The sequence below is a fragment of the Salvelinus namaycush genome, chromosome 3 (assembly GCF_016432855.1).
Source record: "Salvelinus namaycush isolate Seneca chromosome 3, SaNama_1.0, whole genome shotgun sequence".
In the NCBI taxonomy this organism is placed as follows: Eukaryota; Metazoa; Chordata; class Actinopteri; order Salmoniformes; family Salmonidae; genus Salvelinus; species Salvelinus namaycush.
Window position 1 is genome coordinate 20,409,338 of NC_052309.1, and position 64,906 is coordinate 20,474,243.

At 42.3% G+C, this 64,906-nt stretch overlaps 2 protein-coding genes across 4 annotated transcripts; both read right to left on the bottom strand.

The window, feature by feature from the left end:
• Window positions 1-34,509: 34,509 nt before the first annotated feature.
• LOC120045063 (amyloid-beta A4 precursor protein-binding family B member 1-like) lies at window positions 34,510-49,606 on the bottom strand. 3 transcript variants are annotated; one of them, XM_038989905.1, is made up of 14 exons: window positions 49,529-49,606; window positions 48,117-48,910; window positions 47,713-47,918; window positions 42,438-42,500; window positions 42,213-42,289; window positions 42,071-42,131; window positions 41,796-41,942; window positions 41,577-41,704; window positions 39,733-39,847; window positions 39,479-39,563; window positions 38,695-38,775; window positions 38,105-38,220; window positions 37,780-37,956; window positions 34,510-36,891 (listed from the first exon to the last, which is right to left on the bottom strand). In XM_038989905.1, the coding sequence occupies exons 2-14, from the start codon at window positions 48,889-48,891 to the stop codon at window positions 36,730-36,732; spliced, it is 2,193 nt and encodes a 730-aa protein (XP_038845833.1). In that variant the 5' UTR covers window positions 48,892-48,910; window positions 49,529-49,606; the 3' UTR covers window positions 34,510-36,729. The 3 variants fall into 3 exon arrangements, with proteins under 3 accessions (XP_038845833.1, XP_038845832.1, XP_038845834.1); XM_038989904.1 differs by having other exon boundaries at window positions 38,680-38,775; XM_038989906.1 differs by having other exon boundaries at window positions 38,680-38,775; window positions 48,117-48,805; window positions 49,529-49,603.
• Window positions 49,607-53,138: 3,532 nt separating this feature from the next.
• On the bottom strand, window positions 53,139-58,459 carry LOC120043572 (fibroblast growth factor receptor homolog 1-like). The gene is made up of 10 exons (XM_038988131.1): window positions 58,455-58,459; window positions 58,063-58,315; window positions 57,826-57,964; window positions 56,355-56,453; window positions 56,082-56,242; window positions 55,818-55,955; window positions 55,623-55,734; window positions 55,060-55,159; window positions 53,364-53,463; window positions 53,139-53,225 (listed from the first exon to the last, which is right to left on the bottom strand). Exons 1-10 carry the CDS (start codon window positions 58,457-58,459, stop codon window positions 53,139-53,141), a joined length of 1,194 nt encoding a protein of 397 aa, XP_038844059.1.
• Window positions 58,460-64,906: the final 6,447 nt, after the last annotated feature.

Here is a 64,906-nt window from a genome sequence, read left to right on the forward strand (position 1 = left end):
ACAGGATCTTTGGGTGTCTCATTTTTAACCCACAATACAGTTACACAATCAACAAGCAATAGAATAAACAGTTACTGATTCACACGTGAGAGCATACTGGGTAGAAACAACCTGTAACGGCTTTCCTCTTCCTCTTCATCCGAAGAGGAGGAGCATGGATTGAACCAAGACGCAGCGTTGTGATAAGACATGATATTTAATAAACAAAAACAGAAAACACGACGAACACTTGAATAATTACAAAACAATAAACGACGTAGACAGACCTGGACGACGAACTTACATGAAACACGAAGAACGCACGAACAGGAAAAATGACTACATAAAACGAACGAACAAACAAAACCGAAACAGTCCCGTGTGGCGTAACATACACAGACACTGACACAGGAGACAACCACCCACAACAATCAATGTGAAAACACCTACCTTAATATGGCTCTCAATCAGAGGAAATGAAAACCACCTGCCTCTAATTGAGAGCCATATCAGGTCACCCTTTAACCAACATAGAAACACATAACATAGACTACCCACCCAAACTCACGCCCTGACCGTCAAACACATACAAAATAACAGAAAACCGGTCAGGAACGTGACATAACCCCCCCCTCAAGGTGCGTACTCCGAACGCACCACCAAAAGTCTAGGGGAGGGTCTGGGTGGGCGTCTGACCACGGTGGTGGCTCAGGCTCTGGGCGAGGTCCCCACCCCACCATAGTCAATCCCAGCTTACGTCTCCCCCTTAGAATGACCACCCTCATCTTACACCCACTTAATTTAACTGGTAACTTTAAGATAAGAGGCAGCACCGGGACAAGGGGCAGCACCGGGATAAGGTAGCTCAGGACAGAGATATAGCTCAGGACAGAGAGGTAGGTCAGGATAGAGGGGCAACTCCGGACTGAAGGGCAGCTCCGGACAGAGAGACAGCTCTGGACTGAAGGGCAGTTCTGGATAAATGGCAGCTCTGGGCTGAGGGGCAGCTCATGACTGGCTGACGGCTCTGGACGCTCATGGCTAGCTGACGGCTCTGGACGCTCATGGCTAGCTGACGGCTCTGGACGCTCATGGCTGGCTGACGGCTCTGGACGCTCATGGCTGGCTGACGGCTCTGGACGCTCATGGCTCGCTGACGGCTCTGGACGCTCATGGCTCGCTGACGGCTCTGGACGCTCATGGCTCGCTGACGGCTCTGGACGCTCATGGCTCGCTGACGGCTCTGGACGCTCATGGCTGGCTGACGGCTCTGGACGCTCATGGCTGGCTGACGGCTCTGGACGCTCATGGCTCGCTGACGGCTCTGGACGCTCATGGCTAGCTGACGGCTCTGGACGCTCATGGCTAGCTGACGGCTCTGGACGCTCATGGCTCGCTGACGGCTCTGGCAGATCCTGTCTGGTTGGCGGCTCTGGCAGATCCTGTCTGGTTGGCGGCTCTGGCAGATCCTGTCTGGTTAGCGGCTCTGGTAGATCCTGTCTGGTTGGCGGCTCTGGCAGATCCTGTCTGGTTGGCGGCTCTGGCAGATCCTGTCTGGTTGGCGGCTCTGGCAGATCCTGACTGACGAATGGCTCTAGCGGCTCCTGACTGACTAACGGCTCGGGACAGACGGGCGGCTCTAATGGCTCGGGACAGACGGATGGCTCAGACGGCACTGGGCAGACGGATGGCTCAGATGGCGCTGGGGAGACGGATGGCTCAGATGGCGCTGGGGAGACGGATGGCTCAGATGGCGCTGGGGAGACGGATGGCTCAGATGGCGCTGGGGAGACGGATGGCTCAGATGGCACTGGGGAGACGGATGGCTCTGGCCGGATGAGGCGCACTGTAGGCCTGGTGCGTGGTGCCGGAACTGGAGGCACCGGGCTAAGGACACGCACCTCAGGGCGAGTGCGGGGAGAAGGAACAGTGCGTACAGGGCTCTGGAGACGCACAGGTGGCTTAGTGCGTGGTGCCGGAACTGGAGGCACTGGGCTGGAGACACGCACCATAGGGAGAGTGCGTGGAGGAGGAACAGGGCTCTGGAAACGCACTGGAAGCCTGGTGCGTGGTGTAGGCACTGGTGGTACTAGGCTGGGGCGGGAAGGTGGCGCCGGAAATACCGGACCGTGCAGGCGTACTGGCTCCCTTGAGCATTGAGCCTGCCCAACCTTACCTGGTTGAATACTCCCCGTCTCCCGACCAGTGCGGGGAGGTGGAATAACCCGCACCGGGCTATGTAGGCGAACCGGGGACACCATGCGTAAGGCTGGTGCCATGTAAGCCGGCCCGAGGAGACGCACTGGTGGCCAGATATGTAGAGCCGGCTTCATGGCACTTGGCTCAATGCTCAATCTAGCCCTACCAGTGCGGGGAGGTGGAATAACCCGCACCGGGCTATGCACACGTACAGGAGACACCGTGCGCTCTACTGCGTAACACGGTGTCTGCCCGTACTCCCGCTCTCCACGGTTAGCCTGAGAAGTGGGCGCAGGTCTCCTACCTGCCCTTGGCCCACTACCTCTTAGCCCCCCCCCCAAGAAATTTTTGGGGTTTCTTCACGGGCTTCCGTGCTAGCCGCGTACCTTCATAACTCCGGTCTTGAGCTTGATTCTCCGGCTTCCAGCCACGTCTCCTTGCTGCCTCCTCATATCGCCGCCTCTCTGCTTTCGCTGCCTCCAGCTCAGCTTTGGGACGGCGATATTCTCCCGGCTGTGCCCATGGACCTTTTCCGTCCAATATTTCCTCCCAACTCCAATAATCCTGTGTAGCAGGCCACTGCTCGAATTCACGCTGCTTGGTTCTGGTAAGGTGGGTGGTTCTGTAACGGTTTTCCTCTTCCTCTTCATCCGAAGAGGAGGAGTAGGGATTGAACCAAAATGCAGCTTCGTGATATGACATGATATTTATTTAAACAAGACAAAAAAAACGAACTACACTTGAATAATTAACAAAATAACAAAACGACGTAGACAGACCTGGACATGAGAACTTACATACAACGAAGAACGCACGAACAGGTACAGACTACAAAACGAACGAACGATACAGTCCCATGTGGTACCAACATACAAACACAGGAGACAACCACCCACCACAAACAATGTGAAACAACCTACCTTAATATGGCTCTCAATCAGAGGAAATGAAAACCACCTGCCTCTAATTGAGAGCCATATCAGGTCACCCTTTAACCAACATAGAAACACATAACATAGACTACCCACCCAATCTCACGCCCTGACCGTCAAACACATACAAAATAACAGAAAACCGGTCAGGAACGTGACACAACCGTTATATATGGCTGGATTAATGCAAAATATCACTCCATAAACTATTGAACGATAATGATATGCTATTGCTTGTTGATGGCATAAATGAATTGTGAGCAGGTCAAAATGAGACACCTAAATATCTCGTAATTCAATAGCTTATGCAGTAACTTTGTTTATGCGTCAATATAACTGTTGTTTCTACCTCTGCTGCCACCTTCCACATGTGAATCAGTAACTGTTGCTTGACATTAGTAGATGATCTCCAAAGACCACAACTCTTCTTATTTAATCGAATTTAGATTAATCAGATATACAGTAGTTCTGCATGGGAATGGCAATTAAAATAATTAATGGAATTCTTGACCTGTTGTCTTCTTTATCTTCTGTGAAGCAGATATTTTTGTACAGGTACATCACAATGGCTGAGTGATGGAAGGCTTGGGGAATAATGGAGCACCCTGTCTCTCTGCCTCCTAACGCCAGTCTCTATCTGCGCAGACACAGGCCTTTGAGCTACAGCCATTTCTATGGGAAGAATGGGGTGCTTCTGCAGTCTTTGAAGTCACTGGATGTTAGAAGCCCTAGCCACTCACAGAGACCTGTATGAGTGTGTGTGTTTGGACTGGATAATGACTTGTCGGGGAATATGAGAGAGAGACAGAGAGAGAGAGAGAGACAGAGACAGAGACAGAGACAGAGACAGAGAGAGAGAGAGAGAGAGAGAGAGAGAGAGAGAGAGAGAGAGAGAGAGAGAGAGAGAGAGAGAGAGAATGTCTGCTATGGTTGGCCAGTACAAAGGAGAAGGCATACACACAACCACACATAAATATACATACACTCACAACAAAGACAGGCGGCAGACATGCAGACACGCACGCACGCACACACACACACACACACCCCCACAATCCCCCATCACACACGCACACACAACCCGCCCTACACACACACAACCCACCCTTACACACAACCCCCCCTACACAGACTATTTCCTGACCACTTCTGTTATTATCTTTCTAATTCACTATGTAGAAATGAGGCATTCATTTTCAGCCTCATTGTGTCAATATTCAATATGCACTCTTTGTTCATATTGTTGTTTTGCTAAAGCGTTTCTTGTCTAGCCATTTATTTCCATCTGGATTGTGATTCTTTTCAAATTACTGTTGTTATATTTGTCCTTATATTGCTTCTGATGTGTTTTGTTCATTCAATAGTGTAAGTATGTATACAGCTTTTGCTGTCCAATAAAAAACATAGATTTTGACCAATGGGTAAAATAGTTATCCGTTCAAAAATTATTGGAATTTTTACCCTTGTAGGATGGCCAGAATTAGGATGATTTAATCAATGCAGCCCAGAGAAAAAAAGCGGTCGATAATCAGGAAAGTTGCATAACATCAACTAAACTGGATTCTGTGCAAGATTTACCGCTACTGGCTACCTGCCAGGCTCACTTTCCCGTTAATCTCGTCATCTTTCTTGTCAAATCCGCAGGACATAAAACAATATAAAGGTAAGATGGACAGTATTTTCATATTTTAGTATAAAATGTTCATAATAATTCAAAAGATTTCTCACAAAAACAAGCGTATCTCTGTGAAATGTCAACGTAGCACTGAGCCTTCTACATTAAAACTTTGGAAACAACTTTTGAAGACGACGACAACAAAATCTTCAAAAGGTGTTACCTACACAAGAAACAGAGTTCGGAGCGTATTATCGGATGTATTAGGTAATGAAATCCGACTTTTTGCATATACACTGGGTATATAAAACATAATCTTTCCATAACATAGACTGACCAGGTGAATCCAGGTGAAAGCTATGATCCCTTATTTATGTCACTTGTTAAATCCACTTCAATCAGTGTAGATGTAGGTGAGGAAACAGGTTAATAAAGAAGGATTTTTAAGCCTTGAGACAATTGAGACATGGATTTTGTATATGTACCATTCAGATAATGAACGGACAGGACAAAAGATGTACAGTAAGTGCCTTTAAACGGGGCCAGGGGCACCAGTTTGTGTCAAGAACCGCAACGCTGTTGGGTTTTTCACGCTCAACAGTTTCCCGTGTGTAACCCAACTCAATTCATCGGAATCCAAGATTGTAACGGTTTCTCTCCTCCTCTTCGTCTGAAGAGGAGGAGTAGGGATCAGACCAAAATGCAGCGGGTTGTGAAGACATAATGAATATTTATTAACAGAAACGACGAAACACGAAAACTCCTTAACAAACTACAAAACAAATAAACGACGTAGACTGACCTAAAACATGAGAACTTACAAATACACGAAGAACGCACGAACAGGTACAGACTACAAACCAACGCTACAGTCCCGTGTGGTACGAACACACATACAGACACGGAAGACAATCACCCACAAACAAACAGTGAGAACAGCCTACCTTAATATGGTTCTCAATCAGAGGAAACGTCAAACACCTGCCTCTAATTGAGAACCATATCAGGCAACACATTAAACCCAACATAGAAACACAACACATAGAATGCCCACCCAGCTCACGTCCTGACCAAAAAACAAAGGATTAACACAATAACTAGGGTCAGAACGTGACAAAGATGGCGTAGCAGTCAGACGTCTTTGTCTTTGTCTTGTCGTGTCCTGTGTATATATCTTTTTTTTCTTTGTATATTTTTTAAATATTTTTAACCTCAATTTCAACATACTCTCCTGCAACCCGCCTCACCCAATGTGGTATGGATCTGCTGTTTTCTATACTTTAGAACCGGAACCCCCAACAGAAGCTAGCCAGCTAACTAGCTACTAGCTAATAATCAGTTAGCCTCTGCTAGCGGTCATCAGCTAACCTCATCCTGGTCAACTCCTGCCAGTCTGCACAGCGCGATTCAACCCAGAGCATATCGGACTTCTTTTTCTCTACCACATCTCCACATCTCCGGATTCCTACCGCAAGCTCTGAACCTTTTCACCTGGATCATCGTAGCTAGCTAGCTACTATCCGAGTGGCTACTCCTGGCTAACGTCTCTGTCCCGAAGCAAGCATCAGTTAGCCTAGAGCTAGCCTCGTGCTAGGCCCATCTCCCGGCTAGCTGGAGAGGTTCATCAGCCACTTCTTGGGCTGCAATACCTATTATGCCAATTGGCCTGGACCCCTTTTACTGCTGACACGAAGCCCTGCCGATCCATCACGACTGGTCTACCGATGTAATCCACCCGAGGGGGTTTTAACAGGCTCCTCCGTCGCGACATCCCCTGAAGGCCCATCTGATAGCCTGCTAGCCGTGGCCCGCTAGCTGTCTGAATCGCTGTGTCTCCAGCTCGCCTAGCTACTCACTGGACCCAATGATCACTCCGCTATGCATGCCTCTCCCTAATGTCAATATGTCTTGTCATTGCTGTTTTGGTTAGTGATTATTGTCTTATTTCACTGTAGAACCTCCAGCCCTGCTAAATATGCCTTAGCTAGCCCTTTTGTTCCACCTCCCACACATGCGGTGACCTCACCTAGTTTAAATGGTGTTTCTAGAGACAAAACCTCTCTCATCGTCACTCAATGCCTAGGTTTACCTCCACTGTATTCACATCCTACCATACCCTTGTCTATACATTATGTCTTGAATCTATTCTTCTGTGCCTAGAAACCTGCTCCTTTAACTCTCTGTTCCAAACGCACTAGACGACCAGTTCTTATAGCCTTTAGCCATACCCTTATCCTACTCCTTCTCTGTTCCTCTGGTGATATAGAGGTTAATCCAGGCCCTGTAGCGCCTAGCTCCACTCCCATTGCCCAGGCGCTCTCATTTGTTGACTTCTGTAACCGTAAAAGCCTTGGTTTCATGCATGTTAACATTAGAAGCCTACTCCCTATGTTTGTTTTATTCACTGCTTTAGCACACTCTGCCAACCCAGATGTCCTAGCCATGTCTGAATCCTGGATTAGGAAGGCCACCAAAAATCCAGAAATTTCCATCCCTAACTAAAACATTTTCCGACAAGATAGAACTGCCAAAGAAGGCGGAGTTGCAATCTACTGCAGAGATAGCCTGCAGAGTTATGTCTTACTATCCAGGTCTATCCCCAAACAATTCAAGCTTCTACTTTTAAAAATCCACCTTTCCAGAAACAAGTCTCTCACCATTGTCGCTTGCTATAGAACACCATCAGCCCCCAGCTGTGCCCTGGACACCATATGTGAATTGATTGCCCCCTAACTATCTTCAGCGCTCATACTGTTAGGTGACCTAAACTGGGACATGCTTAACACCCCGGCCGTCCTACAATCTAAGCTAGATGCCCTCAATCTCACACAAATGATCAATGAACCTATCAGGTACAACCCCGAATCCGTAAACATGGGCACCCTCATAGATATCATCCTGACCAACCTGCCCTCCAAATATACCTCTGCTGTCTTCAACCAGGATCTCAGTGATCACTGCCTCATTGCCTGCGGTTGTATTGGGTCTGCGGTCAAACGACCACCCCTCACCACTGTCAAACGCTCAATAAAACATTTCAGCGAGCACGCCTTCCTAATCGACCTGGCCCGGGTATCCTGGAAGGATATTGACCTCATTCCGTCAGTAGAAGATGCCTGGTTATTCTTTAAAAGTGCTATCCTCACGATCTTAAATAAGCATGCCCCATTCAAAAATGTAGAACAAGGAACAGACATAGTCCTTGGTTCACTCCAGACCTGACTGCCCTTGACCAGCACAAAAACATACTGTGGCGTATTGCATTAGCATCGAATAGCCACCGCGATGTGCAACTTTTCAGGGAAGTTAGGAACCAATATACACAGGCAGTTAGGAAAGCAAAGGCTAGCTTTTTCAAACAGAAATTTGCATCCTGTAGTACAAGTCCATGGAGAATAAGAGCACCTCCTCCCAGCTGCCCACTGCACTGAGGCTAGGAAAAACTGTCACCACCAATAAATCCACGATAATTGAGAATTTCAATAAGCATTTTTCTACGGCTGGCCATGCTTTCCACCTGGCTACCCCTACCCCGGTCAACAGCTCTGCAACACCCACAGCAACTCGCCCAAGCCTCCCCATTTCTCCTTCACCCAAATCCAGATAGCTGATGTTCTGAAAGAGCTGCAAAATCTGGACCCCTACAATTCAGCTGGGCTAGACAATCTGGACCCTCTCTTTCTAAAATTATCTGCCACAATTGTTGCAACCCCTATTACTAGCCTGTTCAACCTCTCTTTCTTATCGTCTGAGATCCCCTAAAAGATTGGAAAGCTGCCATGGTCATCCCTCTCTTCAACCTATATCTATCCTACCCTGCCTTTCTAACATGTTCGAAAGCCAAGTTAACTAACAGTTGACCAACCATTTCGAATCCCACCATACCTTCTCCGCTATGCAATCTGGTTTCCGAGCTGGTCATGGTTGCACCTCAGCGACACTCAAGGTCCTAAACGATATCATAACCGCCATTGATAAAAGACAATACTGTGCAGCCGTACTCTTTGACCTGGCCAAGGCTTTCGACTCTGTCAATCACCACATTCTTATCGGCAGACTTAACAGCCTTGGTTTCTCAAATGACTGCCTCGCCTGGTTCACCAACTACTTCTCAGACAGAGTTCAGTGTGTCAAATCGGAGGGCCTGTTGTCCGGATCTCTGGCAGTCTCTATGGGGTGCCACAGGGTTCAATTCTCAGGCCGACTCTTTTCTCTGTATACATCAATGATGTCGCTCTTGCTGCTGGTGAGTCTCTGATCCAACTCTACGCAGACGACACCATTCTGTATACATCTGGCCCTTCTTTTGGACACTGTGTTAATTAACCTCCAGACAAGCTTCAATGCCATAAAACACTCCTTCCGTGGCCTCCAACTGCTCTTAAATGCAAGTAAAACTAAATGCATGCTCTTCAACCAATCGCTGCCCGCACCTGCCCGCCCATCAAGCATCACTACTCTGGACGGTTCTGACTTAGAATATGTGGACAACTACAAATACCTAGGTGTCTAGTTAGACTGTAAACTCTCCTTCCAGACTCACATTAAGCATCTCCAATCCAAAATTAAATCTAGAATCGGCTTCCTATTTTGCAACAAAGCATCCTTCACTCATGGTGCCGAAAATACCATCATAAAACTGACTATCCTACCGATCCTCGACTTTGGCGATGTCATTTACAAAAAAGCCTCCAACACTCTACTCAGCAAATTGGATGCAGTCTATCACAGTGCCATCCGTTTTGTCACCAAAGCCCCATATACTACCCACCACTGCAACCTGTATGCTCTCGTTGGCTGGCCCTCGCTTCATATTCGCCGCTAAACCCACTGGCTCCAAGTCATATATAAGTATTTTCCAGGTAAAGCCCCGCCTTATCTCAGCTCACTAGTCACCATAGCAGCACCCACACGTAGCACGCGCTCCAGCAGGTATATTTCACTGGTCACCCCCAAAGCCAATTCCTCCTTTGGCCGCCTTTCCTTACAGTTCTCAAATGCCAATGACTGGAACGAGTTGCAAAGATAACTGAAGCTGGAGCCTTATATGTCCCTCACTAACTTTAAGCATCACCTGTCAGAGCAGCTTACAGATCATTGCACCTGTACATAGCCTATCTGTAAATATCCCATCCAACTACCTCATCCCCATATTTGTTTTTTCTTCTCCTTTGCTTCCCAGTATCTCTACTTGCACATTCATCTTCTGCACATCTATCACTCCACTGTTCAAATTGCTAAATTGTAATCACTTCGACACTAAGGCCTATTTATTGCCTTACCTCCCTAATCTTACCTCATTTGCACACACACTGTATATAGGCTTTTCTGTTGTGTTATTGACTGTACGTTTGTTTATCCCATGTGTAACTCCGTGTTGTTGTTTGTGTCGCACTGCTTTGCTTTATCTTGGCCAGGTCGCAGTTGTAAATGAGAAGTTGTTCTCAACTGGCCTACCTGGTTAAATAAAGGTGAAATTAAAATAAAAATATTAGGAAGGTGTTCCTAATGTTTGGTATACTCAGTGTGATGTTAATGATATGGTAGAGAAATACCCCACGAACGATACACGAATAATCATATTTGTCTTAGTAAAATGTATTTTATAACATAAGGAAGTGACATTTCATCACCAAAGCGCGTTTTCAACCAATCTGGGCAGAGTGGGTGGACACACCCTATACAGTATAATACATACAGTATAATGTATGTATTGTATCATCATCATAAAAAATGTAATTGTTTCAGTATGTAGTTATACAAATCTATTTATTCAAAGTACTGTATTATTCATTAGTACTCATTATTTGAACTCATAATGAGAAATCTGAACACTTTAATTAATCAGAAGGAAAACATGAACAAAACCATCAATTCTGAAGTATATCAAAGATAATTACACTCCTTGGAATGCCTCAATGTGTTTGCTGAAGTAGATTGATGTGATTCAGGTTATTGGAGTGGAACAGACACACTTTTGCTTTAATCACATTTGTATGAGGAATTACATTTTGAGGGGAAAATTGCTTGGAGGCCTACTCCATGAACTGACACCAATTTGGTTCCTTGAATCAAGAGAAGGCAATGTGATACGTTTCACTTATATGGATGTGAATATCAAACATGCTACATCTAAAGGTTAATATTGATTAGATTGCCAGGGATAAAGATGTCCTCCAAAAAGATAAAGATAAAAAGAAGCACATCAAAAGAAAATTGTCTTTCTCTAACACAGGGATCATCAACTAGATTCAGCCACAGGCCCGATTTTCTTTCTTTGAGTGGAAGGTCAGAGGGCAGGAACATAATTACAAATCATTTGTAGACTGCAAATTGACCTCAAGAAGCCAAAACAGATATAATACTTGACTAAAACATAATAATTTCAAACCTTACTTACATTTATATATGATCACATACAGTGCCTTCAGAAAGTATTCACACCCCTTGACTTTAATTGTATTTTTTTTGTCAACAATCTACACAAAATCCTCTGTAATGTCAAAGTGAAAAAAAATGTCTAACATATAAAAAAATATATGGAAAATAAAACGAATATATCTTGATTAGATAAGTATTCAACCCCCTGAATCAATACATGTTAGAATACCTTTCGGCAACGATTACAGCTGTGAGTCTTTCTGGGTAAGTCTCTAAAAGATTTGCACACCTGGATTGTACAATATTTGCACATCAATCTTTTTCAAATTCTTAAAGTTCTGTCTAGTTGGTTGCTGATCATTGCTAGACAACCATTTTCAAGTCTTGCCACAGATTAACAAGGCGATTTCGGTCAAAACTCTAACTCAGGAACATTCAATGGTGTCTTGGTAAGCAACTCCAGTGTATGTAGTGCCTTCAGAAAGTATTCATACCCCTTGACATATTCCACATTTTGTTGTGTAAAATATATATTTTTTCTCAACCATCTACAATACCCCATAATGACATAGTGAAAGATGCTTTAAGAGATGTTACCTAATTTATTGAAAATGAAATACAGAAATATCTATTTGACATAAGTTTTCACACCCCTGAGTCAATACTTTGTAGAAGCACATTTGGCAGCGATTACAGCTGTGAGTCTTTCTGGTAAGTCTAAGAGATTTCCACATCTGGATTGTGCAACATTTGCCGATTATTCTTTAAAAAATTATTCAAGCTGTCAAATTGGTTGTTGATCATTGCTAGAAAGCTATTTTCAGGTCTTGCCATAGATTTTCAAGTAGATTTAAGTAAAAACTTTAACTCGGCCATTCAGGAACATTCACTGTCTTCTTGGTAAGCAACCCCAGTGTAGAGTTGGCCTTGTGTTTTAGGTTATTGTCCTGCTGAAAGGGGAATTTATCTCCCAGTGTCTGGTGGAAAGCCGACTGAACCATGATTTCCTTTGCCTGTGCTTAACATGACGCAGCCACTACTATGCTTGAAAATATGGAGAGTGGTACTCAGTAATGTGTTCTATTGGATTTGCCCCAGACATAACGCTTTGTTTTCAGGACAAAAAGTTAATTTCTTTGCCACATTTTTTGCAATATTACTTTAGTGCCTTGTTGCAAAAAGGATGCATGTTTTGGAAAAAATAATTCTGTACAGGTTTCCTTCTTTTCTCTCTTTGTGGCGTAATTATAATATTGCTGATCCATCCTCAGTTATCTCCTATCATAGCCATTAAACTCTGCAACTCTTTTAAAATCCCCATTGGCCTCATGGTGAAATCCCTGAGCGGTTATCTTCCTCTCCGGCAGCTGAGTTAGGAAGGGCACCTGTATTTTTTGTAGTGATTGGATGTATTGATACACCATTCAAATTCTAATTAATAACTGCACCATGCTCAAAGGGATATTCATATTTATTTTTTTACCCATCTACCAATAGGTGCCCTCTTTGCGAATCATTGGAAAACTTCCCTGGTCTTTGCGGTTAAATCTGTGCTTGAAATTCGCTACTCGACTGAGTCACTGCTCGACTGTCCTTCAAAAGTCATGTTAAACACTATTATTGCACCCAGAGTGAGTCCATGCAACTTATCAAATCAAATCAAATTTGATTTGTCACATACATGTGTTTAGCAGATGTTATTGCGGGTGTAGCAAACTTATTATGTGACTTGTTAAGCACATGTTTACTTTGGACCTTATTTAGGCTTGCCATAACAAAAGGGTTGAATACTTATTTACTGAAGACATTTCAGCTTTTCATTTTTTATTAATTTGTAAACTTGTTGAAAAGGCACTGTATACTGTATACGTGGGAATACTTTGGAACAGATTTCCAAAATTAAAATCACTTGGAGATGATTTGCTGGTATTTTTACAGTCTTTTATGTCTAATGCTCAGAAAATTTGGGGGGCCAAATGCCCACTGGCTGCCAGTTGGGGAACCCTGCTCTATAGCTTGACTTATAGAGCTGAGCCCTGTCTCGGAGAGTTATTCATCATTAAAAAGACATGGCGAGAAAGCACCTGATCAGTGTCAGTATTACAAGGCAGTACTTTTTACAGACTTGGAAATCAGCCAACACAGCCATTTATAATTGCATTATCCCACTCTTAGTCAGGGTGACCTACCTAGCTGTATTTCATACAGTGGACTCCCTCCTTAGAGCAGATGTCTTTCACTTGGTCACATTGATCTGGTTGACTGACAGCATACACAGCATACACAGGACAAGAACATCCCATGCTGAACATATATGTTACCAAAGGGAATAACATTTGTACCAAACATCCCACATTAATTGATTCCCATCCCCACAGTGTTAGTGTTATTTGACAGAGAGACAACCATCACGCTCTCACCTTGATTGGAGTCTCAAATCCACCCCATTTATTAACACCCTTGACCAGGGCCAAACAGAAACCCTTACCTCTACCTCTTTGAGTGTCCAGGCTACACAATTCACACGCTCTCGGAGAGAATCCTATTCATCCTCACAGTCAATGAAGAGAGTCTAGAAGTGAGATAAAGATTGTTGCTTGGCTTTTCTCCCTGGACTGTTCAGAAACTAACTGAGACACTTTCTCTGCAGTGTATCACTGCAGTGTATCATCTCTGCAGGAGAGAGAAATCAAGACCAGTGCATTTTCTCAGTTTCAGACATCCGCATCTGACAACATAACATGAGTTGAATGTTTGGATCCATCTGTCTCACTCTCACTACAACCCAGTGCAGAGTTACTGTGATGCAAAGGCTAAAAAGGTTAACAGTTCCAATATAGACTAAGTATACCAAATATCTGAACTACATTCTGCCTTCATTGTATTCCAGAAAAACTTTATCGACCTGAAATTAGTACTGAATGCAGGTAAAACTAAGTATATGTTGTTCTCTAGAGCGCATAAAATAACTGATGAATTAAGCTTATGTACTTTGGATGGTGCCCATATCGATCATGTCCCTGCTTACAAATATCGGAGCATCTGTATAGATGAAAAGCAGTTTCTTTTTAAAGCATATTGATGAGTTAGTTAAGAAGCTGAGAATAAAACCGTGCTTCTTCTATAGAAATAGATCCTGCCTCTCGTTAAATAGTAGAAAGCAGATTATTCAGTTGACGTTCCTATCAGTCCTAGACTATGGCAACATCATCTATATGAACGCAGCTGCCCCTTCATGAAAGCTGGTAGATGCAGTTTAACATAGCGCACTGCACTTTATTACGGGTGAAAATGTTAGTACTCATCACGGCATTCTCTACAAGAAAGTTGGTTGGTTTGATGTCACGTAGGTTGATACATTGCTATGTTTTCATTTATAAAGCCCTTTTCCAAAAAAGTTCCTCTGTAAAAAATTGGACATACGAGTCTCAGGGATGGCTAACTCTGAAAATGACTTGTTCTCTACTGAGTTAGATAAATCAGCTTTTAGTTTTCTTGCAAATTATTTGTGGAACAATTTTCTAAAAGTTCTTAAATGTGATGTTCTGGTGCCTCTAGGGAAATTCAGAAAGCTGATTGAGAACCTTATTACTGACGAATGTGATGTTTTATTTTATTACCATGTTTTTCTATATGCTTGCATTTGTATTTATATTTTGATGTGTGTATTTTCTGTAATTTCTGTCATTTAGGGCTCATCTGTAAAAGAGACTCCCTGATAAAATATAGGTTAAATAAAAATTAGGAACACATTCCTGGCATCAGTAATGGATCATAGCTTTCACGTAGATTCACCTGGACAGTCTATGTCATGGAAAGAGCAGGTGTTCTTAATGTTTTGTACACTCAGTGTACTGTAGTCAGCCAATTACTACAGTCCTTGATAATCAGTGTTTCCTCTCCTCAGTTGTACATGTGGCTTGTGTTTTTACAGTAGTTGTTAATGCTGAGGAGCAGGAAGTGACTGTCTCTGACTCCACCATGCAGGCGAAGCTGAAGCTGCTCAGTAAATCTCTGTTACAGCCTCCGTGGCTTGTGGCGCTGATAGAGTCTAGGTACTGTTCCCATGTGGGAGGAGGAGTTATTCATCCCAGTCGCTGACCTTCTCATCCTCCGATTCAGCAAAGTGTCACATCCCATCAGGCCACATTCACTCCAATTTTCACTATCAAGCTGTCTGCAAAGACATCCTCCCACTCTATAATGATACCACTGCACATACTCAATCTAGCTATTCCTCTATGTGTCACTCTGTGTGTGTTTATCCCCCCACCCCACCCCACCCTCTCTCTCTCTCTCTCTCTCTCTCTCTCTCTCTCTCTCTCTCTCTCTCTCTCTCTCTCTCTCTCTCTCTCTCTCTCTCTCTCTCTCTCTCTGTCTCTCTCTCTCTCTCTCTCTCTCTCTCTCTCTCTCTCTCTCTCTCCCTCCCTCCCTCCCTCCCTCCCTCCACCCCACGCACACACAGACATGCACCTGTCAAACATGTGAATCCTTCAACAAGGTCAGAGTAGAAGTAAAAAAAAACCCGGACTTGCGATGTCAGCAGAACTGGTCTTTTAGCTAACACTATTTACCGTTTCTATTAGATTACTGTAGAGATTCCAGACCTAACTCAGCACAACTCAGAACCACCCTGCGCGGATGCAGACTGTCAATGGCTCACCGCATGAGCTTCACTAATAGTCAACCCCTGTTGTGATGTGCTGCATTCCAAAATAATGACTATGTGAGATTCATCAGCCAAGCATGACCATGCACTTCCTGATGACCTCACATCTGTACTAAGTCATCTGTATCTAAACACTTACCTCTAAGCAAAGATGTTTCAACTTTGTTTCAACACTGAAAGGGATTGCTTAGTGTCTGTTACAAACAGCTATGCTGGGTAGACTTGCTGACTTGGGTATTGTTGGCATCTAAATCCGGTTGTTGAGAGTTACATTGGCGATTGAGAAAGGATAAATGACAGGATATCCAGTACTTACTGAAAGGTCCAACTAGCAGCTGGAGAATGGAGTATTCAGCCATTTCTCTAAGCTCCAAAGCTTTCTGATTACACTGCTCAACACTGTGGATTTTGCTGAGTGTGATGTAAAAATTAAGCACACACTCAATTACAGAATAGGGGCTTTTCCGCTGACAGATCTGCAGGTGAATCCCTCACACCTAACAGGACTTTCAAATGAGCCATAAAACCCTGTTAGGACATTCATTGTACACACAGCACAATGAGGAAAAGTAAGTCATTTCAAAATCAGAAATACAGTACTTAGGTAGTGCTAAGAACCCTACCAAATCATTGAGTTACAATGGGATTGTGCAGTCAAGATACTGTACCTATCAAATCCAGCTATAATGGCCTCATCCCTACCTGTTCCTTGTAAAAATGGTAAGATTTGCAATTAAGAAATACATTATCTGTCACACCCTGGCCTTAGTTATCTTTGTTTTCATTATTATTTTAGTTAGGTCAGGGTGTGACATGGTGAAGTATGTGTTTTTGTATTGTCTAGGGCACAGGTGTCAAACTCATTCCACGGGGGGCCGAGTGTCTGCGGGTTTTCGCTCCTCCCTTGTACTTGATTGATGAATTAACATCACTAATTAGTTAGGAACTCCCCACACCTGGTTGTCTAGGGCTTTATTGAAAGGAAAAACCAAAAACCTGCAGACACTAGGCCCTCCGTGGAATGAGTTTGACACCCCTGGTCTAGGGTGTTGTTTGGTTTAGGGGGTTAAGTAGAGTAGATGGTTTAGTGTTCAGTGTAGGTGTCTAGGAAAGTCTATGGTTGCCTGAATTGGTTCTCAATTAGAGACAGCTGGTTATTGTTGTCTCTGATTGGGAGCCATATTTAAGGCAGCCATAGGCTTTAGCTGGTTGTGGGTAATTGTCTATGTCAGTGTGTAGTGGTCAGTGTCAGCACCATTTTGTTTATATAGCTTCACGGTCGTCAGTTTGTTGTTTTGTTTCATTCGTTGCTCTTCTCTAATAAAAAGATAATGTATTTCTCACACGCTGCGTTTTGGTCCTCTCTTCAAAGTCAAGACGATCGTGACATTATCTCCAAGAAACTCTGTTGACAGTAAATTGATAGATAATATAACATATATTCATTTTCCTCCAAGTTTTCATGAAGGTTTTTTATTATGGATAGTGACGTTAGATAAATTATTACTTTGGCAATCTGTTGAAAAGTCCTCTGTGAGTGTTCCTCCTAGATATGAGACTGAGAGAAAGACCGACAGCTAACACTCAGTAACTTGAGGCAGACAGTAATAGAAGGAATGCATCTAACATGTCTCAGCTCTGTGCCATGCATCGTCTCCTCTGTGACACATTCTGCACAGGTTCTGCTTTGAATCTCACTTTTCCTTCGTACATTGGGGTTTTCAGAGAGATGCCCTATCTTTTGGAGGTACTAAACTTTCTGTGTCCAACCTGTGTTGGAACTTTTCTCTCTGCATTATTGAACCGTGTTATTGACCTGCATGCCTGTCAGCTTCTGTGCTGGATACTGCAGTGGCATGACAGAGCTGCCTGATGGAAAGATCTCACACACAGGCAGGAACACAGGCAGCATACACAAACACACACAGACTCGCACGCGCATATGCACTTTGGTAACTATGGATTTAAAACCACAAGCTCCTTTGTGTTAAAGAGAATTCACAAGGCTGTCACATCCCTTTCTAATATTACATCCTCTATTTAAAGCTCTCTTTTAGCACACATGCTCTAATTACTGATGCAGTGCCAGGGTAGATCACCACAAGCTAGTAACTGTCAATCAGCATGGTTGCCCAGGTAACCCTCCCTCTCCTGGGTGGCATGTGAGCTTCAGTAAGCAGACCCTCCCTGTTGTTCCACCTGGCAGCGCCTCCCCCAGGCTATACCAGGCAGGCAGGCACAATCCTCCGCAGCAGAGTGGGCTTCTGGGAAGCCAAACTCATACTCACTCATGCATAGAGACTGGTTCTTAATTTACCCCCTCGAGGAGTGAGGAAGTCTCCCTCATGAACGGCCTAAACAAAACAGCCCGTCAAATGGTTGATACGCTCTCACTAGCCTCTCTTATGCCCCCCTCTTCTCCATCAGTAATTATGGTTCTGCTTCAGAAGGATATTATGATGACAAAGGGAAACTGAGAGAGCGAGAGAAGAGAGATGAGAAAAATAGAATTATTCTTCAAATCAATGTTGTAATTACACAGATAGAGGCCATGTGTTTGTGAACAGATAGAGGTACGGATAGAGGTACGGTTTCAACTCTATGAGGAGAGTTGAAACATGGGGAATGATTGCTCCATGACCTGGGATACATAAACTATGCAGCAAAATGCTAAATCCCGACTGGTTATCAAATTGGCATTACAACATTTTAATTTGAAGATACACACACCTACATACTATATAAAGAACTAAAGAAAGGAAGAACACTGTACAGCAATTACCCAGCTACAGACCAAGCTATGACTTTTCAGCCACTTTTCTCACCACAAAGCCATGGTTGCAGTGTGAATTTCTGATGAAGGAAAATAAAGTATTGCCTTACTTTTGCGTCAGAATGCTCTGCAGTTTGATTGTATGGTATCTGTCTAGAACTATCAGTTAGATGTGATGGTGAGTCACATTCTGTTCACCTGCCGGAGAAGCATATCCCCTGATTGTGTCTGGTACCTAATCCGGAGAAACCCTGGAGAATAGGGAAATATGACGGAGTTGATTGTGAATGAGACAATCAAGAGCAACAATACAGAGATGAATAGTGTCAATCACAGGAGCAGGAAGTAGATTAGAATGCTGCAGTGTCTGGTTCAGGGTGTTAGACAGTGTTTGGGAGGCCCGTGGTTCGTTGGAGAGGAGGGCTATGTGCGGATGTAGTGAAAGGAAGGGCATGTCTCTGCTCTGGGCCTGACCTTTACCTGTGGGGAGCCAAGACAGAGCAGACAGAGGGCCTCGATAGCACCAAGCACTGATAACATCCTGGGATTGAGCGGCTGAAGACATGACAGCCATACAAAAAAGTCTAGCCGTCTGGTGATATAAACAAACATAAACAAACACTGGCTTCATGCCCCCACACCTGGCCTGTTGAATATCTAGCTCCAGTCATGCTGCAGGGCCCACAGAGCCATCTGAAAGGATAAAGGATTGACACTCAGATGTCTTCTCCTTTATGTCTCCTTAAATGTTGTTCCCTTTCTATGGGAATGCCTTTGTTTGGTCGAAGCATTCATCAACGTTTTTTGGGAAACCAAGCAGTAAATATTTAAAGTGGCAGCATTTGCATATGACAAATGAGACAGATGATGGAGATGAGAGGTGATGATAGTAGAATAGAAAAGCAATGATCAGACAGAGGAGATGAATCGCCCAGGTTTCGCTCAGGTGAGAGTGACCTGTCTGCTTGATGACAAAGAGACGTGTGATTTCCGGTGCATAGCCCCTTCTGTCAACTTCACAAATAGCCTCCATTATGAAAACACAAACACAAAATGGTATCATTGTAATCTTTTATCCTTTTATGTTGCAATATCCTTTTGAAAGTTCTCCACTAGAGTAAAACCCATAACTTCCTCATCTTTAAGCCTCATACACTCTCCTGGTAGGTTTTTGTGCATTCCTCTTACAGGTTGGAGGAGAGGAGATAATTCGATTATTTTATCACCCATCCAGAATTGTCATTCCTCTCCTCTTTAGACCAGTGATTCATAAGTGAGCTAGCATTAGCATTCATGAGCTATGGCAGTCCTACACCTCCACAGTTCTCCACATTGCTGATCCCCCTAACTTCGGCTCTCCTGATGTGCATGTCTCTGTGTTTAATTTCAGCCATAAATCTTCTCTTTCCCCCTCTACGCACCCCCAAAGTCCTGTTCTGGGCTTGGAGGAGAGGCTGGGGGAGGGGAGGGGCTGTGAGCCTAGTGGGGCCACAGTGGAGGAGATATGGGAGAGAAGCTTTGGGGGATACAAAGAGACCACAGTGGAGAAGCATTATTCAACACTGGCTCCACCTGCTTATTATGTCAATATCACCACAGGACTTGGTGCACTGGGCCAACTGTGAGAAATCTGACCAGCCTCCCAACCCAGAATCAAACGTTCACTCAACCGTGAAACATCATCAGTGTAATTGGAGCACAACCAATTAGTCAATGAGATCAATTACAATTACACTTTTTGCCATTTATTCTGCATTGTGATTGGCTGACCTTTTTCCATTGTGCAATAGCCCAACGCGCAATATTCATCTCACCCAACGCAGGAAGCAATTGATGCTTAAAACTGTTTAAAAAGATTATTGTCCAAACACTTCAGAAAGTCTGAGGTACTGAGCTGCCAATCTAGTGGAAAGAGCAACTGGCACATTTATATACTATGTTTAAGGTTTTAGAACAATGTATGCGCAATATAAATTTTTGGGCATTTTTCACAAACTCCGTCCACCTTAAAGGAGAGAGTAAGAGTACATAATGATGTTGTATTCCTCACCGACAGGGTCTTTGATGCAGGATGAAGTTTTGGAAATGTTTGATCTTGTGTGGCGAGTGAAGGGGAGGCTGTGCCTTTAGTGTGTGTGTCTGCCTCTGTCTGTGTGTGTTTGTGTGCTTGCGTTTACGTGCAGGTGGTTATGTGCAGCTGGTTACATGTGTTTTTCTAACAAGCCGTGTGATGGTCTTTCTTTGATCCAGAGGAGCTCAGAGAGACATGTTTTTCTCCTCATTCACTATGTGATGTATTATGGTACACATGCCTCAGTCAACTACTGTAGCAACTCCTCCCTCTCTCTTTCTGTATTTCAAAATGTGGACAAAGGAGAGTTCCAGCCTACAAGCTCCAAGCTAGCCTAGCATTGCAGACTGAGCATAGTGACATGGAAATAAAGGTTGGTGCAATATATAATTTGGTTTAGATGTAGTCATGTCTGCTCTGTAAACTATGTAGCTATTTACATGCTATTTTCTCTCCAGGTCTACCACCCATTCCTTCTGTTGCCATACAGAGACATTACCCATCAACAGAGGTCACATAGAATGCTCACTTTTTATTTCACGAAACACTGGATTAGCACAGAAATAAACATGCACCAAAGCACACTGACTGATGCCCCCCATGCCCGTGTGTGTGACTCCATCTCTCCTCTACTCTCAGCATCTGCTGGGACAGCTGGCTGTACAGGCCCTGTGTGTCCCCACATCCACTACAGGGATTAGCGTGTTCCCACACTGCCCCAGTCCCCCCCAGTGGGGTCCCCGCCCGTACTGGAGCTCAGCTGCACCATGTCCTGACCATGTTCAAAACAACAAGACAGTAGAACTGCACAGATCAGCAGAAAGATCATTGCCAATAGACCTCCACCTCATTGAGGTCTGACTTAGATGCTTGGTAGACAGTTGACTAATCAAGATAGGCTTATTGATTAAGTGTGAGAGAGACAGTGATCTGGCATCTGCCTCTGACACACATAAAGCCAAATAGAAAGCCAACATCTATGGCTGGGCTGGCCCAGAATTCAACCTCCCACTGGACAACAGTGATGGTTAGGAGCAGGTATAATGCTGAGGATCATGCATTACAGAGGACCTAAGCCCTGTAAAACATACACTATTCCTCCTTTGAGTGGCTCTCAGGTATATCTAATCCATTGGTAAAATAGTATGACAGGATCAGGTACATCCAGAGGGTCTGGACTCACAAAGGAGAAGAGAAGAAAGGTAAGGCTCATGATTGCCCTCTGCTGGTATCTGATGAATGTACATGTATGTGGGTGCAAATGTGACTCTGTGAGCTTAGAATGAGTACACTTTTGAGGGGCTTAGGCGTAAACAACATCCTCAGATAGATTTCCATGGTGCTCGGTCAATGAGCTTAGGTCATTTAGTCATAAGGGGACGGGTGTTTGAGAGGAAGACAAATGCCACTCACGGAGCTGCCTAGCTCACACTCAAGCTCATTCAAGTGGAACTCAGCATCTATTCTGACAAGCCTCTCAATACCGCAAAGCTGCTGCTTCTCAGATAACATGGAACTAGAGCCCATTTCGGTATTCAGACCATAACCTACAATATTTTCTAATCTGTAATGTTCTCCTCCTGAGAGTATAATTTCACAGACTCAACAGAATGGTACTGTAGTATTCATAAATAGCCTCCAACCCACTCAACACCCTGGGGAGTATACATTCACAGAAGAGAGTCAGTCATATGTCCTTAGTTTAGCATCCACCCACATTGGATTTGATGTTACAGACTTTCTTTGCCATGAAAATTACTTCACACCTTCATGGATAGGTGAGTGAAGTGGCTAAATGAATGAGTATATGGTCACATGGCTAAGGGAATGAGAGGACTGGATTTATTCCCTTCAGCTCCTAGTGGAGCAAAGGGCCTAAATAGTATATCGCCACTCTCCAGTGAACTCTGGTCTGGGCGGTTTTCTTGACCTCATTCCATGTGGTTCCTGTCTTCTTCATCTCCTGCTCATTTGTCCTTCTCCATGTCTTCTGAGAATGAGAGGAGATCATGTCGCCAAACATACCCTCATAAAACTGACTATCCTACCGATCCTTGACTTCGGCAATGTCATATACAAAATAGCCTCCAACACTCTACTGAGCAAACTGGATGCAGTCTATCACAGTGCCATCCATTTTATCACCAAAGCCCCATATACTACCCACCACTGCGACCTGTACGCTCTCGTTGGCTGGCCCTCACTACATAACCATATCCAAACCCACTGGCTCCAGGTCATCTATAAGTCTTTGCTAGGTCATCCCCAAAGCCAACACTTCCTTTAGCCGCCTTTCCTTACAGTTCTCTGCTGCCAATGACTGGACCAAATTGCAAAAATCTCTGAAACTGGAGTCTTATTTCTCCCCCTCTAACTTTAAGCATCAGCTGTCAGAGCAGCTTACCGATCACTGTACCTGTACACAGCCAATCTGTAAATGGCACACCCGACTACCTCATCCCCATATTATTACTTATCCTCTTTCTCTTTTACACCCCATTATCTCTACTTGCACAACATCATCTGCACATCAATCACTCCAGTATTAATTGTAAATTGTAATTATTTTTGCCTCTAGTGCCTATTTATTGCCTTCCTCCCTACTCTTCTAAATTTGCACACATTGTGCATAGATTTTTCAATGTTTCTTTTATTTGGTGTTATTGACTGTACGTTTGTTTATGTGTAACTGTGTTGTTGTTTGTGTCGCACTGCTTTGATTTATCTTGTCCAGGTCGCAGTTGTAAATGAGAACTTGTTCTCAACTGGCCTACCTGGTTAAATAAAGGTGAAATCATTTTTTTTATTTTATTATTTTAAATCACGGTACAACGTATCATTGTTCTAAACTACAATAGTGGAGCAAGTACAAGAGTTGTTCCTTTCATGAGAGTTTAAAGCTGTATTTGGTATTGCTACATGTAGAACTCTTTCCACACATGCCATCTGATCTCTAGTCTTGCCTATACCAAGTCCAAAAGGATTTAAAATTGTGGATATTTCATGCCAGCAAAAACAGAATAGAATGAGCATTTCTGTAAATTGAGGAACTGTGAAAGTGTGTGTGGAATTGAGTGCTTTAAGGGTTGAAGGTGAGGACACAGGTGAACTCCAAATCACCCCGTTCTATTTCAACAGAACCATCACTCATGTGGATAGATTGGTCCTGAATCTGAGCTGATGATGCCGTGCAGGTGAGATACGGTGTGCCCACACTCCTCTATCAGTCAAAGCTCCTTCAGTTGTCATACATTTAAAAAAATTATCTCCTTCAGCTCTCCCCTCTCTATAGTGTTCAGTTTGTGTGTGTGTGTGTGTGTGTGTGTGTGTGTGTGTGTGTGTGTGTGTGTGTGTGTGTGTGTGTGTGTGTGTGTGTGTGTGTGTGTGTGTGTGTGTGTGTGTGTGTGTGTGTGGGTGTGTGGGTGTGTGGGTGGGTGTGTCTGTGTGTCTGTGTGTCTGTGTCTGTGTCTGTGTCTGTGTGTGTGTGTGTGTGTGTGTGTGTGTGTGTGTGTGTGTGTGTGTGTGTGTGTGTGTGTGTGTGTGTGTGTGTGTGTGTGTGTGTGTCTAACAGAAAGCTCACTGCCAGCAGCTAAAAAGGTGATTAATGAAGCACCATTAAATCTTTAATCATCAAGTAGGAGATCATTTAAGTCTAATGAGTCTATGAGCATAAACATCTGAACCAAAGGTAATACAAGGAGAGTAGGACTGCATGGTGGAGGGTCAAAAACAAATATGTCTTTGATAGTCTATAGTGATTTTAAAGACTTACAATTTCACCGCAATACAGTATTTTAAGGAACGTAATTCCTTAGTCTATACGCATTCATTCTGTGACATAGGCAACAGAAATGTAACTTGTTACATGGTAAATTACAGGTTCCTTATCCAGGCGTGAACAAAATGTCCTGTATTCAGTACCATGAATGTTGTATCTCTGTGCTTCGACTGCGAGCTGAAAACAGACTATCGTTGTGGGTTCATGTTTACTAGATTTCTTCTCTTGGCTGTGCGATGGGCCTCTATTCCCCCTGGCTCTTATAGGCAGGCAGCATCCTCCGGTTTTGACAATAAATCATCATTAGGTGATCCTCAACATTTTATTAAACTCACACATTTATATGCAATTAGAGGCATCCCCTAGGAGTGACTGCTTCACAGCAGAGAGCTGGGGGCCATATCTCACTGCTGCCAGAACCACACACACTCAGGCATGCCACACCAAGATAAATACAAACAACAGTTACAGTACACTCTATGTTCTCTGTGTGTCATCCATTTCTCCAAGGCGTCAAATTCAAGGAGAAAACACAAGGCAGAAATTGAGAAAAAAAAGAAGGTAGCTGGGTAAAAAAGGAGAGATGATCGAGAAAGTAAGTGTTTAGAAGCACCTTGGATGTGTCATCTCATGTCATTCCCAGAGATTACTGCCCATGGAAACCCCCTAACAGGCTAGCAGACTCCCTCTGGAGCCAGTGCTGTGGATTAAGGCTAGCTTGCCCCTGCCTCACATCCCCCTCTCCCCATCACCATTAACCCAAGGACAAAAAATATATAAAAATTCACTCACCAGCTTCAGCATCATCACAGCCATGGCAGGGCTCACCAGGGTAATCAAAGGCTTTTGGCAGGTATACTGTATGCTGGAGGAAGAAGGACAGGTTAGAAAAGGATGGAGGGAATATATTGTCTTGGAACAAAGTGCTTCTTAAACAACAGACAGATGTTTTGCATAAAGATATTAGAAGTATCTGGCAACTGTCATTCTCTCAATGGCTGAGGTGAAATGAGGAAATTATTATTCATGCATTATTCCACCGTGGTGATTCTGAGAGCCTGGGTGAATGAATAGCACACCGTTGCAACATCGGCTTTGAGGCAAGTGGCAGCTAAAGTGAAAATAAAGAAGCATACATTTCTGTTTTGTCATTCATTTACAAATGTAATCAGGCAGCCCTGTACATGGCTAAGTCTTTTCATTGTGCTGCTGTGACAGTCTCTGTGAGAGCATATCCTATTTAAAAGACTACCTCGGGATGTTTCCCTGCTGTGCTCTGACAGAAACTAACATCAACATGTGTATTTGCTGTTTAGACACCCCCAAGATTAATAACATCAGCATGTGCACAGCTCAACAGCAGCATAAACCGCTTGCAATTCCCTTTGGTGAATTTTGTGATTAATGGAAGGAAACTATTCTGTTGGAAATCAGAATTGTGGAAGAAGTGAATTTCAGAAATAGGAAGCATAAGGAGAAAATTCCTGGACTGGGAAGATACTTGAAAGGTCAGAGAGTGTGCAATTCCCTGAACTAAGACATTTTATGAAACCATTTGCATAATTAACATTTCATGTCAACCCACAAAATTAAATTAGCACACATTAATGACCTTCATTTGGTGAAAATCAATCTAGACTCGCTTGATAACATATTTCACGCATGCCTGTAATAAACCCTCATGGAATAATTACAAGATAATCGAACTGTTTTGATTGCAAGTCATTTTAACTCTGAGTAACATTTATAAGACTTTTAATTTCTCATTTGTGCTGGGCTGGCATGTGGTGCAGTTTGAATAGAGATACAGTACTTTGTGAATGTGGATCCTTCCTCTATGGTCCTTCTCACTCAGACTATTCCATCTATTCTCATTCATGTAGAGGAGAATGCACAGTAGGGACACTTTACAAACACCACATCCCCTTGGAGACACAGACTTCTTATTCCTCGTTCTAACAAGACTCCAAATAGAGGAGACAATTATGGAAATAATTAATGATGTGATTAGCATCTTAGGAAGATGAATAATATCAAATCATGATTGGCAGAGTATCAAAACAGAGCTTGTTTCCCAGTTCCTCCCAGGGAATCTGTAGGCCTATCAGCTACAGTGCCTTCAGAAAGTTTTCATACTGCTTGACTTATTCCATATTTTCTTGATAAATTAAAAATTGATTAAATATTGTTTTTTTCTCATCCATCTACACACAATACCCCATAATGACAGTGTAAAAATATTTGTAGAATTTTTTGCAAATGTATTGAAAATTAAATACAGAAATATATAATTTACTTAAGTATTCACACCCCTAAATCAATACTTTGTAGAAGCACCTTTGGCAGTGATTACAGCTGTGAGTCTTTCTGGGTAAGTCTCTAAGAGCTTTCCATACCTGTATTGTAAAAAACACTTGCCCATTATTATTTTCAAAATTCTTCAAACTCTATCAAATTAGTTGTTGTCATTGCTAGGCAACCATTTTCAGGTCCTGCCATAGATTTTCAGATAGATTTAAGTCAAAACTGTAACTCGGCCACTCATTCACTATCTTCTTGGTAAGCACTCCATTGTACACTGAGTGTGCAAACATTATGAACACCTCCCTAATATTGAGTTACACTCCCTTTTGCCCTCAGAACAATCTCAATTAGATTGGGGCATGGACTACAAGATGTCAAAAGAGTTCCACAGGGATGCTGGCCCACGTTGACTCCAATGTTTCACACAGTTGTGTCAATTTGGCTGGATGTCATTTGGCTGGTGGATCATTCTTGATACACACAGGAAACTGTTAAGCATGAAAAACCCAGCAGTGTTGCAGTTCTTGACACACTCAAACCGGTGCACCTGGTACCTACTACAATACCCTGATCAACACTTAAATCTTGTCTTGCCCATTCACTCTCTGAATGGCACATACACAATCCATGTCTCAATCGTCTCAAGGCTTAAAAATCCTTATTTAACCTGTCTCCTCCCCTTCATCTACACTGACTGAAGTGGATTTAACAGGTGACATCAATAAGGGATCATAGCTTTCAGCTGGATTCACCTGGTCAGTCTATAGCTAGGTTTCCATCCAATTTGCGATATATTTTCATGCAAATATTTAAAAATCCACATAAAGAAAATATGCTAAGTTTTCCATCAGTGGACCCCATTTTGCTCCTCCATTCCTATAGGCAGAAATTCAAACAGGAAGTACCCGTGCTAAGGTATTCAACGCTGGTCTGACCAATCGGAATGCATGCTTCAAGATTGTTTTGATCACGCGGACTGTGATATGTTCTGGGTAGCCTTGGATAATAACATCGATGTATACACGAACACGGTGACTGAGTTTATCAGGAAGTGAATTGAGGATGTTGTTCCCATTGTGACTTTTAAAACCTACCTAAACCAAAAACCATGGATAGATGGTAGCATTCGTGCTAAACTGAAAGCACGAACCCCCACATTTAACCATGGCAAGGTGACTGGGAATATGGTTGAATACAGTGTAGTTATTCCCTCCGTAAGGCAATCAAACAGTCGGTGTCCGTGACGTGGCTGCGCAGAGACAAAGTGGAGTGCAGTTCAACGGCAAAGATACGAGACGTATGTGGCAGGGTCTACAGACAATCACGGATAACATAGGGAAAACCAGCCACGTCGCGGACTCCGACGTCTTGGTCCCAGACAACCAAACACCTTCTTCGCCTGCTTTGAGGATAACACAGTGCCATCGACGCGGCCTGTTCCCAAGGACTGTGGGCTCTCAATCTCCGTGGCTGACGTGAGTAAGACATTTAAGCGTGTTAACCCTCTCAAAGCTTCCAGCCCAGACGGCATCTCTAGCTGCGGCCTCAGAGTATGCGCATCCCATTGTTCCTGTACACAAGAAAGCAAAGGTAACTGAACTAAATGACTATCGCCCCGTAGCACTCACTTCTGTCATCATAAAGTGCTTTGAGAGGCTAGTTAAGGACCATGTCCCCTCCACCTTACCTGACACCCTAGACCCACTACAATTTGCTTCCCGCACCAATAGATCCACAGACGATGCAATCGCCATCACCATTGAGGAATACCTATGTAAGAATGCTGATCATTGACTACAGCCTTGCCTTCAACACCATAGTACCCTCCAAGCTCATCATCAAGCTCAGGGCCCTGGGTCTGAACCCCATCCTATGCAACTGGGTCCTGGACTTCCTGACGGGCCGCCCCCAAGTGGTGAAGGTAGGAAACAAAAGCTCCACTTCACTGATCCTCAACACAGCGGCCCTACAAGAGTGCGTTCTCAGCCCCCTCCTGTACTCCCTGCTCACCCATGACTGCGTGGCCACACGGCTGCAACTCAATCATCAAGTTTGCAGACAACACAACCATAATAGGCCTGATTACACACAATGATGAGAACCTCCTACAGGGAGGAGGTGAGGGCCCTGGCGGAGTGGTGCCAGGAAAATAACCTCTCCCTCAACAAAATGAAGGAGCTGATTGTGGACTTCAGGAAAAAGCAGAGGGAGCACGCCCCTATCCACATTGTCGGGACCGCAGTGGAGAAGGTGGAAAGCTTCAAGTTCCTCAGCGTACACTTCACTGATGATCTGAAATAGTTCACCCACACAGACAGTGTGGTGAAGAAGGCGCAACAGCGCCTCTTCAACTTCAGGAGGCTGAAGAAATTTAGCTTGGCCCCTAAGACCCTCACAAACTTTTACAGATGTACAATTGAGAGCATTCTGTCGGGCTGTATCACCGCCTGGTACGGCAACTGCACCGCCCGCATCCGCAGGGCTCTCCAGAGGGTGGTGCGGTCTGCCCAAAGCATCACCGGGGGCACACTGCCTGCCCTCCACCTACAGCACAGGAAGGCCAAAAAGATCATCAAGGACACCAACCACCCGAGCCATGGCCTGTTTACCCCGCTATCATCCAGAAGGCGAGGTCAGTACAGGTGCATCAAAGCTGGGACCAAAAGACTGAAAAACAGCTTCTATCTCAAGGCCGTCACGAGCCGACTACCACCCAGTTACTCAAACCTGCACCTTAGTGGCTGCTTCCCTACAGACATGGAATCACTGGTCACTTTAATAATGGAACACTAGTCACTTTAATAATGTTTACATACTGTTTTACTCATTTCATATGTCTGTACTGTATTCTATTCTACAGTATTTTAGTCAATTCCACTCCGACATTGCTTGTCCTAATATTTATATATTTCTTAATTCCATTATTTTACTTTTAGATTTGTGTTTATTGTTGTGAATTGTTAGATACTACTGCACTGTTGGAAATAGGAACACAAGCATTTCGCTACACCCGCAATAACATCTGCTAAATATGTGTATGCGAATCAATAAAATGTTATTTGATTTGTTTCCACCAAACAGACTTGAGGGTAAAAGTCAGTGCGGGATGACGTAGCGCACACAAAAAAAACGATAGTTTTGTCCCAGAAACTGTTGTGTTAAATAGCAAGTGTGCCTACTCTGGCCTTGGCACATGCGCTCTAGCCAACAACAGATACAGTGCAGTTAGGCTAGTCTTTATGATGAGATTACTAGGAATAGCGAGAATATTTGTATTTGTCAAACTGCAGTCAAGCATCGATCATCATGTCACCAGAATAAGACCCTCGGTATTTATTGGGAAGGAGTATTAAGCTCACCATTCACTTTCACCACCCTATGGAGTATATCATAAATTATTTAATCTATAGCAGACATAACACTTTGTATTCAGGACAAAAAGTGAATTGCTTTGCCACATTTTTTGCAGTATTACTTTAATGCCTTGTTGCAAACAGGATGCATATTTGGAATATTTCTTATTCTGTACAGGCTTCTTTTTCACTCTGTCAATGAAGTTAGTATTGTAGAGTAACTCCATTGTTGTTGAGCCATCTTCAGTTTTCTCCTGTCACAGCCATTAAAGTCTAACTGTTATAAAGCCTCCCGGTGAAATCCCTGAGCAGTTTCCTTCCTCTCCAGCAACTGAGTTACGAAGGACGCCTGTATCTTTGTAGTGACTGGGTGTATTGATACACTATCCAAAGTGTAATTAATAACTTCACCATGCTCAAAGGGATATTCAATGTCTTCTTTTTTTCTATTTTTACCCATCTACCAATAGGTGCCCTTCTTTGAAAGGCATTGGAAAACCTCCCTGGTCTTTGTGGTTGAATCTGTGTTTGAAATCCACTGCTCAATTGAGGGACCTTACAGATAATTGTATGTGTTGGGTACAGAGATCAGGTAGTCAATCAAAAATCATGTTAAACACTATTATTGCACACATTTTTTCCATAACAAAGGGGTTGAATACTTGACTCAAAGACATTTCAGCTTTTCATTTTAATGAATTTGTAAACATTTCAAAAAACATAATTGCACTTTGACATTATGGTGTATTGTGTATAGGCCAGTGACAAAAAAAATCTAAATCGAATCAATTTAAAATTCAGACTAACAAAAAATGTGGAAAAAGTCAAGGGGTGTGAACACTTTCTGAAGGCACTGTACATCTAAAAGTAATGCCCTATGATGACCGACATAAAGGTCTGTGAGACAACAGAGGAGTTTGGACTGAGGAGGCTGCATACTGAAAATCAACAGAAGCACTGCTAGGGCAATTAGAAAAACGAGAAGAAAGCAAATACAGGGAGAAGAGGCTATGGAAATGGTAATCCACTGACTGTCAACTGGAACACAGCATATTTACATGTGATTATATTTACCCCTCCGGTGTGTAACTCATTTAGATTATTAACAGCAGGCAACGTGGAGAGGAGGAAATAAAATGTTGAAATAATTGTAGATGGTGTTGACTTTGTTTTATTGACACAGCCTCATAAATATTCATGTTCGTTTTTTTTGTTTCAGCTGTAAACTGTGACAACCGGGAGCATGAGGAGAATTCTCAATATTTTTCAGTGTCTTGAACAGAGGACCTCACATTGATGATGAAAAAAACATTCCAAGTCATTCTTTGCAAACTATGTATCTTCTACAAGTAATCCAATTTTTGTTTGTTTTTAAACCATGCTTGGAGTGCATCCTGAATGAGGTGATGTGTACCCAGCGACTCACAGTGCTATTCAGCAGACAACGGCCCACAACGAAACAGCTCCACTTTATATTTTGTCCTGTGACAGTTGATTTTAATATACATGTAAAGTACCAGTCAAAAGTCTGGACACACCTACTCATTCAAGGTTTTTATTTTATTTTTACTATTTTCTACATTGTAGAATAAGAGTGAAGACATCAAAACTATGAAATAACACATATGGAATCATGTATTAACCAAAAAAGTGTTAAACAAATCAAAATATATTTTATATTTGAGATTCTTCAAAGTAGCCACCCTTTGCCTTGACAGCTTTGCTCACTCTTGGCATTCACTCAACCAGCTTCATGAGGTAGTCACCTGGAATGCATTTCAATTAACAGGTGAGCCTCATTAAAAGTTAATTTGTGGAATTTATTTCCTTCTTAATGTCGTTTGAGACAATCCGTTGTGTTGTGACAAGGTAGGGTTGGTATACAGAAGATAGCCCTATTTGGTAAAAGACCAACTCCATATTATTGGCAAGAAAAGCGCAAATAAGCAAAGAGAAACGACAGTCCATCATTACTTTAAGACATGAAGGTCAGTCAATACAGAACACTTCAAAAACTCTGAAAGTTTCTTCAAGTGCAGTCGCAAAAACCATCAAGCGCTATGATGAAACTGGCTCTCATGAGGACCGTCACAGGAAAGAAAGACCCAGAGTTACCTCTGCTGCAGAGGACGAGTTCATTAGAGTTAACTGCACCTCAGATTGTAGCCCAAATAAACGCTTCACAGATTTCAAGTAACAGACACACCTCAACATAAACTGTTCAGAGGAGACTTTCATGAAACAGGCTTTCATGGTCAAATTGATGCAAAGAAACCACTACTCAAGGACATCAATAAGAAGAGACTTGCTTGGGCCAAGAAACATGAGCAATGGACATTAGACCGGTGGAAATCTGTCCTTTGGGCTGATGAGTCCAAATTTGAGATTTTTGGTTCCAACCACTGTCTTTATGCGACGCAGAGTAGGTGAACTCCGCATGTGTGGTTCCCACCATAAAGCAGGTGGTGTGATGGTGATTTGCTGGTGACACGGTCTGTGACTTATTTAGAATTCAAGACACACTTAACCAGCATTCTGCTGCGAAACGCCATCCCATCTGGGTTGCACTTAGTGGGACTATCATTTATTTCATAGTTTTGATGTCTTGTAGAAAATAGTAAAAATAAAATCCCTTGAATAAGTAGGGTGTCCAAACTTTTGACTGGTACTCATATACAGTGGGGAGAACAAGTATTTGATACACTGCCGATTTTGCAGGTTTTCCTACTTACAAAGCATGTAGAGGTCTGTAATTTTTTTATCATAGGTACACTTCAACTGTGAGAGACGGAATCTAAAACAAAAATCCAGAAAATCACATTGTATGATTTTTAAGTAATTTTAAGTTTTAAGACCCACTGTACATAACATCTAATTTACATTCTTTTGATATAATAAAAAACGAACCCTTTTTTCTTGCACTACAGTCATCAGTGGATATTAAAGGAAACAAAACATTAAATGCTCACATACTCTCACGTGGCTCACATACAGTATGAACAAAAGCTATCGCTTCAAGGTTTTCTTAATACTCTTTGAACACATCATGCGAAACAAACAAAAGGCAGACAAAAGTTCAGGTTTGTCAAGAGAATGTACATATATTTTCCATGGCTTATGACAGAGGACATGATCACATCCCTATCATATTAGTGTTGCAGTTCATTTGGATCAAAGTCTGTTTCTCATCCTTAACATGTAATCATTCAATAATATTAATCTTAAATTAAAGAAAATCATATGACTTTTTTTATTGCCACGACTAATCCTTAGACAAATATTTATCATTTAATGTCACCAAAGCAACCTAAATATCTGAAACGTACACAACAAGGCATATAAATAGACAATCCAATGGGTACGTTAAACGTATACTCAAGACTTCCTATCGTGTCCTATAGTTGTCCTTACAGAGCTGAAACACACTGAAGACCTCTGAGCTCCCCTGTTCTGAGTCTGGGGTCAGTCCTTATATACCATTTATGGGTCAGCCATGCAATGTGCTCCCATAGGTTGACATCTACACTGTAGTGAATATATATGGGTGAAAACAGGTTTCTCAGCAAAACTGAAAATAAACGGGTGAGAATTAAGTGGATGAGATATGTAGTGACAGTCACTATTGAAATGGGAGGAAAAACATTTGAATTCATGTAGTCATATCTATAGCCACAACACACAACATTTGAATTCATGTAGTCATATCTATAGCCACAACACACAACATTTGAATTCATGTAGTCATATCTATAGCCACAACACACATTTGAATTCATGTAGTCATATCTATAGCCACAACACACAACATTTGAATTCATGTAGTCATATCTATAGCCACAACACACATTTGAATTCATGTAGTCATATCTATAGCCACAACACACAACATTTGAATTCATGTAGTCATATCTATAGCCACAACACACAACATTTGAATTCATGTAGTCATATCTATAGCCACAACACACAACATTTGAATTCATGTAGTCATATCTATAGCCACAACACACAACATTTGAATTCATGTAGTCATATCTATAGCCACAACACACAACATTTGAATTCATGTAGTCATATCTATAGCCACAACACACAACATTTGAATTCATGTAGTCATATCTATAGCCACAACACACAACATTTGAATTCATGTAGTCATATCTATAGCCACAACACACAACATTTGAATTCATGTAGTCATATCTATAGCCACAACATTTCTTGAAAGTATTCTTGAGGCCTCCAGAAGCAAAGCATGGTACAACATTACACAGTGTGCATTCAAAATCAAATAGAACACCAGGAAGCTCTGTTTGTATAAGGCAACCAATGTCTGACACTTATAGTAAGTAGTGGAGTACATAGTGTGTATAGTAAGGAGTAACAATTATAGGAGCAAAGGAAATTACACAGACACAAATTCAGTTAAAAACATTTTTTTTTTTTTTTAATTAATTCTGAATGTGTAAAACCAAAAAACTAAATTGTACATACACTTGTTTTAATGAGTCAATACTTAGTGACAGAGCAGCTGAAGCAAGGCATTAGCCAAATCCATTATTGTCTGGTCAAATTGCTGTCCAAAACAGATCAGAGAGAGGAAGGAGAACTGTGGTGCTATAAAGTGAAGGAGGATAACTATATAACTATCTACTGATACAGATTTGGAAACACTGCTGCACCAGTGACCACAGTGGTAAGAACCGAGGCTAAAAAAGGCATGTCTACCTCACAGATACAGTATATTATACACACTTAGAAAAATATAATTTCATAAAAAATAACTTATTTTGAACCAACTGCATTCAAAAAAAGGGGAAAATCTAGTCAATCAACTATGGGATAGAGTATTTTAAAGATATCGTGTTCATATGCAGTGAAGTGTTCGTAAGACTTACACACACTGCCAGGAAGAAACTCCAACACATACTTTAAGTCCGTCTCTTTCACAGACAAACACTGTCTATGGGTAAGCAACACTTTCTGTATTGCAATCTCTGCATAACAAAATGCCTTCTGAAGACTGAATGTGTCCGGCTTCTTAGCTCTCCTATAGTGTTGTAAGACACACTGCTCATGAACAAGACTATTTGAAAGCCCACCCGAGGGAGGTCATAAATTTCAAAAACGTAAATGTCGGTGTTAAATGAACAATGTGTGGTAATGACAGACTTGTGTAATTTGAACTGTATTGTTGGTTAAGGGCTTGTAAGTAAGCATTTCACTGTTGTAGTCGGCGCATGTGACAAATACAATTTTATTTGTCAGTGTCAGGTCTATCACAACAATACTAACGTTCCATCTGCCCTTAGACCCAATTGGTTAAGAGACAAAAGTTGGCAGATGTTAGTGTGCAGGGACACCTCGGTAGCTAACAGTAGCTCTGTCACTCTGCTTAGACGTAACAAAAAACATACACGAAACATGCATAGAGAATGGAGTAGAGGGAACAACGTATAACACGTTTGTGTAAAAACGTACACGAAAGAAAAATGTCGTTAAACAGATTCAACATTTTTTGGTTATCTGAACATAACAAAATTATGGTAAAATCAGCTTCAGGTCGATTTCCACACAATAGATCTGAAGAGGAACAGCATGAAAACACATGATTCTTCTAGCTTTGGCATCACAAAGATGATATATTCCTTGACTCCAACATACAGTACCCTCCACTTGGTATACAGCTGGAGTGCAGTAAGAGATAGCCAAAGCTTTCTTTGAGATTTGAGGTTTCATTAAAACTTGAGCCATGCTCTAAAAGTATGCCATCTCCATTTCAGATTTGAGGAGCTGAACTACACTTTTTAGTGCAATTTGCAATACACATACAAATAAAAATATAGCTATAAAATAAAGATAATGCACTTGCTGATTTACCAGCTCCATCAGATGGAAGAGGGGATGCTAAGCTATTTAGGCATTAACAAATGTACTGTACAAAGTATAGATTTTAATGACCCAAACGATTAGCATTTTATTTGCCGAATATTATATTCGTAGCTAGCAAGTCTTAGTTCTTCCACCACTGACATTCACCATGATGCATTTTATACAGACTTCTCATGCCATTTTATTTCTCAATCATTTCTTTCAAATCTACTTTGAAATGAAAACCAACATGATAGTTCCACAAGAAAATGGCATGAGTTCAACATTCACAATTCAATTGCACATCTTCCATTTCTATCTTCACAAATAATATATTTGTTCTGCAACACAAATAGCAGACACAATGTTACAGAACAGTACTGTTTTCCTAAGCATAATTAGTGTTGGTACTTTGCAAACTAGACCAAGTTTAACCAACTATTGCTGTCATTCAAACCACTGTCCATGAGTCCAGCAGTTTCCTCTTAATAACTCACAGATTAAATAAACAATGGAAGGAAAACATGGCCTACTTGTCCAACCAAGGATGACGTGAAGGAAGTGAAAAGCGTGGAGCAGCTGTGAGCAGTGCTAGGCTCACTGGTACCCCAACCACACCGGCAGCCCACACTGCCCACGGCTCTGACATCACATCTAAAAGAGATGACAGGTGTTGAGAGGGAAGCAGGTTATACCATAACACCTCAGGGTGGGGGGAGAGAGAGGGAATGGAGGAGTGAGGAGAGCCATGGTTGGCATGGTGGCCTGGGTGTGGACTCGAGTGGGTTAGTTGGTTGGCACCTCTCAGGGCGTCTGGGACCCAGACCTCTTGAAGCTGCCCAGCAGGCTCTGAACCCCCTTCTTGACACTGGAGCCCACACGACGTGCCACGGAGTCGGCCGGTGGGCCTGGCAGGCAGGAGCTGGTACTGGGGGGCCTGGCATCCAGACACTTCTGGTAGCGCAGCTGTCAAAAGTCACACAACATAAGCACCAAAGCACCTGAATAGAAAATTAAACTTGGACTCAAAATATTTGGTGCAACAAGGCTGTGTATGTTTAATATTGGAGCATAGTAAAACAGTCCAATCCCTGCAAACTCCTCCCATTTAGAAGAACCACTCACCTAATGTTTCTGAAAAAGTTGCCATATCAAATAGATGTCCATTAACATTTTTAGTTGTGCTCACTGCCGATTCATTGACACCACACGGAAGTGACAACAATAATTACGCAAGGAGGAATTACCAAGTGAATGTTGGCTCCTTGCACATCTCTCTGTCCATCTGGCTTATCAATATCCTCCGTTTCAGTGTCAATTTATTTGTCCACTTATCTGTGCTTCCATCCTTGGTACCATAGCTAGTTAGATAACTTAATTTGCCCTGTTTTAGGCATTTTTAAGCGAACTACACAACCAAGCATTAGACTAGCATGAGAAGGAAGCAAAATGACTTCATCTAAATACTCCATGCTGGACTCGTATGACATTTCTGTACATTCTCTTACAGGGATGTCTAGCAAAACATAAAATAGCAGAACCCTTCTCCCCTGTGTGCATAGAGCTGTCACGAACTCACTAACATGGGTAGCTTTACGGGGCAGCACCAGTTGATACAATGTTGAAAGTTTGCTATCGACAGTGTGAGCTCAACACAGACAGGCGGAGTAGAGAGAAGATGTGACTGAAAGACAACCTCTGTGCATAGCCAATGTACTTCATAAAGGATATTTATTTGTATAAGGATATTTTCTGCTGGACAATGTGTCCGACAAAGTTTTTATTTGTCTGCTTGTATTCATTTGTATTGGCCAAAAACCATCAATTGTTGGCTGACAGAAACGTTGCACTCACCATGCAGGCGGCCTGCACAGCCTCACTAAGGCTGGCAGCGTTGGGCTCACACCAGAACATGTGGCAGATGAAGTCCCCGGGGCCCTCGGCCATGATGAAGGCAAAGGTGTGGACGTCCTTCCCCACGCCCATGAAGGACAGGAACCGCACCCGGCACTCAGAAAGAACCTCCTCTGTCTGCAGGGAACACAACAGAACACCTTGGGTCAGACTATTCCCACAGCAATTTAAACAACCTCAGAGCTTCAAATTGGAAAGACATTAAAAATATATTTTTGAGATTGTGCGTGTACATTTGTGTGTGACTATCTGTGTGTGTGCTCACCTCAGCTGTGACTATTGTAAGTGTGGCTGAAGCCACGTTCACAGTAACTGGCGTCCACTCTTCCTTCTCTTTGGAATTGATTGCTGTGTTGAGGGCTACATTGACTAGGTCCATACCTGGATAGGACATACCACTCAGGTTAGCTGCACATCTGAGTACACTCAATACCTGAGAATTTCAGGAAAAAGGAAGGAATTACAGGAATTGTGTTAGTTCATACTTCACAGAAAACCAAGTGTTAGTTAATAGCTCAATATCCCTAACAAGAGGATAGCTCATAGCAGTCGAGACGTCACACAATAAGACATCAGTATCACAACCTGTAGAAGAAATCAGTAGAACACATGCAATACTTTGAGACATTCAATAAGTCAATGTATATTGAGTGCATTGCATTAAGTGAACCCCAACTTAGTTGAAAATCAGTATTCATTTAATTACAGTACCAACATATGGGAGGACAAGTGGAAGGTTAAATACAGGCAGTGACCGAGAAACATACACAAGTTTACCTGAAATGTAATTCAATACACACCATCACAACTCTAAGAAAGAGAAGAAAAAGCATTCCTTACCAAAGCGTTCCTTACCTACGGGTTTAGCCACCGGCACGTTACCCAGGTAACGTACCTGGAAGGACTGGACTAGCTCATTCTTTGGTGCAGGGAATTCTGTAGGGAGAGGAGAGACAGAAAACCACTGTGACATCCTGCTAAAACCATACAAAGGACCTGAAGTTGCCCATAAATACATTTGGATTTAGATTATACAGTAAGTATATAGTCATACCGGCACTGAACACAATAGACGCTGTTTTCAAACCCCACTGATAGCATTGCTAACCTTCAGCTTACAGAGTAACAAGTATATGTAAAATCCCATACGGAATGCTAACTAAATGCTAACGAGCGCAAAGCAAACATTTTATAGCATCTGACCTATACTATACAACTAACTCAAATATGCTACTCACAGTTTTCTTGCACGTACAAAACAAATATTAGGCACTTGATCTAGGAAGAGATTTTCTGCTGTTACCAAGCAAATGCTTGATTCTGGAAGAAGCTAACCACTTAGCTAGACGGCTAACTAGCTACTAAATTAGCAGAACAAATGCACAACTGCAGAGCATTTAACACATTTTAGACAGTAAACTTAATTGTTATAAGATATCTAGCTGGCAAACATTTAGTTGTGAATTCCATACTGTAATTAGATCACATGGCGCATGCTGCACAACAGTGAGTGACTCACAAGGCTCCAGTCTCTCGTTATTCTGTGCTTGTAAACAAACACCAAGTGACTAGGGACTAACTCACAAACACACCGGTATACCACCAAACCTAAGTCATACATCAAGTGGCAGTGTTTTACCCTGGAAAGGAATGTCCACCAGTTTAGAGGGGTCTATGTTGAGTCTGTTCAGAGAGGACTTGGATGATTTCCTCTGGGCCATTATCTACAGAAAAGGAATGACAGGAAAGACCCGATTCAACATGTCAAAAATATAAAGACACAAACAACCCCTGAACCACAGTCCCGAAGTTATGTGAAAAAAAGGGAGATTTCATTCAGGTTCAATGTGGAGGCCTGAGTATGGTGCAGTGCACCATAGCAGAGGGGCTTACCTTAGAGCAGATGTCATGCATGCTCGTGGCAATGTTCTTAGCAGGTGTGTCACACCTGAACACATGGCACTTCAGAACATGAGTCAGTTTGTCTCTCGCCACGTAGGCAAAGTCCCTAAAGTTAACACAAACAAGGAGGCGTCTCTTGAGAGGCCGTTATAAAGGCTGATCATGACAATTGAGGCAGATGAAATGGACAATGCTAAAATCAATACATTTTGATAATATCAGGATTTTTTCAAGAGAACTAGCAACCTAATAGCATAAGCTTTCACAAATACAACAATGAACAAATGTACTAACAATTAGGACTGAGAACACTTAGTGTTGTCACACTATTATTAATAGCTAAGCAAACATTCTCGTCTATAGAAACTGATCAGAAAGTCATGTGTGTGATTGAGAAACATTGAACATTATGGGATAGGGGTGTGGAATCAATATGCTAACTATGACAACCACAACTATGATCTATTCTACGTGACATGACGGAAGATGGTAGATACGACAATGACAATACACTACCTCTCCCTGTGTGCCCAAGTGCAGCCGGTTAGAGAGAAAACCCCAAATCAATCAATTCAACAGAAAAAGCAGGGTTCACAAAATAAGGCAACAAAAGCCAGACAAATAAAACCAAAATAAGAAACATTGTCTATAGCAAACATATTTCTAGTATTCAAATATGAAGAAAATATAAAGAAATGTATACTGAAAATATAAACGCAACATGCAACAACTTTAAAGATTGCACTGAGTTACACTTCATATGAGGAAATCAGTCAATTAAAATAAATAAATTAGGCCCTAGTCTATGGCTTTCACATGACTGGACATACAGATATGCATCTGATGGTCACAGAAACCTTTAAAAAAAAGGTAGGGGCGTGGATCAGCAAACCTGTCAATATCTGGTGTGACCACCATTTGCCTCATGCAGCACGACACATCTTCTCATAGAGTTAAATCAGGCTGTTGATTGTGGCCTGTGAAATGTTGTCCTACTCCTCTTCAATGGCTGCGCGATGTTGCTGGATATTGGCGGGAACTGGAACACACTGTTGTACACGTTGATCCAGAACATACCAAACATGCTCAATGGTGGAAGAACTGGGACATTTTCAGCTTCCAGGAATTGTGTACAGATCCTTACGACATGGGGCCGTGCATTATCATGCTGAAACATGAGATGATGGCGGCGGATGAATGGCACGACAATGGGCATCAGGATCTCATCACGGTTTCTCTGTGATCTCAAATTGCCATCGTTAAAATGCAATTGTTTTCGTGGTCCATAGCTTATGACTGCCCATAACATTGCCCCGTGGTGGTGGGGTTCTCTGTTCACAACGTTAACATCAGCAAACCACTCTCCCACACAACGCCATACACATGGTCTGCGAATGTGAGGCTGGTTGGGCGTACTGCAAAAATTGTCTAAAAACAACATTAGAGGCGGCTTATGGTAGAGAAATGAACATTAAATTCTCTGGCAACAACTCTGGTGGACATTCACTGCACGCTCCCTCAAAACTTGACATCTGTGACATTGTGTCGTGTGACAAAACTGGACAACGCCAGCACAAGGTGCACCTGTGTAACAGCCATACTGTTTAATCAGCTTGTTGATATGCCACATCTGTCAGGTATTAATTTGGCAAAGGAAAAATGCTCACTAACAGGGATGTAAACAAATTTGTGCACAAAGTTTGAGCGAAATAAGCTTTTTGTGCGTATGGAAACTGTTTAGGATCTTTATTTTCAGCTCATGAAACTTGGGACCAACACTTTACAAGTTGCGTTTTGGTTTTTGTGAAGTGTAGTTAGAGTAGCAGGGGACTGACCTGCCGTTGTCCCGGCCCACTCCCCACACTCGGATGCTGACGATAGGCTGGGTGTGCAGCAGAGTCTGGCCCAAAGGATCAATCAGGTTCAAGGTCTCATTCTCCAGAACAAGGAGCATGTCTTTTCCCTGTGTGAAAACACATTACAGAACATTCCTCTTAACATTGTTCTACCAAAAGTATCCAGGTAATATTCCCACACACAAGCCATTCTCTGACCTCTCCCCAGATCCCAGCCGTGTCGTGCAGGTTGTGTTTGTGGTAAGAGAGCTGTCTGATGCAGTTGTTGACAGCCACACTGCTCTTCCCTGGAGCCATCTCCTCCTCTGATATCTCCACCCAGCCCAGAGACCGCACAGCAAAAACCTTTTGAGAGACACGAGGAGAGGGAAAGAGTGATTAAGAGCATGTTGAGTGTTAAAAGAGAAAAAAGTATATGTGGGATGGGAGTGGAATGATTGGTTATATCTATTTGTCTGAGTGAGAGCACATACCTTAGCGTCCAGGTCATTGATGAGTGAGTTCATCTTCTCCTTTCCTTCAGACTGTGAACAGCTGGATGTGAAAGGAATCAGACAATATAAGCATATAATGATAATACACTGTACCTGAAAGGGGGGGGGGGGGGGGGCTCACCTGAGATTGATAGACGCATAACGCAATGTGGCTCCTTCAAAATCCTTCAGGGTCTGATCAGCCATTGCATCTTCCTCCTGAAGACATACCAACAGTAAGAAGTCACATTTCCACATTTGAGATAAAAAATAATACGCAGTTGATATCTAAACATTGAAAATCTCTGAATGAAGGTTTGCAAACTGCAGTGATGTTAGGTTTGTTTCAAGTACATTTGGCACTTACCTTCCAGAACTCCTCGTCATTAAACCTGTTGGGGCGGGACTGGGTGAGACTACTCCACGTCAACTGAAAATACAAAATAGAGACAAGGACCAATTAGAAGTAGGAAACTAAATCCGTTAGCACTAGCAGTGGGAGCTTAAATGGAAATACAATGACTGTGTGGCTCTAATTGACACAGGCAGGCCAAAACCTAGTGTCCACAGACATGGAAGGAAGCTAAAGTAATTCCAATACCTAAAAATAGTAAAGCACCCTTTGCTGGTCTAACAGCCGCCCAATCAGTTTGCTGCCTGTTGTTCGAAAACTGATGGAGAAAATTGTGTTTGAACAAAAAAAATATGCTATTTTTCAAAAGAACAAGCATGCAAATAGGAAAGGGCACTCAACTTGTAATGCACTGACTGAGATGACTGATGATTGGCTAAAATAAATGTATAATCAGATACTGTAGTTGGAGCGAGGGCTGTGGCGGTCATTACATTTTATCATCCGGTTATTGTCATGCAAAAGACTGCCGGTCTCACGGTAACTGACAGTTAATTAAAATAAACACGTTTAGCATCTCCAGGCCTCCAAGCTGTATTCAAGCCACAGATGTGCGCCATTGAATCTAATAAAAAAAGTTTAATAAAATCTATTTAATATACACCATCAGAATAAATCCATTATTTATTTTAGGCAGGTCTAAATAAACAACGATATGAAGAAAATGTATTTCAGAAGAGCAGAATATGAGTTGGCCTACTGTATATTACCTGGCTATGTGCCATGCCGCAGGCTTGCCCATTTAGCAGACAAGATATTCTTATAAGTCCTGTGCCATAATTTTATATTATATGACTTTATAGTAAGAAGAATCAAATTGAACTTAGCTGAAAAAAATATAAAAAATATTTTGCCCATTCCGGAGCGAAGTGGCTATGTTGAACGCAAAAGTGATCATTTCAAAACGGTCCTACATTTGAAGTCGGAAGTTTACATACACTTAGTTTGGAGTCATTAAAACTTGTTTTTCCAACCACTCCACAAATTTCTTCTTAACAAACTATAGATTTGGCAAGTCGGTTAGGACATCTACTTTGTGCATGACACAAGTCATTTTTCCAACAATTGTTTACAGATTATTTCACTGTATCACAATTCCAGTGGGTCAGACGCTTACATACACTAAGTTGACCGTGCCTTTAAACAGCTTGGAAAATTCCAGAAAATGATGTCATGGCATTAGAAGCTTCTGATAGGCTAATTGACATAATTTGAGTCAATTGGAGGTGTACCTGTGGATGTATTTCAAGGCCTACCGTCAAACTCAGTGCCTCTTTGCTTGACATCATGGGAAAATCAAAAGAAATCAGCCAAGACCTCAGAAAAACTAATTGTAGTCCTCCACAAGTCTGGTTCATCCTTGGGAGAAATTTCCAAATGCCTGAAGGTACGACATTCGTCTGTACAAACAATAGTACACAAGTATAAACACCATGGGACCACGCAGCCGTCATACCACTCAGGAAGGAGACGCGTTCTGTCTCCTAGAAATGAACGTACTTTGCTGCGAAAAGTGCAAATCAATCCCAGAACAACAGCAAAGGACCTTGTGAAGATGCTGGAGGAAACAGGTACGAAAGTATCCATATCCACAGTAAAACGAGTTCTATATCGACATAACCTGAAAGGCCGCTACGCAAGGAAGAAGCCACTGCTCCAAAATCGCCAGAAAAAAGCCAGACTACGGTTTGCAACTGCACATGGGGACAAAGATGGTACTTTTTGGAGAAATGTCCTCTGGTCTGATGAAACAAAAATAGAACCGTTTGGCCATAATGACCATCGTTATGTTTGGAGGAAAAAGGGGTAGCCTTGCAAGCCGAAGAACACCATCCCAACCATGAAGCACAGTGGTGGCAGCATCATGTTGTGGGGGTGCTTTGCTGCAGGAGGGACTGGTGCACTGCACAAAATAGATGGCATCATGAGGAGGAAAATTATGTGGATATATTGAAGCAACATCTCAAGATATCAGTCAGGAAGTTAAAGCTGGGTCTTCCAAATGGACAATGACCCCAAGCATACTTCCAAAGTTGTGGTAAAATGGCTTAAGGACAACAAAGTCAAGGTATTGGAGTGGCCATCACAAAGCCCTGACTTCAATCGTATAGAACATTTGTGGGCAGAACTGAAAAAGCGTGTGCGAGCAAGGAGGTCTACAAACCTGACTCAGTTGCACCATCTCTGTCAGGAGGAATGGGCCAAAATTCACCAAACTTATTGTGGGAAGCTTGTGGAAGGCTTCCCAAAATGTTTGACCCAAGTTAAACTATTTAAAGGCAATGCTACCAAATACTAATTGAGTGTATGTAAACTTCTGACCCACTGGGAATGTGATGAAAGAACTAAAATCTGAAATAAATCACTCTACTATTATTCTGACATTTCACATTCTTAAAATAAAGTGATGATGCTAACTGGCCTAAGACAGGGAATTTTTACTAGTTTTAAATGTCAGGAATTGTGAAAAACTGAGTTTAAATGTATTTGGCTAAGGTGTATGTAAACTTCCGACTTCAACTGTATTTGTTAGATTTAGAGTTATTTGGCAACTTTAGTTGTGAATGGTACAAACCTTAGAAATAAAAACATATGGGCTGCATGATTTGACTATAGGCTATTGATGATTTGAGAAAGTCTCAACAACAACAAAAAAAAGCTTGCGCTCTGTTCCTTGCTTCAGGCTGCACACACCGTTCTCTCCTCAACTGATCATATTTTCACCCATCAGACTATTCTCAATGTAATCTTGTCTTTACTATTAAGTCAAATCAGTTTAGATTTAGAATGGCCCATTATCAAGTGGGAAGGAACAGGGGCACCTTTCCAGGCGGTTCATTTTTTAATCATTCCGGATAGGCTCCTCCGGTTATTTCACTCCATCAACCCCTGTTTGTATGCCATCAACCCCAAACTTTGTATGCCATCAACCCCAAACTTTGTATGCCATCAACCCCAAACTTTGTATGCCATCAACCCCAAACTTTGTATGCCATCAACCCCAAACTTTGTATGCCATCAACCCCAAACTTTGTATGCCATGGGCTCTCCAACCCTGTTCCTGCAGCTACCAAGTGCTTAATTTGGGAAACCAAGTGAAATCTGTTCAGGAACATCGTTTTCACAACTAAACATATTTCTGTTGTCAGCCCCTCTCTCTGCAGCTCGAGAAAAGAATGAAGGATAGAGAGAAGATGGAAACACATGGTAGTGAGATATTCTGTAGTTAAGGTAGTGTCAGCCTATTAATTATGAAAATATATATTTTTTATCCTTATTATTAGGCTATTCAAAATCAAATTCACTCTAATTGTAGGCTAACTAAGCCAAATTAATCTTTGCCTTAGAAAGCACTGTACATTTCGTTGTGTTAAGCTTTGAAACAACATCCACAACAACCATGTTTTCCACTCAGTTTCAACCTGTTGTTGAACTTTTTTCAAATTGATCAATAACTGTGCGGTGAGTTTTAAAAGCATGATACTGTTTTGATAGTAATAGTGATAGTGTTTGATGTGATTTTCAATTGTATTTACACTGATGTCAGAGTGGTTAGAGGGACAATAGATCGCCGAGTACCAGGCCATTAGCGACCTAATGGTTGTTAGCGAGTTGGGTACTACCAACGCATGTCCAGAGTGCATAAAAGGAGATTACCGGGACTCAATGGTCACATGGAATTTTATTGCGGTCATGACTCATGACTGCCGGTGCGGTGGTAATACGGTCACCGCAAAAGCCCTATTTGGAGATGTATTGTTAGATTTCAGTGCAGCCTTTGATGTTATAATTTCTTATTGAAAAAACGAACTTGTTACGGCTTTACGTCCCCTGCCATCACATGGTTGGAGAGTTACTTATCCAATAGAATATTCTTCAATGGAAACTTCTCTAACATTAGATATATACAGTACAGTGATCCCTCGCCACTTCGCGGTTCACTTATCGCGGATTCGCTATTTCGCGGATTTTCATAATGCATTTTTTTTTTTTTTTTTGGTGCATTGTGCTCTGCATTCTGATTCGCTAAAAACTCACTCCCGCTTCTAGTATCAAAACATGCTACGAATTGTGCTATCATTTTGTCGTCTCGTGCAGTTATGTGTACGTACATAAAACAGCTTGGCAAATTTACATTAAGTTGGCCAAATTATCTTGTAATTTCGAACATCTCCTAAACCCATAATGTCGACGAAACGGCCTGGACCGACAAAAGCACCTGCGGATGGGCCCAAACGGCGGAAGATGCTACCTATCTCAGATAAAGTTAAACTTCTGGACATGCTAAGGGAAGGTAAAAGCTATGCAGCCGTTGCTCGCCATTACGGAATCAATGAATCTTCCGTTCGTTACATAAAGAACCGCGGGCTTCAGAAGAAGAGAACACTGCAGAGCGCAGTCAGGATGCAGCGGCCCAGTCTGAAGAGCAGTGAAACGGCCTACACGTGAGTCACTGTATTTGTATACATGTAATAGTTGCTAATTGTAAAAAAAAAAAAAAGTTTTCTATTTCGCGGATTTCACTTATCGCGGGTCATTTTCGGAACGTAACCCCCGCGATAAACGAGGGATTACTGTACCTCTATTTTTTCAAATGATTTGCCACTTGTCTTCCAAGAACTTAAAATGAGTATGTATGCTGATGATTGCACACACTCTGCACATCAGCACCTACAGCCAGTGAGCTCACTGAGACTCTTAGGAAGGAGTTACAGTTAGTGTCAGAACAGGTAATTAACAATAAACTGGTCTTAAATACATCTAAAAGCATTGTATTTGGTTCAAAACATTCTCTAAGACCTAAACCTCAACTGGAGATGTGCATAAAGGGTGTGGCCATTGAACAAGTTGAGAAAGCTGAACTCCTAGTAGTAACATTGGATGGTCAGTTATCATGGTCAAGTTATAATGACAAAGTTGCTGTGAAGATGACGAGAGGTATGTCTGCTATAAAAAGATAATCTGCGTTTTTGACACAAAGATCAACTGTACTATTTGTTCAGGCTCTGGTCTTGTCCCATCTTGATTACTTTCTGGTAATATAGTCAGATGCAGCAAAGAAAGACCTAGCAAAGCTTTTTATTTATTTATTTGAAATGTAATATCTTATAACTGTACTTTGTCATGTATTTGTACATTTTATGTGGACACCAGTAAGAGTAGCTGCTGCACGTGCAGTAGCTAATGTGGATCATAATAAACTAAACTCTCTCTGCCCTCTAGCTCTCACCTGTGGCTCCTCACTGGGTGTGATGACAGGGGAGGTACTGGAGGGTCTCTCTGGGGCTTCTCCCTCCTCTAGGGGAGAGGGGGGCTCCCACTGGGTGGTGCCTGTGGGGATGTGCCAGTAGTAGGTACCGGACTCGTCTCTGACCCGCATCCACCCCGCAGGCAGGTCTGTGTCAGTCTCAAACGCACTGCGATCCCAGTAAGATTCTATACAACGAGGAGGAACAAGTGAGATAAATGTAAAGAGATAACTAGGAAATAAGAGATGACAATAAATGCTCAAACCCGGAAAACAATTTGATTGTATCACAATCCCTGTTTACGGCAAAAGCAAAGCGCAAGTCTTATACACAACCCTGCACTCAAAGCCCATCCATTGTTAAGATATTTTGTTGCCCCTCTTACCTGGGTCACCATCCGGCGTGCTGTTGGCTGTGCTGCCCTGAGACAGTGACATACAGCTGGAGTCCTCATCACTGGGTGCTGCATTTCTGCCCTGAAACAGCAGGCAGGTTTCCTTGACTTCTCTACTGTCATCTCGCCGAGACTCGCTGCTACTTTGCGCCTCAGACGAGTCTGTGTCCCTCTCTCCACCACTTGGAAGAAGTAGAAGCTCTTCCTCATCTTCCTCTTTCCCATGAGGGGCTTCTGAGGTTTCGATCAGCAGAGGCTCATTCAGGTCAGAGCACAGGGACCTCAGGGTCTTAGAAGAGTGATTCTGCTCACTGACCTCCACCTGCTGGTCCACCACTAAAGAGTTCTGGTTGGGGTTTCCTTCTGGGCTCTCGTTGTGATTCAGATCTTGGTCAGAATTTCTATTCTGGTCCTGCTGCCTCTCTGCCACCTTGCGCAGTTGATTCTGATCCTCCTTGAGCCACTTGGCATTGGTCCCTGTGCTGTGCTGGCCCTGCTCGTTCTCCTGGTTCCGGACCCTCTCCTCCTCTCGCTGCTGACTGCACTCATCCTCATCGATGTCATTGCCGCCCTTGGTGCCATTCAGCAGATCCAGAGGAGTGGATGTGGCATAATTGTGGCGCTTCTTGGTGGAGGTGGTGCCTTTGGCCTTCTTGCTCAGGTCAGAATCAAGCAGAGCACTATGTGGGGAGCGGAGGTCAAGGGTCAGTGAGGACGGCAGACATGTGTTCTCATTGGCCAGATCGGAGGTCTTCTCCAAAGACATAGCAGAGAGCTGAGAGCCACTTTTTGGTATGTGGGGAAACATGAACAGGAAATCACACAGAGGTAGGCCTACAGGTGTTTGTTTACCACAACATACACAAATGTATGGAGACTGAGTCCATTTATCAGTGTTTAAATGGTCTGCATTAGATAGATCTCATCTGATTACAAAAATATAGCAGGCATATGGTTGCCAACCGCTAGCTAGCTACTGGCAACGATTGTTATGCAGAGATTTCAGCTCCTCCCACCAGGAATCCAAGGCTACAGGCAACACAAACTGTATGCTAGTTAGGTAAGGGCCCACTGCATATTAGCTAGATGCTACTATGCAATAAAAATGAGGGACAGAGGACAGCACATCTAGCAAGCTCTACAGAAGAAAATACAGTTTCTTGGAATGTAGCCAGCTAACGTTAGTTTTCTAGGCTATCACTATTTATATCTAATCACACGTCTATCTATCTAGCTTTATAACTAACATTAGATTGTGTCATAGCTTATATGCCGTCAAAATGAATCGAGTTGGCAAGCTAGCTAGCTAATGTTTACTAGCTAGCTAGTTAACTCGTAACACCATTATTATCCCATTATAAACACACCCGTGTGTAAATAACTTAAATGACCTGGTAACTTACCCTGAATTGTATTTTCCTCTCTTTAGTTTTCCTCCCACCTTTATATCAGTGGTAAATATATCTTCTTCGTGTGGCTTTCCGGCAGACTCGAAGCTTTGTTGCGTATTGCTGCCTTTCGCAGGTCGGAGTGCGGATTGCACATTTTGCCAAAAAAAAAGGGACATGGGAAAAACTGAAATTGCACCCCATCCCACTTTGGTCCTTAAACCAGTGGTATTCATGACCGGAAGTGTCATTCTAAAGCATATGTCTGAATTTGATTAGAGCTTTGATCAGCTTGTAAAATCAAGTCTGATACTACTTGAGCCTGATGAGCCATACAATAAATATATTTATTTTATAATCCCTACATTAAAGGCATTTTATGAGCCCAAGCCCAAAAAGCCCAAAGGATTGTGCCATTATCTATTATTTATTTTTACCAATACATAGCCTATGATAGGCTACCGCACATTACACAAGACAGAAAAACATAAATGCCCATAGATGTAGCTATGCTCTCTTAGGTAAGTAAATGAAACAATCTCCAGTAAACAAATCTCTTTGAGTGTGGATTGAATAGAGTACCACAGTATGAGTCATAATACCCATAAAACCGAAGTTTCCAATCGTTTTTCCACCATTAATTTTTCCCCAAATGGGATTTTTAGAAACACTTAAAATAAGGGCTGTGTTTCTTGTAGGTTTACCCTGGCATGACGTTTTGATAACCTTGTAAATCTCTCTACGATAAGGTGACTTTTATCAATATATTCGTCTATTTTTACTCCCCCAAAATGAAATGCTATTTAGCTGCTAATGTGGCTATCATAAAGAACTACAAATGCCATGATGATCTGGACGAGACTACGAGACTCCTGAATCGAGGCAAAGGTCAGAATCTCTCGATTAACTATCTGTTAGCTAAATTTAATAATGATGCTGGTGCAGGACATACTGCCTACACAGTTACAATTAGGCTGTAGGCTGACGCATGTATACATTTCAAAATATTTCCCCTAACGTTGTGCGTATTAGCATACCTGTTCTTTCTCTATTGTTGCTTCATTATTTCCTTGCGTTAAACAGTTAAATGTTTCGTTTTCCTGATCTTCATTGTAATGACATACTTGAATAATATAGAACTAGAATAAGATGCAGATTACTTCCCTTTCTCTTAATTAAGATTGAATGGTTACGGGTCTGAACAAATAACTGCTATAGCCTCCCGCCATCCCGAGTTCACTCTTCTTTCAAACTCCCCAGCTGTGAGTTCTATTGGCTGCTGTATTTATCATTCAGCTATCACGTTTCAGGTAAGACCCAAATGCAGACTGTGTTGAAGTAACGATGTTTATTATAGCAACAGGGGCAGGCAAACGACAGGTCAAGGCAGGCAGGGGTCGATAATCCAGAGTATTGGGGCAAAGGTACAGGATGGCAGGCAGGCTCAGGTCAGGCAGAGGTCGGTAATCCAGAGTAGGGGCAAAGGTGCAGGCAAGGTCAGGGGCAGGTGGGCTCAGAATCAGGACAGGCAAGGGTCAAAACCAGGAGGGTGAGGAAAAAGAGAGACTGGTGAAAAGCAGGAGCTGAGACAAAACTCTGGTTGACTTCACAAACAAAACGAACTGGCAACAGACAAACAGAGAACACAGGAATAAATACACAGGGGATAATGGAGAAGATGGGTGACACCTGGAGGGGGGTGGAGACAATCACAAGGACAGGTGAAACAGATCAGGGTGTGACATTCAGCAAACAAGAGCTTGCATCTTTCTTCCAACAGTATTAGTATAAGACATGCTAAAAATAAATTCTTCCAGCAAGCTATTGTAGTCTAGCTTTTCATGGGACTCCAAGAGCTAAGAAACTATTTTTAAGGAGAGAGGCCAGCAGAGCACATGGCGTGTATTGTGCAAGAGACAGAGGCTATAAGTTAGAAGCTTATTTATAGCCCATCATTCATTAGCTAAATATAAGGCTAATAACTGAATTTGATTTATTATCTGAAATTATACGCTGAAAGAGGTAGGCTAGGATATATACTTTTTGAACAGGATTATCTATTTTGGATGCAATTTGAATGGAATTGGAGAGAGAAAGACAATGACATAGTGCCCCGTGGACACGGATTTAAAGCAACAATATTCAACTGATATGAAAAAAACTATACAGCTCAAATAAATAAAACATCATGTTTACAATAAAAAAAATAGGTTGACCCCCGAAAGCCAGATGGAGATGTGTAAATTAGACACGCATTTAGTCCATATATTACTAGCATATGCTGCAGCAAATGTAGGGACCACAATGGAAATTAGTCCCTGACTTTATTGTGCAATCCCAGTCACTTTTACAATTATTTGTTTATACTGTATATGTATTTTTTTTACTGACAACTAAATCAATCCAAACTGTCCAGCTGCAATTTGATAAACAGAAAGAGACCAAAAAGTTTAATGACATTCAGAGATTGTCAAGCCAAAACTTTGATACTTGGTAAGCCTAAGGTAGGGAGGGATGTGTTTTCTGTTTGTCGAGACGGTATATTTATTGTTGTGTTGAAAATGAAAACCGTGATATTGAAGACCCGAAGTCGGTATGTTTTGTTTATTGGTTGTGTGGTGCATTGGCACATAAACCTGTTGGTGGAAAATTTGTTGCATATATTTTATATTATAAAAAATATGGCATCAAAATGTTGAAAATCTGATTCCCCCTAGCTGATCATTGTCTGCAACCGGCTTTGATCTTGAAGTAACGAAACAGGCAGGGAGAGTGAGCTCTTCTGTGGTTGTCAGCGAATCCTCAACCTTCTGGCCCGTAGCCCTGCATGACACCAACTGTGCCACAAAAACATGCAGAAGTGGCAAAGTTGATATCCACGTTTATAAACACAAGGTCGCTACAGTTATTGTTATTTTAGTTAATTCTATGAGGGGGGGTGTTCCATTTACTTTACAGTACAAGGGGGGGGTCATGCATTTATGACACCTGGAGTTGAACCAGGTGAAAGCTATGATCTGATATTGATTTCACTTGTTAAATCCACTTCAATCAGTGTAGATGAATGGGAGGAGACAGGTTAAAGAAGGATTTTTAAGCCTTGACAAGTGAGACATGGATTGTGTATGTGTGCTATTCTGAGGGTGAATGGACAAGACAAAAGATTTAAGTGCCTTTATACAGGGTATTGTAGTAGGTGCCGGGCGCACCGGTTTGAGTGTCTCAAGAACTGCAACACTGCTGGGTTTTTCACTCTCAACAGTTTCCTGTGTGTATCAAAAATGGTCCACCACCCAAAGGACATCCAGCCAACTTGACACAACTGTGGGAAGCATTGAGGTGAACATGGGCCAGCATCCATGTGGAATGCTTTTGACACCTTGTAGTCCATGCCCCGACGAATTGAGGCTGTTCTGAGAGCAAAAGGGGGTGCAACTCAATATTAAGTAGCTGTTCCTAATGTTTTGTACACTCAGTGTAAGGTCATTGTAGTAGACCTACTTCCCTAAGTAAAAGCAGATTTTGCAAACATGCACATCCAAACATGTTATGCATGAAGTAACTTGTTGCACATATCAAAGATGATCTATATACTGAGGCTTCACCTCTTCCTCTCTGCACATATTCAGTCGTCATGAAGGAGAGTAAGGCAGATTTGATCTTGGTCACCATATCCAACATTGGCTAGTCCGTTGTTCACTTTGATGTAATCCTGCAAACAATATACAAACACAAATAACTGCATGGAAAGGTAACATTTTGCATGCCTAGATTGCCTCTTAAATACGTTTTTACCACAGAGAACGATAGGAGATGCAACGGGAACGGTAACTGAAAACGCCACACTCACTGCATCATCCTCCAGGATGTTCTCCAGGACACTGACTATGTCGTTGAAGGAGGGCCTTTGGGTGTAGGGCTCCAGCCAGCAGTCCCTCATCATCTGCAGTCTAGAAGGAAAGGGGATCCATATAAACTCAGCAAAAAAAGAAATGTCCTCTCACTGTCAACTGTGTTTATTTTCAGCAAACTTAACATGTGTAAATATTTGTATGAACATAACAAGATTCAACAACTGAGACATAAACTGAACAAGTTCCACAGACATGTGACTAACAGAAATGGGATAATGTGTCCCTGAACAAAGGGGGGGTCAAAATCAAAAGTAACAGTCAGTATCTGGTGTGGCCACCAGCTGCATTAAGTGCTACAGTGCATCTCCTTCTCATGGACTGCACCAGATTTGCCAGTTCTTGCTGTGAGATGTTACCCCACTCTTCCACCAAGGCACCTGCAAGTTCCCGGACATTTCTGGGGGGAATGGCCCTAGCCCTCACCCTCCGATCCAACAGGTCCCAGACATGCTCAATGGAATTGAGATCCGGGCTCTTCGCTGGCCATGGCAGAATACTGTCATTCCTGTCTTGCAGGAAATCACGCACAGAACGAGCAGTATGGCTGGTGGCATTGTCATGCTAGACAATGCATGTCAGGATGAGCCTGCAGGAAGGGTACCACATGAGGGAGGAGGATGTGTTCCCTGTAACGCACAGTGTTGAGATTGCCTGCAATGATAACAAGTTCAGTCCGATGATGCTGTGACACACCGCCCCAGACCATGACGGACCCTCCGCCTCCAAATCGATCCCGCTCCAGAGTACAGGCCTCGGTGTAACGCTCATTCCTTTGACAATAAACGCAAATCCGACCACCCCTGGTGAGACAAAACTGCGACTCGTCAGTGAAGAGCACTTTTTGCCAGTCCTGTCTAGTCCAGCGATGGTGGGTTTGTGCCCATAGGTAACGTTGTTGCTGGTGATGTCTGGTGAGGACCTGCCTTACAACAGGCCTACAAGCCCTCTGTCCAGCCTCTCTCAGCCTATTGTGGACAGTCTGAGCACTGATGGAGGGATTGTGCGGTCCTGGTGTAACTCAGGCAGTTGTTGTTGCCATCCTGTACCTGTCCCGCAGGTGTGATGTTCGGATGTACCGATCCTGTGCAGGTGCTGTTACACGTGGTCTGCCACTGCGAGGACAATCAGCTGTCCGTCCTGTCTCCCTGTAGCGCTGTCTTAGGTGTCTCACAGTACTGGCCACATCTGCAGTCCTCATGCCTCCTTGCAGCATGCATAAGGCACGTTCACGCAGTTGAGCAGGGACCCTGGGCATCTTTCTTTTGGTGTTTTTCAGAGTCAGTAGAAAGGCCTCTTTAGTGTCCTAAGTTTTCATAACTGTGACCTTAATTGCCTACCGTCTGTAAGCTGTTAGTGTCTTAACGACCGTTCCACATGTGCATGTTCATTAATTGTTTATGGTTCATTGAACAAGCATGGGAAATAGTGTTTAAACCCTTTACAATGAAGATCTGAGAAGTTATTTGGATTTTTATGAATTACCTTTGAAAGACAGGGTCCTAAAAAAGGGATGTTTCTTCTTTTGCTGAGTTTACTAGCGCACCAGTATCATGCAAATACACATGAGCAGTCAGATATGCCTGGAAATATTCCATGTAAAAAAAGTATCTGAAGGGGGGGATCATTACTCACATCTCTGGCCTACATGTCTCTGGTTCTGAATTCCTGTGTCCAGAGCAGATGTAGCGCACCACCAACTCTGAAGTCTCCAGGTTGGGATATGGTAAGGTCCCTAAGATTAAGACGAATCATTACAGCACTGTTAAAAAATACATGGCAAATAGAAATGCAGTATGGATGGTGTTAAGAGCTAGATGGGAGGGGTTGAATGGAGCTGAAGGGTGGGACTAATAACAACAAGATAACAAATGTAAAATATACTGTGTCTGTGAAATTGATATATTTTCAAAACTTTTGTGAAACAGCAAAGTTAAAAATCTACAATGTAGAGAATAGTAAAAATAAAGAAAAACCCTTGAATGAGTAGGTGTGTCCAAACTTTTGACTGGTGCTGTATACATTTACAAAAAAATATATATTGGGGATTGGAAATGATGCAGACAATTACATTGATGGAAGCTACAATCTATCTTTAATATTAAATCTGATCTACCCCCTAAAAAATAAAAAATAATTATTAATACGTTAGTGAATACATTTTTATCAGTTAATCTCAGGTGCTCTTTCCATTTTACCAAATGTTTGCATCTCCCACAGCACAATGCCAAATGCCCAGACATCCCCTTTGAAGCTGTAGTAGTTGTTTCTGAAGTACTCTGGGGGATACCAACGCAGGGGCACATTTTGCTGCGAACAGAACCAAAAAGAACAGCCAAGTTAAATTATGCTCTGGTCACAACTTTCGGTGACTCCAAGACAGTCCTCCTCACCATGTGGTCTCCTTTGTGGCTGCTGCGACGGCTCCTCATAAGAGTCAGGTCTTGGGCCAGTCCAAACTCTGCCAGCTTCACCTCTCTGGGGAAATGGTTAACCATGATGTTCCTCAGGGCTATGTCACAGTGCACCACCTGTAGTATGAACAATTGTGCAACAGAGATGATGGGGACTGTAGTCAAATATGTATGTGTGGTGACCACAGACAAAAGCTACATATATTACATTGTTGATGGATTTTTGGAAGGATTCTAATGTACCATTTTAGAGCGCAGGTGTCTCATTGCATGGGCAATGTGATATGCTGCTGTGGTGAAGTGCTTTTGCAGTTCACTGTCCCTGCTCAGTTGATGTTGATTCACTTGCAGGAAACTGCGCAGGGTCCCACTGCTCACCGACTCCAGGATCAGCATGTAAGGAGCTGGAGTAAAGGAAAATTAAACACACACAACACCACCTTACTGTATAACTTTTTTCCATGGTCCAAATTTCAGAAACAATGAATGCTTAATAAACGAGTATGTGACTCTTACCCTGTGTGATGTTCCAGTCTAGCAGCTGCAGCACATTCTTGTGGGTACCCAGCTTCCTCATGATGTTCACCTCTCTGGCTACCCTCCTGTGGGTAACCCCTAGAGAGGACAAACCACGCTTATCAACTGTTTTGGTAGGTATAAGCTCCTGGGTGCATTTCAAACAGTAAACCTCTGATGGTGAGGGCTGTGATTGGTACATGTATTATTGTGCATTGTCTTTTTGGTATTGACTAACAACGTTAAATAAACTCAGCAAAAAAAGAAATGTCCTCTCACTGTCAACTGCGTTTATTTTCAGCAAACTTAACATGTGTAAATATTTGTATGAACATAACAATATTCAACAACTGAGACATAAACTGAACAAGTTCCAAAGACAAGTGACTAACAGAAATGGAATAATGTGTCCATGAACAAAGGGGGGGGGGGTTCAAAATAAAAAATAACAGTCAGTATCTGGTGTGGCCACCAGCTGCATTAGGTACTGCAGCGCATCTTCTCCTCATGGACTGCAACAGATTTGCCAGTTCTTGCTGTGAGATGTTACCCTACTCTTACAACAAGACATTCCTATCTAGCAGGAAATCACGCACAGAACAAGCAGTATGGCTGGTGGCATTGTCATGCTGGAGGGTCATGACAAGATGAGCCTGCAGGAAGGGTACCACATTAGGGAGGAGGATGTCTTCCCTATAACGCACAGCGTTGAGATTGCCTGCAATGACAGCAAGCTCAGTCCGATGATGCTGTGACACAGCGTCCAAGACCATGACGGACCCTCCACCTCCAAATCGATCCCGCTCCAGAGTACAGGCCTCGGTGTAACGCTCATTCCTTCGACGATAAACGCGAATCCGACAATCACCCCTGGTGAGACAAAACTGTGACTCGTCGGTGAAGAGCACTTTTTGCCAGTCCTGTCTGGTCCAGTGACGGTGGGTTTGTGCCCATAGGCAACGTTGTTGCCGGTGATGTCTGGTGAGGTGTTGTTACACGTGGTCTGCCACTGCGAGGACAATCAGCTGTCCGTCCTGTCTCCCTGTAGCGCTGTCTTAGGCGTCTCACAGTATGGACATTGCAATTTATTGCCCTGGCCACATGCGCAGTCCTCATGCCTCCTTGCAGCATGCCTAAGGCACCTTGACACAGGTGAGCAGGGACCCTGGGCATCTTTCTTTTGGTGTTTTTCAGAGTCAGTAGAAAGGCCTCTTTAGTGTCCTAAGTTTTCATAACTGTGCCCTTAATTGACTACTGTCTCCAAGCTGTTAGTGTCTTAATGACCGTTCCACAGGTGCATGTTCATTAATTGTTTATGATTCATTGAACAAGCATGGGAAATGCTGTTTAAACCCTTTACAATGAAGATCTGTTTGGATTTTTATGAATTATCTTTGAAAGACAGGGTCCTGAAAAAGGGACGTTTCTTTTTTGCTGAGTTTAGTAGTAAGCTTGGTGAATTTGTCCTTACCCTCTTTGGTCATCTTGCAGGTGACAATGGAGTGGCCCTTGCAGGTGCCACGCATCATCTTAGCCTTGTAGTACACCCCTTCCCTCCCTGCTTTGATGAGTTGCTGTATGCCCAGCCCTGATGTGTTGAATGAGGAACCCTGGGAAATGAAGTCCCCGCTGTTACAACATTCTACAGCTAGATTTAAATATGAGAATGTTTTTTTACCCTGTAGCTTTTTCTTCAAACTGAATTTACCGTTTGCTGTGGTCTCCAGAGAGACCTAGAAGCTGACTTGGTTGTCTGCCTGAGCAGGGGAGTGGGCGAGCTGGTGTTCTGATACTCCTGTCCCAGAGTGACAGAGACAAGCTCTAGTGGGCTTCTAGTCTCACGCACTAGACACTTCCTCAAGGTTAGGGGACTTATAGCTGGGGGGTTGGATGGAGGAGCTCTGCCCAATAGACCCTCAACACCCTGCAGCTCTCGAATGGTGTGAATCAAAGTGCGATACCTGGAAAGGGTATGAAGAAAGTTAGTGTTATACTGTATATTACTGCATCCAGTATGGAATTAACACATCCACTGCTGATACTGTATTAAGGAAAGGTACACGTTTGATATGTTAACAAGTAGTTGAGCTATAAACTTACTTCATTGTCCACAGAATGGCCAGTAAAAGGACAATGGTAACAGTAAACCCAGAAATACTGATTAAAATGTAGAACATCCCATTCAATTTGACACCATCTGAGAAAAGACATGTTCACCGTTACATCAAAGCATGAGAAACCGTCATCAGTAAACTTCTCACATGACATATGATTACATGACTCACCTACTACAGGATCTGTTGAGAATGTATTATCAAGATCATTTATTATATTTGAAGGTCTTGTTACGTTGCTGATGAGGGAGGTTTTTGTGTGATTGTTGCTTGCATTCACATATGACATTGTTCTGTTGAGTGCGCACATTGCCTTCATCTGAGGAATCAAGAGCAAAAATATGAAATGATGAGCAAGGAGTTGTTCTAAAGTCCCCATCCACATCGATGGGACCACAGTGGAGAAGGTGGAAAGCTTCAAGTTCATCAGCGTACACATCACTGACAATCTGAAATGGTCTACCCACACAAACAGTGTGTACCTCAGGAGGCTGAAGAAATTTGGCTTGGCCCCTAAGAACCTCAAACTTTTACAGATGCACAATTGAGAGCATCCTGTCGGGCTGTATCACCGCCTGATACGGCACCAGCAACCGCAGGGCTCTCCAGAGGGTGGTGCAGTCTGCCCAACGCATCACCGGGGACACACTGCCTGCCCTCCAGGACACCTACAGCACACAATGTCACAGGAAGGCCAAAAAGATCATCAAGGACATCAACCACCTAAGCCACGGCCTGTTCACCCCGCTATCATCCAGAAAGCGAGGTCAGTACAGGTGCATCAAAGCTGGGTCCAAAAGACTGAAAAACAGCTTCTGTCTCAAGGCCATCAGACTGTTAAATAGCCATCACTAGCCAGCTACCACCCGGTTACTCAACCCTGCACCTTAGAGGCTGCTGCCCTATATACATTGTCATGACGTGGCCATTTCTGGGTATAGATCGGGGCTTCCCCCTCTCTGTCTCTCCTACACCCAGGTTCTGTAATCTCAGGTCGTAAATTCCTGGCGGAGACTCTATTCCCCTTTTCATGTAGAGAGACCACAGAGTGAACAAAGGATTTCACATGGCCAAACCCCTAAATCCCCAAAATGGGAAAATGAAACACAATGTCCACTTGTGAGAAGGTGGGAATGGTCCGTGGACACTTAAGGGACGGGTATGACGAGCGTGTTTCATTTGGTGACCTCAGAGAAGACAGGAAACATAGATAACTACAGTTGAAGTCGGAAGTTTACATACACCTTAGCCAAATACATTTAAACTCAGTTTTTCACAATTCCTGACATTTAATCCGAGTAAAAATTCCCTGTTTTAGGTCAGTTAGGATCATCACATTATTTTAAGAATGTGAAATGTCAGAAAAATAGTAGAGAGAAAGATTTATTTCAGCTTTTAGTTCTTTCATTACATTCCCAGTGGGTCAGAAGTTTACATACACTCAATTAGTATTTGGTAGCATTGCCTTTAAATTGTTTCACTTGGGTCAAACATTTCGGGTAGCCTTCCACGAGCTTCCCACAATAAGTTGGGTGAATTTTGGCCCATTCCTCCTGACAGATCGGATGTAACTGAGTCAGGTTTGTAGGCCTCCTTGCTCGCACACGCTTTTTCAGTTCTGCCCACAAATGTTCTATAAGATTGAAGTCAGGGCTTTGTGATGGCCACTCCAATACCTTGACTTTGTTGTCCTTAAGCCATTTTGCAACAACTTTGGAAGTATGCTTGGGGTCATTGTCCATTTGGAAGACCCATTTGCGACCAAGCTTTAACTTCCTGACTGATGTCTTGAGATGTTGCTTCAATAAATCCACATAATTTTCCTCCTCATGATGCCATCTATTTTGTGAAGCGCACCAGTCCCTCCTGCAGCAAAGCACCCCCACAACATGATGCTGCCTCCCCCGTGCTTCACGGTTGGGATGGTGTTCTTCGGCTTGCAAGCCTCCCCCTTTTCCTCCAAACATAACGATGGTCATTATGGCCAAACAGTTCTATTTTTGTTTCATCAGACCAGAGGACATTTCTCAAAAAATTACGGTCTTTGTCCCCATGTGCAGTTGCAAACCATAGTCTGGCTTTTTTTATGGCGGTTTTGGAGCAGTGGCTTCTCCTTAATGAGCGGCCTTTCAGGTTATGTCAATATAGGACTCGTTTTACTGTGGATATGGATACTTTTGTACCTGTTTCCTCCAGCATCTTCACAGGGTCCTTTGCTGTTGTTCTGAGATTGATTTGCACTTTTCGCAGCAAAGTAATTTCATCTCTAGGAGACAGATCTCGTCTCCTTCCTGGGCGGTATGATGGCTGAGTGGTCCCATGGTGTTTATACTTGCGTACTATTGTTTGTACAGATGAACGTGGTACTGTCAGGCGTTTGGAAATTGCTCTCAAGGATGAACCAGACTTGTGGAGGTCTACAATTTTTTTCTGAGGTTTTGGCTGATTTCTTTTGATTTTCCCATGATGTCAAGCAAAGAGGCACTGAGTTTGAAGGTAGGCCTTGAAATACATCCACAGGTACACCTCCAATTGACTCAAATGATGTCATGGCTTTAGAAGCTTCTGATAGGCTAATTGACATCATTTATCAGAAGCTTCTAAAGCCATGACATCATTTTCTGGAATTTTTCAAGCTGTTTAAAGGCAAAGTCAACTTAGTGTATGTAAACTTCTGACCCACTGGAATTGTGATACAATGAATTATAAGTGAGATAATCTGTCTGTAAACAATTGTTGGAAAAATGACTTGTGTCATGCACGAAGTGGATGTCCTAACCGACTTGCCAAAACTATAGTTTGTTAACAAGAAATTTGTGGAGTGGTTGAAAAACGAGTTTTAATGACTCCAACCTAAGTGTATGTAAACTTCCACCCTCAACTGTATATCTCTGATTGTGCACATTTCTCAATTATGGTGTTCATCTAATTCTTGTATAAAATTAATGAGTTGAAGATGAAACTATTTGTGAAATGATGTAATGTGATGTTAAGCCTTTAATGTGAGAGAATTGTATTCCCTTTAAAGTTTAACTAAGTCATTGGCCTGCCCCTGTGAGCACAGACATGATCAGTCATCATAGAACTGCCTTTTCTACTGTTACGAATAACCCCCCCCCCCTGAGGAAATCCTCTTCAGAACACACGTACCTCTGTGTAAACTGAGGTGGCACAGGTTTGAGTACCAAGACTAAGCAAACCCACAGCGTGAGCTGTGATTGCGAATAGTTATTGAATTCCTAACCATATCACGTGGAGCATTGGCTACACGGCTGGAAATGGTTAAACTCTGAGACTATCGATCCCTACAGAATAAGAGCAAATCTTAGATACTAATTACTAGTCTGTAGCTAGAAATTATGTAAACCTGGGATGCGAAGAGATCACGACGACACATGGGTGTAAATATATATTGATCGCTATTATTCCCGAATGAGTGAGCGTTCATGTGCAAAGGATTAGCATTTCAATTAATATAATTATCAACTGTGTGTAGTGATCCCTTTTGTCTTTCCCGCTCTTTCTGTCCACACACTTCCCTTTGTCCACCAAGCCGTCATATTGGCTTAGCCCACTGGGGAACCTTCCCTATCCTTGTTAGCAACCTATCTACTGTTTGTTTGTTTATGCATTTCTCTGATTATTTAGTTAGTAAATAAATTATTAAGCCAATTGGTGTATGAATGATTCATAGTAAAGGCTGGGTTCGTGCAGATAACCAACAATTTACGGCGTTTGGAATGAGACTGACGTGAGGTAAAGAATAATTCATTAATAGAAGACTAATTGATCAGATATTAAAATATCTGAAGAGTTATATTCGGGAAAATTATAACTTGGTAATCTGAAGATTTTCCTTGGTGTCCCGACTTCCTAGTTAATTACATTTACATGATTAGTTTAATCACGTAATAATAATTAGAGAATTGATTTGATAAAATAACAGTCTTCACTTTTAATGATGCCAAAGACACGACAACATAGTCATGGAATCACTGGCCACTTTAATACTGGAACACTAGTCACTTTAATAATGTTTACATGCTGCTTTACTCATCTTATATGTATATACTGTATTCTATTTTATTTTAGTCATTGCCACTCCGACATTGCTCGTCCTAACATTTATATATTTCTTAATTCCATTGTTTTACTTTTAGATTTGTGTATTGTGAATTGTTAGATACTACTGCACTGTTGCAACTAGGAACACAAGCATTTCGCTACACCCGCAATAATATCTTCTAAATATGTGTATGTGACCAATAAAATGTTATTTGAAGTAGGCATTGAGCTATAATTACTTTTGAATTAGTTATATTGAGCTGATATAGAGAGGAGATCTCACCCATAGAGCCCATGCAGGTAGATATTCAAACACCTTCTATCCAAATTCATGTGAAATCTTTTCTATTGTGATCACTGTGTGGACCACCTACATATGTTCTTCACCTCACTTCCTGTTGTCCCTCACTCACAGGAAAGAGGAGCGCAGTCTTCAGAAACACTGTCTCGCTGCAACAATTTAACTTTCAAGTCATCCTACATTCATGCACTAGTATGAGCTTTTGGGTGACAATTAAAAGCGGCTGTTGATTAACACTTTGACGGGCCACTTATCGTTTTAAATTTAACATTAAGAGTTAAAGCTGGAAATTTGGCCATGTGTAAAAAAAAAAAAGAAATTGTTCCATTTAGTCATCTCTCTGTGGTTATCAAGTGTGTGTCAGAGGGCTATGAGGTGGGAGGCATTTCCCTGCAGTGCTCTGATGTTTACATTCACCAACAGTTACAGATGTCTAAGGGGGATGGGTGTCTATTTTGTGGTTTCCTTTGAGGAAATACTTCTACGACAGTTCTTTGAGCTTTGCTTGTCGAATATATGTGGTCCTAAGGTTTATTAACAGTCCATTCTGAGAATATTGTCTAGCTTAGGCTAGTTATGACATTGTTATTAAGTCATGACCATTAGACATTTACATTACATTTTTCATGTTAACCATCCCAATTTTTTTTTACCTTTATTTAACTAGGCAAGTCAGTTAATTTTAGAACAAATTCTTATTTTCAATGACGGCCTTGGAACAGTGGGTTAACTGCCTTGTTCAGGGGCAGAACAACAGATTTACCTTGTCAGCTTGGGGATTCGATCTTGCAATCTTTCGGTTACTAGTCCAATGCTCTAACCACTAAGCTACCTGCCGCCGAATAAGTCTGTACAAGAAAAAGGGAGACAGGTTGTATAGTTCATTGGCTGCTTTAATAGTCACAGAAACTAATTCACTCCATATACAATGCAGATCTTCACAGTTCATATTCCAATACATCCTTTTTCCAAAAGTATTTATGTACATTTCAGTTTTTCCTCAAGGGTTATTGCAAAATAAAATTTGAATTTAAACATTTTACAAAAGTACATGAAATAAATTAAAAAACTAAAACTAAATAGACATAAAAAATAAATAAACCATTCAGTAGTATTCACTGCATCAAGCTTTTCAGGGGGACAATACTGAAAATGACCACGGCAATAGCTGGCTAATGTTAAAATGTAAAAAAATATAATTGTCATCAGGATGTGTATCGTTCTACCATCATAGGCCAGGTAGAGTTGGTAGGTTTCTGTCCAGCTGTTATAATCAGTAATTGATTCACCAAATAAAGCATATACCTCAACAAGACTTTTAAGAAATGAGAGCTATGTATTGTAATGGATATACTATAGCTCACAGCCTAAAGAGTAGGATTTTTTTCTCCATCTGATTAGATTCAATTCAACTCCTATGTTTCACATAGTGTATGTCGATATAGTTATAGTAAATACATATTTCAAAGCTCAGAGGGAAAAGCTACCTATTCACTTGTTGCATAACGGTAAGGTACAACTGCTCAAACTGTCAAATGTCCCACTCTGCCTAAATCAAATACCTCATAACCATGGCATTCAAAAAGATGCAACATTCACAACTTCTGCCCTTCGAAGTTGTGATCTCATGACTAGCATTAGGGCTCCCGAGTGGCGCAGCGGTCTAAGGCACTGCATCTCAGTGCTAAAGGCGTCACTACAAACACCCTGGTTTGAATCCAGGCTGTATAACAACCGGCCGTGATTGGGAGTCCCATAGGGCGGCGCACAATTGGTCCAGCGTTGTCTGGGTTTGGCCAGTGTAGACGGTCATTGTAAATAAGAATTTGATCAAAACTGACTTGCCTAGTTAAATAAAACATTAAGATAATATACAGTTGAAATCGGATGTTTACATACACTTAGGTTGGAGTCATTAAAACTCGTTTTTCATCCACTCCACAAATTTCTTGTTAACAAACTATAGTTTTGGCGAGCCGGGTAGTACATCTACTTTGTGCATGACACAAGTCATTTTTCCAACAATTGTTTACAGACATTGTTTCACTTATAATTCACTGTATCACAATTCC

Bases quoted from the DNA above. Each gene is read 5' to 3' on its own strand.
- LOC120045063 (XM_038989904.1), bottom strand. From the start codon at position 48,891: ATGTCTTTGGAGAAGACCTCCGATCTGGCCAATGAGAACACATGTCTG. The intron at 47,919-48,116 runs GTAAGAGGGGCA...CTCGTTGTATAG, and splicing joins CACGCCGGATGGTGACCCAG to AATCTTACTGGGATCGCAGT. The intron at 38,221-38,679 runs GTAAGGAATGCT...TGTCCTATCCAG, and splicing joins CGTAGGTAAGGAACGCTTTG to GTATGGACCTAGTCAATGTA.
- LOC120043572 (XM_038988131.1), bottom strand. The intron at 55,956-56,081 runs GTACATTAGAAT...TTCATACTACAG, and splicing joins GACACCTGCGCTCTAAAATG to GTGGTGCACTGTGACATAGC. The intron at 53,226-53,363 runs GTGAGTGTGGCG...TATTGTTTGCAG, and splicing joins ACATCCTGGAGGATGATGCA to GATTACATCAAAGTGAACAA.